Raw genomic sequence first — 58,301 nt, forward strand, 5'->3', positions numbered from 1 at the left:
ATAAAAAAAAAAAAAAAAAAAAAAAAAAAAATTAAAAATAAACTTCGTGGAGATGGGAGGTCATACCATCCTCACATTCACAGATGTGGAAACTGAGGTAAGAGGAAATGAAGTGGCTCACGGTCACACAGCTCGTTAGCAGAAGGCAGGATGCGAACCAGGGCTCTTTGGCCCTCTGAGAGGCCTCACTCTACGGTGTTCTGGAAAAAAGTTCCCCTCTTCCTTAAGTGTTCCTGAAATGTCACCTTCCTTTCAACCAGAACAGCTCTGCTTTTGCATCAGCAAAAAAATAATAAGCCTTTTTAAAGACTTAAGAGATTGTCATGAGTCATAGTATCTGAGGAGGACAGCCACTCCTGTGACCTGAGGCAAGGGTGCAGTGGAGGTGCCACCCCCTAGTGACAGGGTACTGGGGTTGGGGTGAGCAGAGAGGGTGGGGACCGCTCCAGGCCCTTCTGGGTGCGCAGGGAACGGGGCAGGTCCGGAGAGACACACCTTCAGCTGGTTCCGGGCGGGGGGCGGGGCAGGGGGGAGAAGGAGCCAGGTGTGTGGAAGGCAGGTGAGTCAAGGGAGGGCTTGGCTGGGCACCGGGCAGAGGTGCGGCTTCCGGGAGGGGAGCCTCTGGGGCCTCCTGTCCATCCCCCCCCAGGGCATACGGGGAAAACCGCTGGAGCCCCACTGGAGGCCTCCTGCCCAGTCTCCCTCATCCCACCTCTGGTCTGCAGGGCTCCGCAGAGGCCCCGCCCGACTCGGGGTGCTCCCGGCTGGTGGCATCGGCCTCTGGCTGCCGAGCTCGGACCAGCTCCCACACCTCTGGCCCCGGCAGGGCCCAGGCCTGCGAATTCCCGGGCAGGAGCTCCTGGGATCTGCGTAGGGGTGGTGAGTGGCACGGGTCCTCGGGGTTTACGCGGGGTTCCGAATTGTGTGTCTGTCTACACCCGGCGCGGCTGAGGTGATGAGACGAGGCAGTCTGGGTGCTTGAGCCCGTGGCGGTGAGTGTGGCTCCGGGGGGAGGTGCACAGGGAGCTGCTTTGCCCATTTGCCCGTGCTGTTTCCTCTAAGGCCGAGGGTGTGGACGCGGGCACGGCGGTGCGTCTTACTGCGGTGTGTTCCTTCAGTGTGGTCCCAGGCGGGACCATCGGGTGTTTGGACGCGTGGTTGTCCCTGTACTCCCGTTGGTGTGCTGGTTGTGCGCAGCGTGTACGGCCGGCGCATAGCTGCCTCCGTCGGTTGTGCACATCCGCGTGTTTGTGTTGCTGTGTGGGTGTGGGCAGCACCGGGTTTGGGCAGCCCTGCGGTTTTGGCCTCTGCCCAGTGACCTGAGACAGGAGCTCCTCGGGCCCCGACTGCCTTTCCTCTTGGCCCCCGAGACCCCAGGGCAGCAGTGGTCCTTTGTCAGGCCACAGGAAGGCCCCACCCCCTCCATCTGCAGGGGACCCAGGGAGGGGCCCAGACTGGCGGGCTCCAGCCTCCCTGCCCATTGTTCTTTGGAAAACAGGATGAGAGGCAAAAGGTGGACCTAAGCCTGGACCCCTGTCCTCTCTGAAACCACCCAGGAGGCCAGCACAGAGCCCTGAGGGTGGAGGGTCGGCAGCAGTCCCCATTTTGCAGATGGGGAAGCTGAGGTCCAGAATGAAAAAGGCACAGGGCAGAGGTTTCACAGCTGTTATGAAAGAGACCTTGAAGCCTCCACACCCTTCTGTGCCCATCAGGGGCCCCTGCTGGGTGTGGGGGATGGAACAGAGGAATCCCTAGAAGGACTCGCAAGTGTATTTCTGGTTTCCCATTTCTTTCTTTCTTTTTTTTTTTTTTAATGTTTATTTTTGAAAGAGAGACAGAGACAGAGACAGACAGAACCCAAGCAGGGGAGGGAGGGACAGAGAAAGAGGCAGACACAGAATCCGCAGCAGGCTCATCAGGCTCGCCTGACGCGGGGCTCGAATCCACGAACTGTGAGAGCATGACTTGAGCCGAAGTCAGACGCTCAACTGACTGAGCCACGCAGGCACCTCTGGTTCCCATTTCTGAGACCTTACTCTGTGCTAAGTACTAAGTGTCATATATCTGTAGGTTAAGTTTATATTTTGTCCCCATTTTGCACATGAGGAAACTGATGGCCATAACGATTGATGCAACAGCTATTGCTCTAAATATTACTCTAGTCTAAGTACCATGCATGTGACTTTGACCTCACAGATGGAGAGTGCAATTTCACAACTGTTTTTTTTTTTAACTTCTTTTTAAGTTTATATATTGGGGCACCTGGGTGGCTCAGTTGGTTGAGCGTCTCACTTCAGTTCAAGTCATGATCTTGTGGTTTGTGGGTTTGAGTCCCTCGTCGGGCTCACCGCTGCCAACCTGTCAGCACAGAACCCGCTTCGGATCTTCTGTCTCCCTCTCCCTTTTTCTTCCCTGCTTGCACTCTCCCCTAAATAAATAAATAAATAAATAAATAAAGTTTATTTATTTACCTTGAGAGAGAAAGCTCAAGCAGAGGAGACACAGAGAGAGAATGAGAGAGAATCCCAGGCAGGATCTACACTGTCAGCACAGAGCCCGATGCGGGGCTCGAACCTATGAATGGTGAGATGATGACCTGAGCTGAAGTCAGATGCTTAACTGACTGAGCCACCCAGGCGCTCCAGCTGTTTTTTTTTTTTTTTTTTTTTGAAGTAATCTCTATGGGGTGCCTGGGTGGCTCAGTCAGTTAAGCTTATGACTCTTGGTTTCGGCTCAGACTATGATCTCACAGTTTCGTGAGTTTGAGCCCTGTGTGGGGCTCTAAGCTGGCAGCACAAAGCCTGCTTGGGATTCTCTCTCTCTCTCTCTCTCTCTCCCTTTCTCTCTCTGTGTTTCTGTCCCTACCCCACTCGTGCTGTCCCTGTCTCTCTCAAAAACAAATAAAAAAACAAACTTTAAAAAATAGAAGTAGGGGTGCCTGGGTGGCTCAGTCAGCTAAGCATCCGACTTCGGCTCAGGTCATGATCTCATGGTTTGTGGGTTCGAGCCCCACGTCGGTCTCTGTGCTGACTGCCAGCTCAGAGCCTGGAGCCTGCTTCTGATTCTGTGTCTCCCTCTCTCTCTGACCCTCCCCTGCTCACGCTGCATCTCTCTCTCCCTCAGAAATAAATAAAACATTAAAAATAAAATAAAAAATAAAAGTAATCTCTATGTCCAACATGGGGCTCCAACTCATGACCATGAGACCCTGAGATCAAGAGTCGCATGTTTGACCGCCGGAGCCAGCCAGGCACCCCCTGTGCTGTGTGACTTTGAGCTTACCCACTCTAGGCCACACCCATGGTTCCTGCCCAACTAGAGCTCACAGTCTGGGGAGAGAGTATGGAGTGGAGGAAGATGGACAATCCCCAAGAAAACAAAGATCATTTCAGATGGTAATAAATTCTATGAATAATTAAAACCAGGGGAATGTGAAGGAAAGTGAATACCCAAGGGAGGTTGAAGAACGAGAAGTCTTGTGCAGATCCGGATGAGTGTTCTAGGCAGAGAGAACAGCAAGGGCAAAGGCCCTGAGGTAGGACCTGCTAGTGCAGTAAAGGAGGCCACGTGGTCAGTGTGAGAAAGGGGGGGGAAGGCACTGAGGTTTGTAGCCGTGAGCAGGGGCTGCAGGCTGGGGAGGGGGTCGGAGTTTATTTCAGTGTGATGGGCAGAGAAGCAATGTTGGCTGAGACTCGGTTCTGGGGGTAGAGTTGGGGGGGGGTGCCTGTCGTCTCCTGTTACAAGGGAGGGGGCGGGGACAGCCAGAGCCAAAGGTCTCTCCCCCGCAGCTCCGACAGTCCCAGCCCAGAGGCGCCGGCCTGGCGGCTGGAAGACCATGCTGTGGGCACATCTGGGGAACAGCTGCCGGGCCAGGGCCAGAGCAGGTCACGTGGCACGGGCTGGCCCGCCCTGGAGCCTTCAAGGCCAACACTCCCGAGAGGGGCAGTGGTGAACACGCCGGACGTGAACCCGTGTCAGAAAGGATGCACTCTGCAGTGTAGACACACTCCACACAAGACTTTCAGCCCCCCGCAGCCAATGCCTCAGAAGCCGGTCCCTTCGATTCAATGTCCTACCCCAGCTGATCCGCAGCAGATCTCTCAACTTCTCTGCGCTTCCGTGGCCTCGCTTATAAAGGGAACACAACATTACTCCTTCGGTCACGGGTTGCTGTTGTTGTCATTTTATTCTTTCAACAAATATTCCCTGGGCGCCGCCTGTGTGCCAGGCACTGCACAAGGCCCTGAGTTACAGCAATGAAGAGGACAGTGTGGTCCCCGCCCTCCTGAGCTCCTTGCCCTTGGTTCATATTTGGAACCTCGCCTGATGCGGAAGGAGCACTTAGAAAACGGAGTCATTTGCCTTGAGCCCTGGCGTTCCACAGGAGGGACCTTCAAGGCAGAGAGGGAGATGTGGGGACAGAGAGGCGATGGTCACCTCTCGGCGTGGTATTCACTCTCCCGACCACTCTTCCAGAAGGGCTAAGCATTAGCTCCGGTTCACAGAGGAGGAAACTGAGGTGCAGCTAGCTCATGGTAGAGCCAGGATTCGGAGGTGCAAAGGGCCGGGGGTCCCTCCTCCTCCCTGGTCCCATTGTTCCCATCCGTGATGCCAGTATAGCGGCTGCCTGTCTCGGGGATCTGCAGCAAAAGTCAAGGCTCCAGGTGCCTGTAAAGGGTGGGATGGGATCATGGAGTTCATTTAATGAGTCCTCTGAATGTCCTGGCCACCAAGTGCGGTCTGTCATCCTCAGCTGAGCAGCAGGCAGGACTGGGAAGAAAATGCCGCCTGAATTCACAGTGCCAAGGAGAGGGCGAGAAAAATGTCCATCTAGCAACCAGATAAACAGGGAGCGTTTGCTTAAATTCCTTGTCAGGAGTTAAAAATGTAAGAGATCATAACCCATGTCCGGGAGCACTGAAAATTTTCTGGAATGAAACAAAGTTGACGTTCCCCCCCAGGCCTGGGGTGGGTGTGCGTATAGGACAAAGTCATTATTTCAGCTGGGAACACTGAAGGGAGCACGGTGGACAGAATGTTTTAGGGGGTGTGGAAGCCCGTCTTACAGAGCCCTCACTACAAACCCCCGGAAACAGAACCATAACCAAATGAGTCCAGGGGCTCCTGGCCTGGAAGTGACCAGTTGCTATGACCCTCCACTGTTTAGTCAGCATCTACCATGGCCAAGACCGTGGCAGGCACATTGCCAGCCTAATCTCAATGACCCTTCTTACTTGGTAACCTTGGGAGATTTGCACCTTCGAATCCCGGCTCTGCCGTGACCAAGCCGTGCCTCAGTTTCCTCATCTGTGAACTTACCATTTTGCCAGCGGGGAAGCAGAAAGCTCAGAGAGGTGAGGGGTGTTCCTTCAGGTTACACAGTATAACAAGGATTTGAAGCCTGAGCTGTGGGATGCTGAGCCCCAGCCCTTCCAACTATTTCCACAGTCAACGGACTCTCTTCAAATGGTCCAAGTTTTATGTTTGTCCAGACACCAGTGCTTCCACACGTCTTCATTCAGCCCATTTCTTCTTGTGCCTTTCCTACATAGAATGCCCAGAGGATAAGTCGCCTCCTCTAGGGAGCCTTCCTGAAATAAACAAAGAAAAGAAGAGAAAAGAAAAGAAAAGAAAAGAGAAATAGGCAAAAGATTGACAGGCAGCACAGGGATCTCTGTGTGGAACTGTTCTAGGTCTTCACTATGTTAGTGCTCGTGTGAATCTGCACGTGTAACAACATCGCATAGCACTAAACACACACATACAAACGAATGTGTGTAAACCTGGTGATACGTGCTTGTGATATCGCATTACCAGATGATACCATTAGGGAAAGTGAGCAAAGGCTAGAGGAGATTTCTCTGTATTCTTTCTTTTTATTTTATTATTAAAAAATTTTTTTTAACGTTTATTCATTTTTGAGAGACAGAGAGAGACAGAGCACAAATGGGGGAGGGACAGAGAGAGAGGGAGGCACAGAATCCAAAGCAGGCTCCAGGCTCTGAGCTGTCAGCACGATGAGGGGCTCAAACCCACAAACCGTGAGATCATGACCTGAGCCGAAGTCAAACACTTAACCAATGGAGCCACCCAGGTGCCCCTCTCTGTATTATTTCTTATGACTACACGGGAGTCTATAATTATCTAAGATAATGTGGTTTTTAAAAAAATGTTTATTTCTTTTTGAGACACAGAGAGACAGAGCTTAAGGCGGGGAGAGGCAGAGAGAGAGGGAGACACAGAATCCGAATCAGGTTCCAGGCTCTGCGCCATCAACACAGAGCCCAACGCGGGACTCGAAACCACGAACCGTGAGATCATGACCTGAGCTGAAGTGACGCTTAAATGACTGAGGCACCCAGGCACCCCTAAAATAACAGTTTTTAATAAGCAAAAGAATGAATGACCCTAAGAAGATAGATGGGTGGCATAGAGACACATGAAAAGAGGCTCAACATCCTTAGTCATTAGGAAAATGCAAATTAAAGCCACAGTGAGCTATTACCGCCCATCTATTAGAATGGCTGAGCAAGACTAAGCATACAGGGACTCTCAGCACTGCTGATAGGAATGTGAGTGGTGCACTCACTCCGGAAGACAAGTTAGGGGCTTCTTACAAAGTTATATAAATCCCTACTTTGTGACCCAGTCATTTCACTAAGTATTTGCCTAAGAGAAATGAAAGCATAGATTCATAGAATCACTTGTACGCAAATGTTCATAGCAGCTTTATTTGTTCTACCCCAAAACTCCAAATAACCCAAATGTCCAGGACAGGTGAATGGATAAGCAAAGTATGGCATATCCATACAGCACTACTTCTTTTTTTTTTTATGGTTATTTATTTTTGAGAAAGAGAGACAGAGCATGAGCAAGGGAAGAGCAGAGAGAGGAGGGAGACACAGAATCTGAAGCTGTCAGCACAGACCCTGATGCGGGGGTCGAACTCACGAACAGGGAGATCATGACCTGAGCTGAAATCAGACGCTTCACCAACTGAGCCACCCAGGTGCCCCGTATACAGCTCTACTTCTGAATAATAACAAGGAATGAACACGGATGAATCCCCAAATAATTATGTTGAGTTAAAGAAACTAGGCTGGAAATCCTTTATTTTATTGTATTTTATTTTGGGAGAAAAGAGTATATTTATAGTATATACTATACTCCATTTATATAAAATGCTAGAAAATGTAAACTAATCTATAGAGCGAGCTAGTGGTTGCCTGGGCACTAGGTGGAAGAGGGGGAGGAAAGAATTATAAGGGGCAGAGGAAAATTCTCAGAGCTGAGGAAGGATATGTTAATGTCCTTGATTGTGGTGATGGTTCCTGGTATATATTCCCATCGAAAGTTATCAAATTGTACACATTAGGGGCGCCCGAAGTTGGTCCGACTTCAGCTCAGGTCATGGTCTCACAGTTCATGAGTTCAAGCTCTACACTGGGCTCTTGAGCTCTAAGCTGATAGTGCAGAGCCTGCTCGGGATTCTCAATCTCTCCCTCTCTCTCTGCCCCAGCCCCGACTCGTTCTCTCTCTCTCTCTCTCTCTCTGTCTCTTCCTCTCTCTCTCAAAATAAAAAACTTAAAAAAAAGAAATTTAAAAAATTGTACAAGTTAAATATTTGCAGTTTGCATGTGTCAATTACACTTCAGTAACACTGCTAAAGAAAAAAAATCTTAAGAGTGAAACACCTATATGAAGGTAAAAGTGAAATTCCTACTTCATATTGTTTTCCTTCCCTTACTCCTTTTCACAGTGGTGAGCCATGTCAGGAATTTGATGTTCGTTTATGATTTTTTTTTTTTTTTTGCTTTCTAACATTTTTGGTTGAGGTGCAATTTGTTTATTAATTTAAAAATATTGGGGCATCTGGGTGGCTCTGTCGGTTAAGTGTCCAACTTCGGCTCAGGTCATGATCTCACGGTTTGTGGGTTCGAGCCCCGTGTCGGGCTCTGTGCTGACAGCCAGCTCAGAGCTTGGAGCCTGTTTCGGATTCTGTCTCCTTCTCTCTCTGACCCTCCTCTGCTCACGCTGTCTGTCTCTCTCTCTTAGAAATAAATAAAACGTTAAAAAAATATTTAAGTAATATCTACCCCCACACTGGGGCTGGATCCTGAGATCAAAAGTTCCATATTCCACTGACTGAGCCAGGCAGGCACCCCTGTTGAGGTGCAATTTAAATACAATGAAATGCACAAAGTATACAATTCAGTGTGTTTCAACTAATTCATGCACTGTGTACCCTACACACCTCATCCTCATAGAGAACATTTCCATCACTCCAGAAAGTTCCCTCACACCCCTTCCCTGGCAACCTCCACCCTCCATTCCCAGAAGCAGCCAGCATTCTGATTTCTTTCACCATAGATTAGTTGTGCTGTTCTAGAACTTCATATAGGAGAAATCACATAGTACTGTGTTTGAAATTCTTCCCAGAGCTTGATTTCCTCTCTTTTTTAGTTTTATATGTTTTTAAAAATTTTATTTTTAAGTAATCTCTACAACCAACATGGAGCTCAAATTTATAACCCCAAGATCAAGAGTCACATGCTCCACTGCCTATTTCCTCTCTTTTTAAAAATCCATTTCCAGGGCGCCTGGGTGGCTCAGTCAGTTAGGCATCAGACTTAGGCTCAGGTCATGATCTCAGGGTTCGTGGGTTCGAGCCCCGTGTCGGTCTCTGCTGACAGCTAGCTCAGAGCCTGGAGCTTATTTCAGATTCTGTGTCTCCCTCTGTCTCTGACCCTCCCCTGCTCATGCTGTCTCTCTCTCTCTCTCTCAGAAATAAATAAAACATTAAAAAGAATTAAAAATTCATTTCCAGATACACTTGTACTTGGGAGCAATATGTTTGCTTTTTTACATGCAAGAGGTCCTACCTTGACCCCCAGTCTCATACTTGCTTTCTCCACCAAGAGTAGAATCTAGGTATCTCTCAGCCATACTTCGCATCTGCTGCATGGCCATTCCACAGCATTTATGTTCCATTCATAGTGTATATGTTCTATTCATAGTTTACATAATGCCCCCATTGATGATGGACATTTAGGTTATTTCAAAGTCCCCTCAATGAACATCCTTGAGCAGATATGTTTGTGTCTGTGAGTGTCAGTTTCTCTGGAATTGATGCCATCAGGTAGAATTGCTCGGTCAATTAATAAACACTGGGTAATGAAATAATATTGTCATTTCCCCTGGCAAGTCATTGTCCTTCCAATTCTTCAGCAATTGTTTTGCACACCAAAAAGCTCTCTCTGGTCATTAGAAGATTGCTAAACAAGGCTTAGGGATTTGGGAGTTTGCAAGGGGTGGTGGTAAAGGGGATGAGAAGTCCAGTTAATTAATTAATGATGCCTCTCGCCTTTGAAGCTGGTCTAACTGATCAGTTTTCCTGGTTTCCCCATGTGGAGGCAGAAGCTGGGGTTTACTGCCCCCTCCCCTAGACTTCTGTGGGAAAAGCAAACCTGTGGATGCCCAGTGAATTAATTGGTGGTGGGGTGTGGGGAGGGACCATAATATCAATTCTCCCCTTGGAGGGCACAGTATTTTAGTCCTGCTAAAGCTGTGTGCCCTTGGGTGACTATTGTAATCTTCCATGTCCCTGCCTCTGGCCAATCTAGGGCTCTGGAGACTGACAGCTTACCCTGGCAGGAAGGGATGCATTACAATAAAGTGCCCCTGTTATAATAATGCCACCATTACAATAGCTATGGCCCTTGGGAGGCTTTTTGAGCCTCAGTTTCCTTTTTTTTTTTTTTTTAAATATTTTTATTTATTTCTAGGAGAGAGAGAGAGAGAGACAGCGTGAGCAGGGGAGGGTCAGAGAGAGAGGGTGTCACAGACTGAAACAGGCTCCAGGTTCTGAGCTGGCAGTCAGCACAGAGCCTGACGCGGGGCTCGAACCCACAAACCGCGAGATCATGACCCAAGCGAAAGTCAGACGCTTAACCGACTAAGCCACCCAGGCGCCCCATCAGTTTCCTTTTTTCTAAAAAGAAACTAAAGAACTCCCCTCGAGAGTTGGGGCCAGGGTTACAGAAGATAACTGCAAACGTCTCACACACAGTTAAGTACGTAGTGCCCAGCGCGAACTCACAATTCAATAAGCCGTCACCTTTGTCGTTATTATCAAAATACTGTATTAGGAATCAGAGAGGGCCGAAGACCACTAACTGCACCCAGCTTCAGAGTTGGGATTGGAACTCTCTCCAGGCCGGAGGGGGAGCTGGGGTGGAGGAGGAGGTGAAGAAACGTCCCAGTGATCTGAGGTGTGAGCCCTGGTGGGGCGATTCCCAGGTGTGGAGCAGGGAGGTAAGGTGACCCTTGCCCAGCGCCCGCGCCCGCGAGGAGCCTTCCCGCCCGAGGTCCGCAGGTGACTGGCCGAGCGGGGCACAGTGGGGGAGCGCCCTAGCCGGGTTTTCAGTCTCCATGGCGACCGCCCGCGCGGCGCCAGCCTGACAGCCCGTCCCGGTTTTATGAATGGGTGACGTCACGGGCCTGGCGTCTAACGGTCTGAGCCGCTTGTTCAGACGCTGACACAGACCCGCCCGGGAGGTGGGGGGGTGGGGGGGGTAGGCTCGAGCTCCACAGCTGCCGCTCCGTGGGAGGGAGACCCTGATCGGAGGTCTGGGGGGGTGGGAGGGGAATGAGGGGACAGGAAACAACCAAAAAAGGGAGAAAAATTCAAAAATAACTAGTTGATCCAGATTTGGGGAATTTTTGCAGAGCGATGCAAATTTAGGGTGGAATCAGGGGATGCAGCCCCCCTCTGGACTCCTTCTATCTAGTTCATGCCCCAGAGGACCAGCCCCCAATACCAAAGGAAAACTTTCTCGAATTAATTGCTCCCACCCTGAGGAGCCTGGGTAAAACCTCTGGTCCCAGAAACATTAACCAGCAACTTTCTCTGGGAACTGGGTAAGGGAGGCCAGCTCTGGGGAGCAGAGTGTAAAGGAAGGCCCGCTTTAAGTTTTGGCCCGAAGAGCCGGGAGATCTAGCTCCCAGAAGCCCAGGCTCTAGCCAAGGGCTGTCTCGGTAACCCAGAACCAGCCCCTTCCCCATCGGGGCCTCAGTTTCTCTCATCTATAAAAGGGAGCTGAGAGGTGAGAAAATGAGCCTGAGAAAACTGACTGTTGGTCGTTTCGGTGTCTGCAAAGCCTCCGCGAGGAGCCCAAGGTAGCCCTCGCCTCCACCAGCCACCCCGCCCCGTGCCCTCCCACTCTCTCGGTTCCTGAGACTCGGGCTCCCTGGCCATGGCCGCGAGGGTGCACGCGCAGAGCAGGAGGCGGAGCCCAGAGGCGCGCGAAGCCACGCCTTGAGACCTCCCATTGGCTGCTTTTGAACCCCTGAGCCCGCCTCTAGCGGGGTGTGTTGGTGGGGGGAGCCGGGCGTATCTATAAAATATGGGCTGCGGGGCTCAGACCTCGCATTCTACAACCGTCTTTCCCCAGCTCCCGGTCTTCCTCAACCCTCCCCCGGCGTCCTCTGTGCGCTTCGTCTCCCTCCTCTTACTCCGACGCCAGAGTCATGAAGGTCGCCAGTGGCAGCGCCGCGGCCGCCGCGGGCCCCAGCTGCGCGCTGAAGGCCGGCAAGTCGGCGGGCGGCGCGGGCGAGGTGGTCCGCTGTCTGTCCGAGCAGAGCGTGGCCATCTCGCGCTGCGCGGGGGGCGCCGGGGCGCGCCTGCCCGCCCTGCTCGACGAGCAGCAGGTGAACGTGTTGCTCTACGACATGAACGGCTGCTACTCGCGCCTCAAGGAGCTGGTGCCCACCCTGCCCCAGAACCGCAAGGTGAGCCGGGTGGAGATCCTCCAGCACGTCATTGACTACATCTGGGACCTGGAGTTGGAGCTCAACTCGGAATCCCAAGTCGGGACCCCCGGGGGCCGGGGGCTCCCCGCCCGGGCTCCGCTCAGCACCCTCAACGGCGAGATCAGCGCCCTGGCGGCCGAGGTGAGGTCCGAACTGGAGCACGAGAGCAGTTTCCTTCTACAGATGGGGAAACTGAGGCCCGGGGGGTGGGGGGGGGACTTGGCCCTAGGACCTCCCCATCTTTTCGGGCACTTTCTTCGCTATGCGAGATAGGGAAAAGCGCTCCCTTAACGCGTCTCCTGGGGAAGGGCTTGCAGCCTTGTCTCCTCCAACCTGCCCGTCTCACCTCTCTCTCTCTCTCTCTCTCTCTCTCGTTCCCACAGGCGGCATGTGTTCCAGCGGACGATCGCATTTTGTGTCGCTGAAGCGCCGCGCTCAAGGACTGGCGGACCCCAGCCCTCCAGGGAGCGAGAGGAATTCGTGTTCTCTGATCCTACCGAGCGCCTCGCCGGAGGTGGGAAGGGACAAGATTGAGACCCACGACCGGGGGGCGCTATGCTGGACGCAGCCCAGGGTTGGCGGACTGAGGGCAGGCCCACCCTCCCCCGACACCTACCAGCCACCAGAGACTTGGGGGACGCCCCCCCCCGTGTGTTTCTATTTTTTGAAAAACGAACATTTTAAAAAATGGTCACGTTTGGTGCTTCTCAGATTTCTGAGGAAATGAATTGCTTTGTATTGTATATTACAATGATCACCGAGAATATTGTTTTTACAATAGTTCTGTGGGGTGTTTTTTGTTGTTATTATTAAACAAATCCTTTAGACTGCGGTACAGTGCAGTGACTTACTGGATCAAGGGGAGGGCCTTGAGGGATGGGGTGACTCCTGACCCCATTCCCAGCTGGTGCTGGGGGGGGGAGGGGGACTAGAAGGCCACATCTGGACTGTCGCTTTTACCGACCTGAACTTAGTGTTTTCCGGTGTCTTTAAAGTCCGTTCTTTCCCCATCGCTGGCCATTTCCCTGCTCCCCAGTGTCATAAAATTAAATCCTCTAGACCTCTAGGGTTTTTCCAAGTGGTCACTGGACCACCTGGGTCACCTGTGAAGGTTGTTAAAATGCAGATCAACTTTTCCAAGGCGCCCTCTGAGTTGAGTATTCAAACAAACCATGTATGCTGGAGAACCGGGTCACTGGGCCCCTCAAGATAGGGGAAGGGGAGGTCTAGAGGAAAGGCTTCCCCAGAGCCTGTCTGAGATAGGGCTTCTGTCACCCCATTTCCCAGTAGGAGGTGCCTTCCCCGGCAGGGCCGCCTGGCCCTGGATTGTAGCAGGCTGCCCTGGGGCTCCTGGCTTGTCCAAGTGGGTGAGCAAGTTGGCAGGGCTAGCCTGGGCACAGCTGCAGAGCCACCTGCTCTGGGTCCGGACTTGGCCCCCTCACCCTAGCCTGGGTATGCCAACAGCTCAGACAAACGGGCGCTCCCTCCCCCAGGCTCCCCGTGTGGGCTGAGGAGTGGGCGACACCGCCCGCAGCTCCGGAGCAGGAAAGAGGTGTCCCTGGCAAGGGACTATCTGCCTGGACATGTGTGCATCTGTACATAGGGGAACACATCTGAGTGTCTGGGCCTGTGTATGTGACAAGAGTGAACTGGTAATTCTCCCCCAGGGGCCGGGGGTCAGCTGTTGGGGTACCTGGGAGGGGTGGATAAGGATGTGTGCGGGGGCGGGGGTCTGCAGGAGGGCAAATGTGAGCACATGTGTTCCGCAGATAAGTGTGTGCAGCCTCCAGCTGTTTGGGTCTGTGTGTTCTGCCTCAATGCATCATGGGCATCTCGGCATGGGTCTGGCGTGATGGATGGCTCTGTGTGTCCCGGAGATGCAGAACCACACTGTGGGTTTCTAAGTGTGTAATTGTTCCGTAGGCCTCTGCTGGTCTGGGGTGGAGGTGTGGGCAGCTGTGTTCGGGCAAACCCTCCCTCGGGTTCAAGTACGGATCCTGCGGGCAATCGTTAGGCCCTGGGACACCGAGTATCCCTACCACGTGGGTCCCCAGGTATTACACGGGAACAGCCAAGCCCCAGCGAGGGCAAAGAACCTATCCCAGAGAGGGTAAGGACTATGAACACATGTTGTCAATAAATAGAATAAAATAATCAGCACCTAGTACCACGAACCCGATCCATGCTCCGCTCTTTATAGTGAATCCCCTGGACCCCTGGGGGGCTAACGACTGGATTCTGATTTACAACAAGAAACAAGCTCAGAAGAGATGAACAGCACCGGCAACTAGTGAAAGATTATCCAGGTACCTTCCCAGCCCAAGCACCTTATGGACTCAATCAAAGAACCCGGTATTTGGAGGTAAATCATGTCCTTTGCTGCTCCCCGCTCAACACCCCTCCCCTCTGCTGTTGAACGGCAGTAACTTCTCAGCATTGTTGGAGAGAATAAATGGAACGGAGCGCCTCGCCCGCAGCGTTTGGTAGTTAATAAATTTGCATTATTAACTGTCGCCCGTGTGTCCTTGGGGTGTCCTCGTGGGCACTCGTGGGCACCCGCTCCTCGCGTGTGCGGGCTCCCCCCTCCCACCGCAAGCCCACCCACGGGCGCGTGGGCGTGTCCCCCGCGCGTCCTCCCACACGGGAGGGTCGTCTTCCCCCCCGCCCCGGGAGGAAGGGGCTGCGGCGGGGGGCTGGAGGGGGGGGGCAGGCGGGGGGGGGGCTCGGCCACCTCCCCCGCCATTCAGGCACGCTCTGGCTTCCACGTTTCCCTCTTTTCCCCTTTGGCCGGGGCCCAGCCCATCTGGAGGCCGGCTCGGCGGCGGCCTGGGAGCGTTTCCATCAGCTGGGCCCGAGGAATGCGGAGCTATTTAACCTGAGCATCCCCAGGTGTACGGAGGCGCCTGGCTGTCTGGGGCCCGCCGCCTTTGGCACGGCCGCGCTAGACAAACAGCGCCGCCCCCGCCCTGCCCCTCCGCCCGCAGCTGCAGCCGGGCCTGGGAACGGGCGGGCGCCGGGCTTGCATCAGGCTCGCCTCGCAGGGCGGGGGCCGGCGCGACTGTGTGTGTGTGTGTGTGTGTGTGTGTGTGTGTGTGTGTGTGTGTGTGCGCGCGCGCGCGCGTGCGTGTGTGTAGCACGCAAGAACCTGTTCTGTGTATGCACAAAATCCTGCTGTGTGTGTGTAAGTATAGCACACAAACCCCTACTGTGTGTGTGTGTGTGTGCGTGTGTGTGTGTGTGTGTGTGTGAGTGACGCAAAACCCTGCTCCTTGCAGTGCTGCTTGGGAAACCATTAACTCCTTAACCCCTCCTGGACAGGGTGCGGGGAGGAGCCGGCACGGAGGCCTCAGAGAAACACCAGGACGAAGTTTCTTGGGCCTGAGACCCTGCCTGTCCGGGGCTGTGGGTCTGAGACCGGAAGTCCTCTTTATTTTCTTTAACAAACGTGGATAGGGTACTTCTTATGTACCATATAGCGTAGGTACTAAGGTCTTTTAAAATTTATGGGGCGCCCAGGTGGCTCATTCGGCTCAGGTCATGATCTCACCATGCTGGGTTCAAGCCCTGCATCGGGCTCTGTGCTGACAGCTCAGAGCCTGGAGCCTGCTTCGGATTCTGTGTCTCCCCCCTCTCTATGCCCCTCCCCTCATGCTCTGTCTCTTTCTGTTTCTCAATAATAAATAAATGTTAAAAAATTTTTTTAAACTCTTAAAAAAATAAAATGAAATTTAATTCGTCTAAGCCTCTTGGGAGTTGTATAAGGCAGTGTTATCACTCTCATTTCCATTGAAATAACAGCGGGGCGCCTGGGTGGTTCAGTCGGTTGGGCAGCAGACTTCGGCTCAGGTCATCATCTCACCGTTGGTGGGTTCGAGCCCTGCATCAGGCTCTGTGCTGGCAGCTAGCACAGAGCCTGGACCCTGTTTCAGATTCTGCGTCTCCCTTTCTTCTCTCTGACCCTTCCCTTCTCACGCTCTCTCTCTCTCTCAGAAATAAATAAAAACGTTAAAAAAATTAAAAAGAAAACAGCAACAACAGTAATAATAGGCTAACATTTCAGTTGGGAGGCTGCTAGAACACAGCCTGTGGATCAGCCTTGACGCTCATCACTTCACCTGTTTCAGCCTCCGTGTTCCCATCTGAATAATGGAATCCCGAACCTTGTCTCCAAGGATCAAATGAACCAGTGTACATAAAAAGCTTAGCATTGCACCTGGCTCCTAGTGGGCACTTAGTGTACATGTGTGCCTGATGAGGCCATCGCTATTTCTCCTTTTCAGCAAAGTAAAGTAGGGGCATCACAGAGGTGATGGGACACTGACTTCGAGGGCTTTTCAGAAATCATGTTGGTCCCAAAAAGCCTTATGAGGGATTTCACGCTCCCAGAGGACATCCAATTGAGTCGTTTCATCATAGTTCCGACTGAAATCATACCTGGTAGTTAGCTGTTCTTGTGTTTAATGTGTCAGTTGGAAAAATGCAAGACACAGAAGGTGTATCACAATTTTTGCGACCCATGTTTAGGCATTTCTTAATTAAAAAAAAAAATCGAACTACAGCCCCCAAAGATGGAAATGGCCCAGGCTTTCTTGACCTCTAAGAGGTGCTAGGCTGGGATCTTCTGGTGAAGCTGGTCGTGAGAGGCATGTCACACAGCTGGACTCCGTTCTTGAACCAGGTAGAGACCAACCAATTTGTGGAAATGTCTGTTCCTTCCGAGGCCCAGGGATCACCAGGCCCTTGCCTCTGGATGCACACTCTCCCCTCTGTAGAGGGAGGGGTGCTTCACACACAACCAATCAACCTTGCACCTGCCTATCTGAGTCACCCAGAGCTCAGAGTTGGCTTAATAAAGAGGTACCCTCGCACCCCCCACATTGTGTCCCTTGAGACTAAAAAACTCAGCCATATAACCTTTATTTGTGCCAGCTACTGTCATTTGAGGTCCAGGAACGGCTGGCCTGATAGGGCTTTCCACTGCCCAGGGTCACACAGAGCAAGGCTTTCCTGGGACAGGCAGGCCTGTGATCCCAGCCTGGCTGCCAGAGAGAAAGGAGGTGAGTCATGGCCAGGCCAGGGTCCGGGAAAGGGAAGGGAAGGGAAGGGAAGAGGAAACCAGAAGGCCTGGAGGCACACATGGTTGGAGGGGGAGCCCTTATCTTCCCAGACCCGCCCTGGCTGGTGCTTCCTGCCCCAGTTCTTGCAAAATCTCTTTCCCAGCGCTGCACCCAAGGTGGGCGCCTTGGGCCAGTACAGGGTTGCATCAGGGACTTGTGCAAGGGGCAGCTGAGGACAGGGAACGAGACAGTGGCTGCAGGCCAGGAGGGGCAAGAAAAGACAGACACAGGTTCTAAGCCCTGGACCACTTCTCACTGGGCACTTGCTGCACCTTCCAGGCCCTCGGCATTCTCAGCTTTAAAATGGGTGTTACAGTCACTGTTCTGAGGTTCCAATGACATCATCCTGATTTCATCCACTCCTCAAGCCCCAGGCTAGGCTATTGTCATCTCCACCTGGAAAACCATGCCAGCCCCAACTAGCTTATTCAACAAATAGTTATAATGCTTCTACCATGCGCTAGGAACTAACAGGGATGCAGGAGCTAATAATTTAGACAAAAATTCTTGCCCTCTTCAAACTTACGTTCTAGTGGAAGAAGACAGTAAATAAATATGCATAGGTATAAGCAGAGGCAGATTCGCCCTGAAATTACTGAAGTTTAAACTTCAAACCTTCTTGCCTGGAAAAAGTCCTAGAAACATGTTCATGTTTTTTTATGTGGGCTTATGATGATGATGATGATGATGATGATGATGATTAATTATTTTGTAAAATTTGCAAACCATTGTGCCTAGGTTGCAAAAATCTAGCTTCCACAAAACCTAGATTCTCCCCTGTATATACAAAGGGCACCTGGGTGCTCAGTTTGTTAAGCCACGGATTCTTGGTTTTGGCTCAGGTCATGCCCTCCTAGGTCACAAGTTCAAGCCCCACATGGGCTCATACTGCCAGCTGGAGAGCCTGCTTCGGATTCTATCCCTGGCCCTCCTCCACTGCACTCTCTCTCAAAATAAGTAAGTAAACTTAAAAAAAAATCACAGGGGCGCCTGGGTGGCTCAGTGGGTTAAGCATCCGACTTTGGCTCAGGTCACGATCTCATGGATCTCATGCTTCCTGGATTCAGCCCCACATCGGGCTCTGTGCTGACAGCTCAGAGCCTGGAGCCTGCTTCAGATTCTGTGTGTCTCCCTCTCTCTCTGACCCTCCCCTGCTCACACTCTCTCTCAAAAATAAATAAAACATTAAAAAAACCTTTTTTTTTTAATCACAAAGTGGGTGGCGCCGCAGGATCCAAGCTTGAAGGCAAGGTTGCAAGAGGCGCAGCAGAATCAAGTCTACGGGTATTATTCGTTTCTTCGCCTAGAGCCCCCAAGTTCCGCCAGTGGCGGAGAAAGTTGGGTACGTGAGAGCACTCTAGCGCACCGCTGAACTCACTGACCCCCCAGGAAAAGCGGGCTCCCTGCCGCCTCCAGCCGTCCTCGGTCCACTGGCGCCCCCTCGCGGGAAGATCCAGAAGTGCGCCAGCGCGGGTGAGAAACCGAGCAAGGCCGACGGAGCAGTTTCGCGGGCGGCGAGAGCTGGTGCCTTGGCGGCCTCTCGCGGTCCGTTTGGGAACTGCAGCTAGCTCGACCTGGGCGCACGTTGCATGAGCCTTTCTGTGTCTGGATGTTTGTCTGTGTACAGGTACGCGGCACGCTGCGAATCCAGACATCTCCGCCTTCGGCCCTTGTTCTTATCAGGACATGAGCTACCCTTTCCCCAACTCTTTTTCTTCCTTGCTCTGTGACAGCACCCTCTGAGACTTCCTGACTTCATCTAGAAAAGGAGGAGGTCTTGGACAAATCCTTGAAATGTTTCAAAAATAGTGAAATGTACTATACATACAAAAAGGCGGATATTGCCCATGTATACAGTTTGAAGGTAATCATGAACACTCAAGTACCAGCCATCTTGCTTAAGAAATGAAAGATTAGGGTTTTTAAAAAACTTTAATTTATTAAAAATTTTTAACATTTTATTTTTTGAGAGAGAGCAAAGTAGGGGAGGGGCAGAGAGAGAAGGGGACAGAGTCCATAGCGGACTCTGCGCTGACAGGCCCACAGCAGCGAGCGTGACGCAGGGCTTGAACTCTCAAACTGTGAGATCACGATCTGAGCTGAAGTCAGACGCTCAACCGACTGAGAGAGAGAGAGAGAGAACATGCACAAGCCAGGGAGGAAGAGAGAGAGGGGGACAGAGGATCCAAAGCAGGCTCTGCGTTGTGAGTGGAGAGTCTGATGCAGGGCTTGAACTCACGAATCAGGAGATCATGACCTGAGCTGAAGTCAGACTATTCACCAACTGAGCCCCCCCGGGCGCCCTAAAAGACTTGTTCTTTTGAGGCCCTTGTGTGCCTCTCTAGATACAAACCCCGACCGTCTCTGCAACACATTGTCACTATTCAACGGGTGTTAATTAGCCACTTGTTCTTTTACTTTTTTCACATACACACCTGTATGCCTCCTGAAATACGTGATTGCTTAATTTTGCTTGGTTTTTGCCTTTTATATAAATAGAATCATACTGGGGCGCCCGGGTGGCTTAGTCGGTTAAGCGTCCGACTTTCGCTCAGGTCATGATCTCGCGGTTCTGGGTTCGAGCCCTGCATCGGGCTCTGTGCTGACTGCCAGCTCAGAGCCTGGAGCCTGTTTCAGTCTGTGACTCCCTCTTTCTCTGACCCTCCCCTGCTCATGCTATCTCTCTCTCTCTCTCCTAGAAATAAATAAAAAAACATTAAAAAAAATAGAATCATACTATGTGCAAGTTTTTGTCGCTTGCTCTTCTCATGAGTTTCACAAGAATCGTCCATGTTGGCGGGTGTAGACTTAGCTCACTTCCACTGTGGTGTAATAGTCCACAGTGTGGTTTATTTCACCTAATCTCAATCTCAATCAGTGGTGTTGCTCTGGATGTCTTTGCATGTGTCTCCCAGTGAACGTGTATGACAAGGGAGGGCGGGCACGGGTTAAAAGTTACTAGGTTGGGGCGCCTGGGTGGCTCAGTCCATTGAGAGTCTGACTTAAGCTCAGGTCAGCATCTCACGGTTCATGGACTTAAGCCCCGCGTCGGGCTCTGTGCTGACGGCTCAGAGCCTGGTGCCTGCTTCAGGTTCTATGTCTCCTTCTCTTTCTGCCCCTCCCCCATGCATGCTCTGTCTCACTCTGTCTCTCAGAAATAAACAAAGGTCAAAAAAAATTTTTTTTAAAGAATCCTCATTCTTTCCCACGGCTCCCACAGTAAGGTGCGGAGCCCGCCTGAGTCCTCCATCTCCTGCACTCCCCCTCATCTACCCTGCTGTCCCCTGGTTTCCTTCCAGCCATTTGTTCCTGACCCCGGGGCCTTTGCATGTGCTGTGCCTGCTGCCTGAGATTCTGTGCCCCATAAATCCCTTTGTCTTTCAGGGCAAAGCCCACTGTTGCCTCCTCAGAGGGGTCCTCCCCATTCACATATGTCATGGTCCTTGGGGGAAGTTGCTTAACCTCTCACGCACTTAGAGGCTTCTTATCCTCATGGCGGTTTTTAAAAATAACCATACACACACACACACACACACACACACACACACACCCCTCTCACAAAGTCTTTGACGCTCTCTCCCACCAACAGTCGTCTCTATATGAACCTGGATGGGCTTTGTGGCTACTTTGACCAAGTGATTACAGAAAAAGTGATGCTATGTTTTCCAAGGCTAGGTCATGAAAAGCCATGAAGCTTCTGCCCAGTTTTCCCGGGGCGCACACCCTGGAGGAAGTAGCCGTCCTGTAAGGCTGCCATGAGCCCGTCATGCTGGTGAGGCCCCATGTGGTCACCACGGATGACACTTCCAGTTGAGCTCAGCCTTCCAGCCACTCCTGGGGGTGGGGGTGGGGGGTGGGGGGAGCCGTATTGGATCCTCTAGACTAGGGTGTCAGTCAGCTGAGTCTCCCTGAGAGACCCCAGCTGATGCCACAGGGAACAGAAAGGTCACCCAACCAACCCCTCCCAGAATTCCTGACCCATAGAATCCATGAGATATAATTAAATGGCTGTTGTCTATCACTTATCAATCATAGCCGAAGTATGGAAAGAGCCCAAATGTCTATCAACAGATGAACAGATAAAGAAGATGCAGTGTAGATGGGGCACCTGGGTGGCTCAGTTGGTTGGGCATCTGACTTTGGCTCAGGAATGATCTCATCGCTCGTGGGTTCGAGCCCCGCGTCAGGCTCTGTGCTGACAGCTCGGAGCCTGGAGCCTGCTTCAGATTCTGTGTTTCCCTCTTTCTCTGTTGCTCCCTTTCTCTCTCTCTCTCTCTCTCTCTCTCAAAAATGAACACGTATTTTAAAAAATTTAAAAAAAAGATGTGGTGTATATATACAATGGAGTATTACTCAGCAACCAAAAAGAATGAAATCTTGCTATTTGCAACCACGTGGATGGAACTAGAGGGTATTAAAATAAGCAAAATTAGTCCCTCAGGAAAAGACAAATTTCATATGACTTTACCTATATGTGGAATTTAAGATACAAAACAGATGAACATAAGGGAAGGGAAGCAAAAATAATATAAAAACAAGGAACGGGGCGCCTGGGTGGCTTAGTCGGTTAAGCGTCCGACTTTCACTTAGGTCATGATCTTGCGGTTCGTGGGTTCGAGCCCCGCGTCGGGCTCTGTGCTGACTGCCAGCTCGGAGCCTGGAGCCTGTTTCAGAGTCTGTGTCTCCTTCTCTCTCTGACCCTCCCCTGCTCACACTGTCTCTTTCTCTCTCTCCTAGAAATAAATAAAAAAAATATTTAAAAAATATATATAAAAACAAGGAAGGGGACAAAACATAAGAGGCTCTTAAATACAGAGGACAAACAGAGGGTTGCTGGAGGGGCTGTGGGGGGGGGATGGGCTACATGGACAAGGGGCATTGAGGAGGACACTTGTCGGGATGAGCCCTGGGTGTTACACGTAGGGGATGAATCACTGGATTCTACTCCTGAAATTGTTTATTCCACTCTATGCAAACTCACTTGGATGTAAATTTAAAACAAATAAATAAATATAAAAATAAAAATTAGGCTATCTATAAAAAGTAAATAAATAAAATGGCTGTTGTTTAAGTCACTAAGTTTTGGGGTAGTTTCTTTGCAGAACAATATGTAAGCAGAGCAATCGTGTTCCCTTGTTTGTCACGTCTCCTTTCTCTAGAATAGGTGCTCCATGAGCTGCTGTGTTCTCTGCCTTGTACGCGCCTGTCGAGCACCGAACCTGGCACACAGTTGGCGCTCGGTAACAACTTGTTGAATACATGAGACGGTGGGTGAATAGAGGTATGCACACCACGCTTGGGTCCAGCTCCACTCAGCCTGCTGGATAGCGTTTCTGGGATAATCCTGCAGATACCTTGGTATTGGGAAGACTTGTGGCTTCCGCCGTGCCCTGGCGGTCCAGTCCCTAGCCCCGGTAAGGGGTCCTGAGAGTGGTCAGTAAGCGCCACCTGCCATGGACTCTCCGTGGTGTTCCAGCCTCCAGACTTCGCCTAAGGAGGCCTCCTTATCCGAAGGCACCGCCTCCAGCAAGCTGGTCCAGTTGGGAATTCTCCCAGGCTTGTCCTGGCCTCCAGACACCCCTCTCCGTCCCCAGCTTCCTGATCACACACAATGGCAGGGATTCATCTGCGATCAGGCCCACCCGGTGCCCTCGGAGCACCTCCTTGCCCCACATCATCACCTCCCAACCTGCACTTAGAGCTCTGCCTCCCACAGCCCAGTCCTCCAACGATGACAGTCCCATCCCAAGATACCTACTATGCGTCATGCCATGTGCTGGCTCTTCTGCCGACAGGACCTCATTTCAACATCTCCACACCGGGCAGTGCGATCAGATTCATAATTACCCCATTTTATTTATTTATTGTTTTAAGATTTTTTTAAAGTAGTCCCTACACCCAACACAGGGTTTGAACTCAAAACCTCGAAATCGAGAGTCACATGCTCTTCAGACTGAACCGGCCAGGTGCCCCATGACGCTAAAGAGAACGATCCTCTAGAGGCACTGGGTGGCTCAGTCGCTTAAGCTTCTGACTTCAGCTCAGGCCATTATCTCATGACTAGTGGGTTCGAGTCCCGCGTCAGGCTCTGTGCTGATAGCTTAGAACCTGCTTTGGATTCTGTGTCTCTCTCTCTCTTTACCCCTACCCAGCTCACACTCTATCTCTCTCTCTCTCAAAAATAAATAAACATTTAAAAAAAGAAAGAGAATGATCGACTAAAGGATACTAAATTCAATGCATTAAACTTTAAGCAGATACAGGAGGATATTTTCATAATTTCAAAGTATTTCCCTTAACACATTTAATCATCACAGAGAGTAAGACGGTAGTTTTATAGCAGAGAAATCCAGCAGATAAAATGTCAGACAAGTGATCAAGGTGAATGTCACCAGTTATACATGGCAGCCTCAGGTGTCCCCAGTAGGAAGCCCTGAGAAAGGCATGACATAGCTTCTGTGATATTTCTCCCAAGAGTGCATAACTTCAACTTGATCGTGAGAAAACTTCAGGCAAACCCCAGCCAACAGACATTCTACAAAAGAGCTGCCTGGGCCTCCTCAAAAGTGTCAAGGTCATGATAGAGAAGGAAAGACTGAGGAGCTGTCATAGACCGGCAGAGCGTAAGAACACATGAGGATTCCACGTAATGGGAGACCCTGGACTGGGTCCCAGACCAGAAAAAGAATGCAAACTGGTGAAATCCAAACAACCTCTGTACTTTAGTCAGTAGTAATGGACCAAGGTTAATTTCTTCGTTTTGATAAGGGCTCTATCGTGTAAGATGTTGACAATGGGGAAAGCTGGGTGAAGGATATGGGGAACTCTCTGTAACTTGTTTTATTTTTGTCACTTCTGTAAGTTTAAAAATGATCTCAAAGGCAAGTATTGAATAATACCACTTGTCTGTGGAATCTAAAAGAGCCAAACTTGTTTTGGCAAGTTTACAGAAAGTAAAATGGTGGTTACCAGGGGATAGGACAGATGTTTTCTGGGATAAACTTGCAATGAGTGGCAAATAGACCCTACAGCTCTAATGCACAGCATGGTGAATAAAGACAACAAGATAGTATTGTAATCATAAAACTTGCTAAGAGACTAGAACTTAATTATTCCAACCACTAAAAAGAAATGATAATAATGTAATGTGATAGAGATGCTAATTATCAAAACAATGGCAGCCATATATATGAATGTATCAAATTTAATGTGTACACTTTAAAATTACACAATATGAAAAGTCAAGTTACTTCAATAAAAAAGTCTGATTTCTGAGGGTAAAAAAAAAAAAAAAAAAAAGATCTCAAAGGAAGGGGCACCTGGCTGGCTCAGTCAGTAGAGCATGTGACTCTTGATCTCCAGGTGGGGAGTTCAAGCCCCCCATTGAAGGTAGAGATTACTTAAAAATAAAATCTTAAAAAAAAACTTTTTTAATGTTTATTTATTTTTGAGAGAGACAGACAGAGTGCGAGTGGGGGAGGGGCAGAGAGACACAGAACCTGAAGCAGGCTCCAAGCTCTGAGCTGTCAGCACAGAGCCTGATGAGGGGCTCGAACCCATGAGTGGTGAGATCATGACCTGAGTGGAGGTCGTATGTTCAACCCTCAACCGACGGAGCCACACAGATGCCCCCAAAATAAAATCTTCAAAAATAAATAAATAAAATTATCTCAAAGGGGAAAAAAGGCATTAACATTAGGAACGAGAGGGAGATAATGAAGGCTAAGCTGGAGCAAGCCCCCACTACAGCCCCTCCCTCCTACAGATTATAGCTGAAAACTCTGGACAAACACAACAAGCAGCTACTTACGGAAGGAGTCTGTAAATTATAGAGAACAGATTAGGGGGGAAGCCAAAATGTGAAGAACAGCAAGTATGGCATCGGTGAATTTCCTGGTAAATGTTCTTGTATCTTCTTCCTTTGTGCCAGCGTGTTCTGAATCAGAAGCTGTGCAGTTGACCGGCGCAGCAAAAATGCCAATGGAAATTGGAAAAATGCCTAACATTCTGGAAGCACCTAGGTGACTCAGTCGGTTGAGCATCTGACTTGACTCTTGATTTTGGCTCAGGTCATGATCCCAGGGTCGTGGGATTGATACCCGCATCGGGTTCTGCACTGGGCACGTAGCCTGCCTGAAATTCTGTCTCTCTCTTCCTCTGCCTCTCTCCCCTGCTTGTGCGCGCGCGCTCTCTCAAATAAAATAAAATAAAATAAAATAAAATAAAATAAAATAAAATAAAACAGAAAGGAAAGCCTAACATTCTGCAGAGAACCAGGAAAATGCCCCCATTGTGAGCTGGAGGGTAAAGGCAAGTCCTCCCTCATTATTGGTATTTAATCTTGTTTCCACCTGGTCCCGCCCCAGGGCAGCTCCAGTCGGCTCTGCTGTTCCCAATCCCATTGACCCTCTAGAGGAAAGAACATGGAAAATGGGATCCCTGTGGTGCGAACACTTTGGGAAACACTCCAAACCTCCTCTCTTCTCTATTTTCTCTTGCTGCCTTGCCCTGAGGAGAGGTCCAGTGGCCCGGTATTGGGAGACAGCGCCGGCAGTTAGAACTCTAAGAGAACTTCATTTAAAAAAAAATTTTTTTTTAATGATTTATTTATTTCTGAGAGAGAGAGAGAGAGAGAGAGAGAGAGAGAGGCAGCGTGAGCAGGGGAGGGTAAGAGAGAGAGGGAGATACAGAGTCTGAAGCAGGCTCCAGGCTCTGAGCTAGCTGTCAGCATAGAGCCCAACGCGGGGCTCAAACTCACAAACTGTGAGATCATGACCTGAGCTCAAGTCGGACACCTAACCAACTGAGCCACCCAGGTGCCCCAAACTTCATTTTTTTAAAAAAAGGTTTTATTTTTACGTAGTCTCCACACCCAGCGTGGGGCTCCAACTCACAACCTTGAGATCAAGAGTCAGACGTTCTGCAGACTGAGCCAGCCAGGCGCCCTGAGAGCTTCACATTTTTGGCCAGAGGACCAGAAAAAGGGGGCTCCTGGAAGCCAGAGAATGTAAAGAAAATCCTGGGGAGAAGAAAGTGGATAAAGGGAACCCTCTAACTCTATGTACGGAGCCAATGCTAGTCCTGGGCTCACCCCCAAGCTGTAATTGTGTGGAACACACCCCAAGAAGGATGACAAAGTACTGAACCACCATGTAAACCACAGCCCAAGTCCCAGACTAAGCCCTGCTGCAGGGCTTTGCAAATAAAGTAGATATTAGAATCACTGTCTACCGGAGGTGACATAGAACACGCGGTCTGAACCTAACCAGGTTGGCCTGCGAAGAAAAAAATAAATTCTCCAGAGGCTTCTAACGGTACCCTGAGTCACCAAGGTAATGTTTAAAACATCCAGGATACCATGCAAGGTTACTCGATAAGGAACACCCAACCGATTCTCAAAGAAAAAGACAATCAATAGATGTTAACCATGAAAAGACCCAGATGGTGGAATTATCAGACTTCACGGCCGCCATTATAGTCATTCTCCATGAGAGAGAGATGAATGCTTTCGAAATGAATGAAAGGACAGGCATTCTCAGCAGAGAAATAGAAATAGTTTTTAAAAAGAACCCCAAAATAGGCGGTCAAAAGGGACAAAGTCTCCATGTTACAAGGCAAGTAAGTTCTGGAAATCTACTCCATAATGCAGGGCCTATAGTCGATATTATAGTGTAACCTCAAAAACTTGCTGAGAAGGTAGATCTTATGTTCAGTGCTCTTACGACAAAAGGGAAATAACTCTTGCAAGAAGGAGCCTGGATAGCTCAGTCGGTTAAGCATCCGACTCTTATTCTCAGCTCAGGTCTTGATCTCAGGGTCATGAGTTCAGGCCCTGTGCTGGACTCTGCACTGGGCATGAAGCCTACTTTAAAAGAAGGAGGAGAAGAAGAAGACAACAGCAGGAGGAAACTTTTGGAGGTGATAGATAAATTTAGGGCCTCAAATGTGGTGAGGGTTTCACAAATAATACTTATTTCCAAACTCATCAAGTTGTATACATTAAATATCTACAGCTTTTTGTATGCCAATTACAACTAAAATTATTTTTTAAATACATATTTTTTTCATTTGAGAGAGAAAGAAAGAGAGAGAGAGAGAGTGTGTGTGTGTGTGTGTGTGTGTGTGTGCAAGCAGGGGAAAGTGGAAGGGGGAGAGAGAGAGAGAGAGAGAGAGGCTCCCCAAAAGGCTCCATCCCAGTACAGAGCCCGACTCGGGGTTGGATCTCACAACCTCGGATCATGACCAGAGCCAAAATCAAGAGTTGGATGCTTAACTGCCTGAGCCACCCAGGTGTTCCTATATCTTGATAAAATTATTTTTAAAGAATCACTGTTGAGGCACCTGGGTGGCTCAGTTGATTGAGCAACAGACTTCGGCTCATGATCTTGTGGTTCTTGAGTTCAAGTCCCTCTTCAGGCTCACTGTCAGCACAGAGCCCATTCCAGATCTTATGTTTCCCCCTTTCTTTGCCCCTCCTCTGTTTGTACGCTCTCAAAAAAATTTTTTTAAGAAAAATTAAATAAAATAAATAAATAATCACTGTTACAATAAAAAGAAAGAAAGAATGAAAGAAAGAAGAACCAAATCACCAAATGAAGGTTTTAGGAGAAACATAATATCTCAGATCTTAAAAATTCACTAGATGGTCTCAATAGCAGAGGGGAGGTGACAAAGGAAAGACTTAGTGAACCTGAAGCTAGATCAATAGAATTATCCAATCTAAAGAACAGAGAGAAAAACATTTTTCTAAATAATTTCTTTTTAAGTAATCTCTCTACCCAACATAGGGCTCACGTTCACAACCCTGAGATCTAGAGTCATATGCTCCACTGACTGAGCCAGTCAGGCACCCCAAGAACAATTTTTTTCTTTTTTTTAAATGTTTATTTAGTTTTGAGAGAGACAGACAGACAGTGCATAAGCAGGGGAGGGGCAGAGAGAGAGGGAGATACAAAATCTGAAGTAGGCTCCAGGCTCTGAGCTGTCAACAAAGAGCCTGACTCGGAACTCAAACCCACGAACTGTGAGATCATGACCTGAGCCGAAGTGGGACACTTAACCTATTGAGCCAGCCAGGCGCCCCAAGAAAAATATCTTTTAAACTGAACAGAGACTTAGGATCATGTAGGACAACATCAAAAGGTCTAATATTGGGGGCGCCTGGGTGGCTCAGTCAGTTGAGCGTCTGACTTTGGCTCAGGTCATGATCTCGTGGTCTGTGGGTTCAAGCCCCATGTCCAGCTCTGTGCAGACAGCTCAGAGCCTGGAACCTGCTTCATATTCTGTGTCTCCCTCTCTCTTTGCCCCTCCCCTGCTTGCACTCTCTCTCTCTCTCTCAAAAATTAAAAAAAAAACATTAATTTTTAAAAAATCTAATATTTATGTCACTGGGATCCTTTATTGGTGCAGAAAAAAATTTTTAAGTGATGACTTAAATTTTCCTAAATTTGGTGAAAAATATAAATGTACAGATTCAAGTTGTTCAGTGAATTCCAAACAGAGTAAACTCAAAGACAACCATTCTGGCTACCCATAACCAAATTGCTGAAAACCAACAGAAAGGAAAATAAAATCTTGAAAGTAGCCAGAAAAAAAGAGAATACTTTAGAGGCTCCTGGCTGGCACAGTTGGTTAAGTGTCAGGCTCTTGATTTCGGTTCAGGTCATGATCTCACAGTTTGTGAGTTTGAGATCCCCATTGGACTCCTTGCTGAGCATGGAGCCTGCTTGGGATTCTCTCTCCTTCTCTTTGCCCCTCTTCCTCTCTCTCTCTCTCAAAAATAAGTAAACATTAAAAAAGAATAATAATTTAAAAAAAAAAAAGAATAATAATTTAGCAGATCTAAATTTGCACTTCAATAATTATATAAATATACTAATTATTACATAAATACACCAATTAAAAGAGAGCAATTGTTGGATTAAAGTTAAAAAAAGTAAGACCCAACTATTTTCTGCCCACAAGAAACCCATTTTATTTTATTTTTATTTTTATTTTTTTTAAAAGATTTTTATTTATTTCTAGGAGAGAGAGAGAAAGACAGTGTGAGCAGGGGAGGGTCAGAGAGAGAGGGAGTCACAGACTGAAACAGGCTCCAGGCTCTGAGCTGGCAGTCAGCACAGAGCTCGACGCGGGGCTCGAACCCACTAACCGCGAGATCATGACCGAAGCGAAAGTCGGACGCTTAACCGACTAAGCCACCCAGGCGCCCCAAGAAACCCACTTTAAATATAATTATATAGGTAGATTAAAAGAAGGATGGAAAAAATATACCATGGAACCACACATTTTTTAAAAAGTTGGGGACACCTGGGTGGCTCAGTCAGTTGGGCATCCAACACTTGACTTCAGCTCAGGTCATGATCTCATGGTTCGTGAGATTGAGCACCACGTTAGGATCTGTGCTGACAGCATGGTGACTGACTGGGATTCTCTCTCTCTCTCTCTCTCTCTCTCTCTCTGTCTCCAGTTGGGCAAACGTCTGACTCTTGGTTTGGGCTCAGGTCATAATCTCATGGTTCGTGGGTTCGAGCCCCACAAACGGGCTCTGCGCTGACAGTGTGGGGCCTGCTTGGGGTTCTTGCTCCCTGCCCCTTACCCCCTTGTGCTTTCTCTCTCTCTCAAAATAAATAAACATTAAATAAATAAAAATAAAAATAAAGAAGTTGGAATGCTATATTAATAACAAAGTAGAATTCAAAATAAGAAAAATCACCAGGGATAAAGAAGGACACTGTATAATGATCGAAGGGTTAATTCACCAAGACATGACAATCCTGAGTATGTCCTGAGTATGTGGATGTTAACACCCCTCATTCAGTAACTGATTAAATAGAGGGGCACCTGGGTGACTCAGTCGTTTGAGCTTCCGACTTTCGCTCAGGTCATGATCTTACGGTTCATGGGTTCGAGCCCTGCATCGAGCTCTGTGCTGACAGCTCAGAGCCTGGAGCCTGCTTCAGATTCTGTGTCTCCCTCTCTCTCTGCCCCTTGCCTGCTTGCGTGCTCTCTCTCTCTCTCAAAATAAATAAACATTAAAAAACTTTTTAAATATTAAAACATAGAAATTCAGTAAAAATATGAAAGACCTGAACAACATTATCAATGAACTTAACCTAATTGGCATTTATAGAGACTTCAACCTAAGAGTAGCACAGAACACGTTCTTTCCAACTACACATGGAACATTCACCAAGATAGACCCTCTTCTGGGCCTTTTATATTGAACAGGGTTTTAAAAAATGTAAATAATACAAAGTATGTTCTCTGAAGTGCAATTAAATAGAAATCAGGAACCGAGAGATACTTGGGGGGAAAATCCAAATATTTGGAAATTGAACAAAACACTTTTTTCTTTAATGTTTATTTATTTTTGAGAGAGAGAACGCATGAGCAAGGGAGGGGCAGAGAGAGAGAGGGAGACAGAGGATCTGAAGCGGGTTCCGTGCTGACAACAGAGAGCCTGACGCAGGGCTCGAACCCACGAATGATCAGATCATGACCTGAGCCAAAGTCAGACGCTCAACTGACTGAGCCGCCCAGACATCCTGGGACAATGTACTTCTAAGTTACCTGTGGGTCACAGAAGAGGTTTCGAGAGAAGTTAGAAAATATTTTGAGCCAAATTAAAAAAGAAAATGCAACATATCAAAATTTGTGAGAGGCAGCTAAACCAGAGCTCAGAGTGCGTTCTTCTATGAGAAAAGAAGAAAGGTCTCAAATTGATAATGTAAGCTTCCACCTTCAGAAACGAGAAAAAGGAAAAGCAAGTTAAGCCCAAACCAAGTAGAAAGAAAGAAAGAACAGAAATCAATGATATCAACACAGAAAAACAATGAAACCAAAAGCTGCTTCTTGGGAAGATCAATATGACTTGTGTCCTTATAAAAAGGGGAAATTTGGACACAGGGGCACCAGAGACAATATTAAGAGACACAGGAGGAAGACAGCCAGTTGTAAGCCAGGGAGGCATTTCCTCACGGGTGCCAGAAGGAAGCAAATCTGCAGGGACCTTGATTTTGGATTTCTAACTTTCGGAACTGTGAGATGATACATTTCTCTTGTTGACACCACGCAGACGGTGGTACTTTAGCCAACGATACAACCAATAACGTGAATTTTCCAGGATCATAGGATGTAAGATCAACTGAAAAAATCAGTTGCATTTCTATATAATAGCAGTGAACAACTTTACATTGGAAAAGTTTTAAAGTAGCATTTACAATAGCACCAATAAAAATTAGTGAGGTATTAATCTTTTAAGCTTATTTATTTTGAGAGAGAGCGCACAAGTAGGGGAGGGGCAGACAGAAAGAGAAAGAATTCCAAGCAGACTCCACACTGTCATCTTGGAGCCCAGTGTGGGGCTCGAACTCACCAACCATGACATCATGACCTGAGCCAAAATCAAGAGTCTGACACTTAAGTGACAGAGCCACCCACACGCCCTGAGGTATCAATCTAGCATCCTGTCTTAGCCCATTTGGGCTGCTATCACAAAATGCCACAGACTGAATGGCGTACATCTAACAGAAATTTATTTCTCACAGCTACGGAAGCTGGAAGTCCAAGATCAAGGTGCTGGCAGATACCATATTTGGTGAGAGCCGGCTTCCCCGTTCCTAGACAGCAAGCCTCTCATCCCAACCTCACGTGGCAGAGAGGATGAGGAAACTCTCCAGAGTCTCTCTCTCTCTTTTTAAATTTTTAATGTTTTAAATTTATTTGTGAGAGAGAGAGAGAGAGAGACAGAGAGAGACAGCATGAGCAGGGGAGGGTCAGAGAGGGAGGGAGACACAGAATCTGAAACAGGGTCCAGGCTCTGAGCCGTCAGCACAGATACTGATGTGGGGCTCGAACCCACAAACTGTGAGATCATGACCTGAGCCAAAGTCAGACGCTCAACTGCTCAACCGACTGAGCCACCCAGGCGCCCCTCCAGGGTCTCTTTATAAGCGTCTTACTTCCTTTCACGAGAGCGCCACCCTCGTGACCTAATCACTCCCCAAAGGCTGCACCTCCAAATACCATCACTTTGGGGATTAGATTTAACATACAACTTATGTTGGGGACTGGTGTCATCTGGAGATGTACATGATTAGGAGCTGAGGATGCTCAGGGTACCTGGGTGGCTCAGTCGGTTGAGCATCTGACTTTGGCTCAGGTCATGATCTCACAGTTCCTGAGTTGGAGCCCCACATCGAGCTCTCTGCTGTGGCTGCCTGTACTTTGTCACCTGAGGTGATCTTCCGGCCAGAACACCTACACATGACCTCTCCATATGGCCTCTCCCCATGGGCTAATGTGGCTTCATCACAGCGTGGCTGGGATCTAAAATAGAGCATCCCAAATCAGTACGTGGCATTTTTATGATCTAGCTCTGGAAGTCACATAGCATCATTTTCACAATGTTCTATGTTTAAGGCTGTTGCAAAGGTACACTCGGGTTCAAGGAATGGGGACATAGATCCCACCACCTGGTGGCAGGAGTGTCAAGGTCACATTGGAAAAAGCATGGGGACTTGGAGCTTTTGTTGAGGCCACAAATACTGACAAACTTTTTTGTAGACTGTGGCCTAGGTGGGGGTGTTGGGCCAGTAAAACTTTCTCACCCGGAAACATGCGGGTGGGAATAAACGGTGTCTTGCTCTAGAGAGAAGAGCATTTCAGCAGAAGGCAGAGCGGTGACAAAGGCCCTGCCATGGGCAAGGACAGAGTGTGTCCCGAGAGCTAACGGGCAGCATGGCCGGGACCCGTCAGAGGAGAGGGTGATAAGGGAGCTGTGCTGGAGAGTGTGGCAGGGGGACCCGGAATATCAGGCTCAGGAGTTTACCAGGAGGCCAGTGGGTGCTAGCGAAGGTTCAAGGAGGCCATGAGGTCCCCACAAATGCCTGGGCCACATCAGGGGGCCATATGGCCATTCCTATGAGCCAGTTGTGTCCCGGGTTCTGGGGTTTGGCCAGGTACCTCCCCCTGCTCTGTGAACCCCCTTTGGCCGATGGAGCAGAAGGCCCTGGAAGGCTCGGAGCAGTCAGCTGCAAACTTTTCCGGGTTAGCGTGGAGCCCCAGGGCAGGGTGTGGAGGGATCTGTGTCTACCCCAGGGCTGACTTGACCCCCGAACCTCCAGGATCCCACCGCCTTACCCCTTTGTCAGGTTGGACTAGCTCCTGGTGGGGACGCTGCTGCTCTCCTCCGAGGGTCGCCCACCCTACCCGTAGAGCCATCCATAGCTTGGCTGATACGTCACTGGTGTGGGCGCCTCTGGGAGAATCTCTGCCCAGACCAGGGCATTCACCCTCACAGCCCATGAACAGAGCTGGAGTCTGACTGATACTGTAAAGATGTGGAGACCGAGGCCGTGGCGGGGGCAGAAGGGGAGGCAGGGAAGAGGGAATGAAACCATCAGAGAGTGGAGCTGGGACTAGAATCCTGGACGTGGGCCTCCCAGGGGACAGCGGGAGGGGGGGGGCAGCTTCACCGCCCCTGATACTAGCTAAGGTGTCGTTTCTGTACATCTGCCGAGGTGAGCGGGTGGTGACGAGGACCCAGGCCCCGCGGTTTCACTGCCGCGAGTTCTGACGAGCCCTCACGCCCCTTCTCTCGCCGGTGGCGAGTGGCTGCTCGGCGTCCCTCCCGCGGTCGGAGCTCGGCGAGTCAGGGGACCGCCTCCGGTTCCTCTGCCACCGCGGCAGCAGCTGTCAGCGCGCTGCTCCGCCCAGCACGCCGACCGACTGCGTGGCGTGGGCGGGACCTGAGCGGGGGGGGGGGGGGGGGGGCGGGGCGGAGTGACAGACTGGGCGGGACCTCGGGGGCTGGTCTAGGGAGACGGTGGGGGCGGGGAGGCGGTGCCTTGTGGGCGGGGCTTCAGCGACTGACAGGGACGCGGCGCGGCTGGGGCGTGAGGCGGCAGCAGGATGACAGCGCCGGCGGGGCCGGGGAGTCGGGGAGGTCTCCGTGGAGGAGGCCAGAGAGAACTAGTGTGGCTTGTGAAGGCAGGGCCGGAGGGACGGATAGGGCCAGGGGGCCGGGGGCTGAGAGATGGGGGAGGAGCCTCTCAGGGTAGGGGCGAGGCCAGCGGCAGGGTAAGTCAGGAAGGCCAGCGAGGCTGGGCAGGGCCGGGTATGACTGACAGGACGGGGTCGGGCTGCAGATGGCGCGGGGGGTGGCAGCCAGGTGGAGCCCAGCAGGAGGGGAGCACAAAGACCGTCCGAGGGGCCGGGGGGGATCACCGGCAGCTCGAGGTCGGGGGAGGAGGGAGGAGACGCGGGACGTAGGTGGTGTAGTATGAGTGACGAGGCAGGCGGCGCGACCTGGAATAAGGACCGCTTGTAGGCAGGGCGAGAGGATTGACGCCTCCGGGGCGGGGCTAAGGAACCATGAGTGACAGCCAGAGTAGTCGGTCCCAAACGTCGTCCCTGCAGCTCTGCAAAGAATTCCCCTTCCGCTGAACACTGCTAGCTTCGCGCATTTCGTGTACAAAGTGGGGGACCGGTCGCCGTTGCTGCCGGGGCTGCCACCAGCCGGACCCCACCCTGAGCAGCGCCCCCTCCTCCGGGGACTACTGCCCTAGGACTGGCGCTATGCAGAGAGGTCAGACCCGCCCCAAGAAGGTTTCCTCCACCTTCCAGGCCCACGGTCCCTTCCCGTCCCAGAGAAATCCAGGCAAGGCATCGTCCCCAGGGCTGGAAAACCTGTCATTAGCGGCCTTCTCGGTGGCAGCTGTTTCGGCGTTCGTTCTGACCCGGCCTTTCCGCCCACAGTTGCCGAAGCGCTTTCTGGATTGGCCCCTGCAGCTGTGGGTCTTCAGGCTCCGGAAGCACAGGCCCTTGCCATTAATTAGCCTGCCTTCCTATGGGAGAGCGGGGTAGGCCTCGCCCCCGATCCTGACCACGCCCCCTCTGTTCACCGGGCCCGCCCACTGGCCCCACTCTAGTCGGACCCCTAGTTTTCCCTTCCCAGTCCCCGCCCCTAAGCATAAGCCCCGCCCACCCGTGCATTGCCCCGCCCGTCTCTCCCTGACACCCACCACCCTACTCTCCCGCCCCGCTCCTCCAGTCCCAGATCTCTGCTGGTTCAACCGGCTCCCGGGGCTCCCGAGGGGCTGGGGGTGGGAGTCCCCGACGTTTTGTCCAACACCTTTTCCTACTTTCGCCTTCGGGTCCTTCGTGAAACCTAGGTCCTCCTCAGTATTCCCTCTGGGCTGGGAGCCCCGAGGTGGGTCCTGTCGGAAGCCTGAATAGGCTGTGGGGGAAGAGAGGTTGGGGGTCCTACCAGCAGGATGCTGGGGCCGTGGCTCTGGTCTTTGTATCTTGGCAGAATCTCGGGGGCTCCCTGGATCTGATAACATGAGTAAGGGCTGCCCCTTTCTGTAGGCTGCCACTGAAGGGTCGGAGCGGCGGGGCCAGTGGGAAAGGGATAGATTCCGCTCACCACCCCCAACTCCGCAGTTTCTGCAACCTCACCCTGCATTCCCGCGTAGGGTCCATCGCAGTAACTAGCCTGTAATGCCCCATCCGAGCCCCTCCCCTCTAGGGCCCTCCGTGGTTCCCAGGGAAGACTCCTGGTCCTCGGCACCCGGGGGCTCCCTAAGTGACCTACCTTATAGGGAAGCCTGGCTGTTTCCAGGTTCAGGACCGACGCCCCGCAGGCGATTGCGCTGCCTTATATCAGTCCTGAGCCGTCGGAGGGCTGCCTCCATCCCCTCATCCCCAGCCCCGGGGCGGCTTCTCCTACAGATGTTCCTCATCACAGCATCGCCCCACATTTGGTGCCTAGACTTCCGACATAGGCAGGGGAGGGGGAGAGGGCAGAACGGAGGGTCACATTCCCCAAATGCCTTTCCTTGCGAAGTCCTGTGAGGGATGGGGAACCTGAGGCCCAGAAATGGCGTGGTGTGGCCACCAGCATGGCCCCAGCAAAGCCTACACATGGCCACTCGCTCCTGTGCAGCCGGTGCCTGCTTGTCCTTGGAAAGGTCTGACGGGATTTAAGGCATGCCCTCCCTAGGTTGCCTGAAGGACCGTGTTCCCTTACCCTTTGTCCATAGGGCCACTCTTCAGGACACCCTGGTCAGCATCCAAGAGGTGGGGTGGTCCTCTTAGGGGTCGCTCCAACGTAGAATTCCCTTGGTCATGGGGAAGAGGGTGGGCCAGCTCCCAGGAGTAACTCATCAGGCCACCATTATTAGTATTCTAGCAACCCCACGCCACATTCTCTAAACCCATGCTCTGTTCCATGTAACCATATCACTTCCCTACTTACCTCTGGTGACATCCCATCTTTAAAGTAAAATCTAAGGTCCATGCCATGCCTCTGGGGTCCTACTTGGGAGTCTAGCCCCTCCCTAACTCTCTGCCCTACCTATCACACGCTGGCCAAGATGGCCTCTCTCTGTTCTTTGAATACACCTGTGTTTTTCTGCCTCTGGGCCTTTGCACAGGCCTTTCTCTCTGCTTGGAACTGGTTTGTGAGCCCTAAAAGGCCAGGGACTGTTTTTGGTTTTGTTTGGCTCTATATCCCCAAGTATTTACCTTGGCAAACAATAGACACTCAATAAATACCAGCTGTAATAGATCTTCACAAATAATTCTTTTTTTTCCTAAATATTTATTTTTGAGAGAGGGAGCGTGAGCAAGGGAGGGACAGTTAGAGAGAGGGCGACAGAGAATCCGAAGCAGGCCGAAGCCCAACCTGGAGCTAGAACTCTCCAACCGTGAGATCATGACCTGGGCCAAAGTTGGATGCTTGACCAACTGAGCCACCCAGGCTCCCCACTAATAAATAATTCTTGAATAAGCGTGCCTGATGCTTTTCTCTTGACTTAGCTAACCTTCACAGCAACCATGTTAGGTAGGTACTATCATTAGCTCCCTTTTCTAGAGAATAAAACAGGAACCCAGACATTCGTGCTAGAAGGCCTAAGAGGTTAGACCACTTGTCAAGGGCCACACAGCTAAGATTCGAACACCAGAGGGAGGCTTTTTTCACCCCCACAGGACATATGGCGGCATGGGAGCGAGGTGGTACACCACAGAGCGGCTCCCAGATTCTAGATGCTTGTGGGCTTGCCGAAGCAGGAGGCATTGAGCCGGGGCTGGAAAGTTGGCAAGACTTGGGTCTCGCAAAGTCCTTAAGAGAGCATTCCAAGTGCAAAGAACAGCAACGGAGCAAAGGTGTGGGGGGGGCGGGGGGGCGGGGTGAGCCCGCTCCTGGGACTCCCAGACTCGGAGAGCTGCGCCAGGACACACTGCCAGCTGGGGAATGGGCGCTGTCGGCTGTGGGTCTCCAGAGGCAGGACCCCCGTGGGCGGGGAAATTGAGGCGGGGACTCACGCTGCGTCCCCCCTCCCCAGGCTGGGGGCCCGGGTGCCTCCAGGGACGCGGGCTGGGCGCTCCCACGCCCCGCCGAGGCAGGACGTTCCCACGCAGGGGTTGGCCTTGGGAAAGGCCGTAGGGCGGGCCTGGGGGCGGGCGCCCGCGCTCTGGTCCCTCTGTCTCCCGTTCTCCGTTACTTGCTAGGCTGACCTAGCTCGCTGCGCTGAGCCCAGAGGTGAGTGAGTGGGTGGGAGAGCTCGGCTGCCCGGCGGGTGAGGGATGCGGCCGCTTGGACCCCTGCTTTCGCCACCGGTGAGGATCGGTGTGGTTCCTGCCATCGAGTAGGGGGGGGGGGGCGGGGAGGCGTTGGGGGGCGGGTCCTTGCAGCTCAGAGTTGAGACCCCTTGGGAATTATCGTCTGTCCGAATAAGGGGCTCCATCTCTTTCCCCAAATGTGGGGCTCTTCATATGGGGGGCTCCCCACTTACGGACAGGAGCCCTTCCTTCCCAGATGTGGGGGCGCCCTCTCACTTACCACATACGGTTCACCCCCTCCTTCTCTCTATTGGGTGGCCCTCTCCCCATATGCATGAGGAGGAGCCCTTTTTCTTTCCAGAAGTGAGCTACCCCCTTCTTCTCTGTTGTGTGCTCCTCTTCCTCCTTTTGACCGACTTTGGTCCTTGTCCTCCTCTATAGCCCCTCCCCACCCCCACGGGACGCCAGACTCCGAGATTCCCTGGGGGAATGGGGGCTTGGGCTCCGCCTGTCCCCTCCCCCCGCCAGATCTGCAGCAGAGCAGGCATTGTGAGCACGTAGGCAGCCAATTAGGGGGGAAGGGGTGGGGGCCAGCCCGTCTGTGCAGAGACCTTGGCAGATGGCCCGGTGAAGAAGAGAGGTAGCCCCAGGACCTGCCCTTCCCCCCACCCCCACCTGGACTCACACCCAGTTTCCTCCGGAGGCAGAGCAAACAGCCCAGGGAGCTTTCCCAGCTTGGCCCAGCAGAGCTGGGGCTGGAACCAGAGCCCAGGCCCTCAGCCCTCAACTGCTGGGACCCTGCCTGGGTGGTTAGCCCTCTTCCCACTTCTCAGATGGTTCACTGAGGTCCCAGGAGGCGGACTCCACATGTCTAGAAGGTCTAGAACCCCCATCTCCCCCCATCAGGATCGCAGACAAAAGCAGAAGGGTCAGGGGCATGAAGATGACCTTGAACTCCTGGGACCCCTCCCCCCCCACCTGTGAAAAAGGGTTTCTCTGGCTGGGCTCTGAGGGTAGGGGCAGGGGGCAATGTGGGGCAAGACTCACACACACGCACACGCACACACGCATGCACACTCATGCACATGTGCCCAGATGTTCTTCAGAGCTGCTTGGAGCTTGGCGTTGAGGAAAGGAGGGCCTGGGATTCGGCAGATGCACAGCCCAGGAAGCGCCGGTAAGACCCGCACACCCCACCCCTGTCCAGCTCCAGGGGTAGGGGTGGGCTCCCGCCTGCCGGCTGCCCTGGGCCTGCCCTAGACTGTTTCCCACAATCCCACTCCTCGGGCCTGGGCCACGTGCCTCCAGGAAACGGAGCTCTCATTTGATAGTGGCCCCCTTCCACCCCAAGCTTCCTCAGGGCCTGACCCCTAAACCCAAAGAAAGGCCTTTGTGTCCTGAGGTGGTGTGTTCTGGAGGGAACTTGGACCTCCTTCCCAGCCCTAATCAGAAAAAAAAGAGGCCTAAAGCAGGAGAGACTTCCTCCATATAGCAGAAGGGCCTTCCTGACCCTTGGGAGAATAACAGATAACGTTTATTGAGCCCTTACGATGCACCCCATGCTGTGATCAACATTTCACACAGATTAAAACCCTCAGTCTTCATAACAACCATGTGAAGTGGATGCTGAGTTCTTCTCCCCATTTTTCAGATGAACAAACTGAGGCCCGGAGGCCTAGATATTACAAGAGCCAAAAGCAGTTCCAATGCTGTTCTGGTGAGGTGGTACCAATGCCTTCCATGTGGGCACCTCTGGTGACAATAACCAGAAGCTTTATCGAGGTCCCCCTCATGCCCAGCCTTGCTCCAGACACCCTGGACACCCACACGGGGCCCTTGGCAGCTTAGCCATCAGGGAAGGCTTCTAGGAAAGGAAGCCAGCCGCAAAACCGACCTCTAGCAGTAGAATTTACCAGGTTGCCTGGGTGGCTCAGTGGGTTAAGCATCCGACTTCAGCTCAGGTCATGATCTCACGGTTCGTGGGTTTGAGCCCCCCATTGGGCTCTGTGCTAACAGCTCAGCGCCTGTTTCAGATTCTGTGTCTCCCTCTCTCTCTGCCCCTCCCCTGCTTGTGCTCTGTCTCTCTCAAAAATGAAAATAAATAAGCATTAAAAAAAAAAAGAATTTACGGAGCATTTGCGCCAGGCACTACACTAAGCCTTTCAAGTGTATCATCTCGAGGCTTCCCATGACAGCCTGAGGTGGGCGCTTATCGCCCCCATTTTCCGGATGCGGACACTGAAGCACAGTGAGGTCAAGGGGCTCGCTGGAGCTGCAGTGGGCAGCACTGGGGTTCAAACCTGGCTGACTGCAAAGCCGTGCCCTTGACCGGTGGTCAGAGGCACGCAGATAGCGCTTTACAGTTTGCAGAGCAGGTGCGCATCTGATCTGTCACGTCAGGCCCGTCTCACTCAGCCTTCGTCCACCCATTGCCTTCGCCTGGCATGCCCTCCTTACCTCACCTCTTCCCACAAGGCTTGAAGCCAGAGGGGCTGCTGTGCTCCATATGGCTCTGTGAGTTGCAGCAAGTCACTTATAGGCTCAGTTTCTCTGTCTGTAAAATGGAGAGATAACAGTCTCGCCTGGCTCAGAGTGAGGTGGAGTAAATGGGTCAATTCACCTGAAGGCCTTAGAGTGGCTCCAGGCACAAAGTAAGTGCTCAATTAATGCACCCCTCCTTTTAAAAAAAAATGTTTATTATTGAGAGAGAGGGAGAGCAAGCAGCGGGGGGGCAGAGAGAGAGGAGGGGAGACAGAAGATCCGAAGCTGGCTCTGTGCTGACAGCAGAGAGCCCGATGTGGGTCTCGAACTCGTGAACTACGAGATCATACCCTGAGCCCAAATCAGGACGCTTAACCAACTGAGCCACCCTCTTTTCCAATATTATGGTTAGAGCTGGGATGTCCCAGGTGCAGCCTGAACTCAGCTCTTCTGTTGTGCCTGCAGCCCGCAGCAAGGAGAAGATGCCCCCCTACACCAACTACCATGCCCAGCGCTCCTACCCCATGCCTGACGAGCCCTTCTGCACAGAGCTCACTGCTGAGCAGCGGGCCCTGAAGGAGAAAGAGAAGGGCAGCTGGACCCAGCTAAGCCATGATGAGAAGGTGGCCTGTAAGTACCAGGGTGGGGCTGGCTGGGGAGAGGGGGCTGGGGTAGGGGGTGACTTTGAAAAGAAGGGCCCCCACTCAAGACAGCCAGAAACCCCCAGGCACCTGCATGCCTCCCTGAAGGGTGAAGTTGATTCCTTTGTTCACTTATTCTTTTATCCGTTCAACCGCTTGTGCACGCCCAGATGCTAGCTGATGCTGGGGGTACGGGAGTGACTTCCCCAGATGGTTCCTGCCCTTGAGGTGCTTCCAGGCCAGTGGGGGGAGCGGACACAAACCCAGATAACTGTAATAGAGGCTTTGTGGCCAGGGTGAGATGTGTCCAACGGGTCGTGAGGACCTGAAGGAGAGACATGGAATCCTGGTGGGCCTTCCGGAGGAGGGCACTCTCTGGCTGGCCTTGAATGATGAGGAGGAGGGTGCTGCCTGGTAGTGGGAATGGCATGGGGAGGATACAGGAGGAGGAAAGTGTGGGCATCGCTGAGTCGGTGTGGGGGGAGGGAACAGAGAGGCAGGTAAGGTGCCCCCAAATAAGAATTTGCTGAATGGACAGCACCTGCTGCAGGGAGGGGGAAGCTGGGGACCCCTGAGGCCAAGACTTGGTCCCGGGTCCTTGGAAGAGATGCACCCGAGACCCCTACCCCCTCACCCTTCATCTGCCTCCAGTGTACCGGCTCCAGTTCCATGAGACCTTCGCGGAGATGAACCGTCGCTCCAATGAGTGGAAGACAGTGATGGGCTGCGTCTTCTTCTTTTTTGGATTCACGGCTCTGATGATTTGGTGGCAGCGCATCTACGGTGAGTGGCAACCCCTCACCTTGCTACAGCCCTGGGCCCTACCCTTGTGGTCAGAGCCACCAGCCAAGCTCTTACAAAGCGACTGTGCTGGCGCTCGTCTGGAGAGTTTTGAAAAGTTTCGAAAAGAGGTGTAGGGTGAAGGGCATAGCACAGCTGCCTACGCTGGAATGTAGGGGCTCTGCCTCTCTGGACCTCAATTCCTTCGTCTGTAAAATGAAAATAATAGTGCCCACATCACAGGGTTTGTGAGGATCGAATGAGAGAGCTGAAAGCCAGCGTCTGGCATATAATCACGAATGGTAATGTTACCAGTTGCTGTTATTAACCCTCAACTTTTCTGTAACAGAGTCTCCAACGTACAAGAGCTTAAACAAGATACAGGTTTTGTTCCTCTCTCAAAAAAAGGCCTGGGGGAGTATCGAGACCCTGCAATGTCAGGCTCCTTCGTGTTGCTCTGACATCCTTAACTTGAAGCTTTCTTCTTGATAATATGGCTGCTGCGGCTCCAGCCACTAAAGCCTACATTCCACCCAAGTAGAAGGAAAGAGAGGATGCACTCCTCTTTAAGGTCCAGAAGTTGCACACACCCCTTCTGCTCACCACCTGTTGGCTAGGAGTGATCACATGACTGGCTCTAGCCACGAGGGAAGCTGGGAAATGTAGTTTTTAGCTGGGCAGTCACGTGCCCAGCTGTTTATTACCACTGAAGAGCGAGTCTCAGAGTGTGAGACCCAGGACCAACACCATCCATCACTTGGGAACTTTTAGAAATGCAAATTCTCAGCCCCAGGCTGGATCTACCGAGTCTGATACTTCCGAGGGTGGAGCCCAGCAATAAGTGTTTTAACAAGCTCCCCAGAGGGATTCCGATGCCTGCTCAGGTTTGAGAAACATCGCTCTGGAAGAAGTGGAGGGGATGTTGGGGAAGAGCGGGCAGTCCCTGCCCCGGTTGACCTCACCTCCGACGGCCTCGCCTTCTTTCTTCTTCTGTAAGAGTGTGATGTGAATCCCTGCTTTGCATGAGGGTGAAAGGAGAGAGCCTTTGGGAAAAAATTGAGTCTAGCCCAGTGTTTGGTGCTAACAGGTACCCGTAAATATCTTTTCCTTCTTAACCACACACCGGGAGAGAAAGTACTAGTGACTCAGGGAGGCCGAGCCAGGCTCAGGGGCAGATGGACCAGGAAGTAAGGTAGGAGCAGCGTAGGGAGCTCTGCCCCCAGACCTCCCCTGATGCACGTGTCAAGGCATCTATCTAAGTGCCTTTTGAGTGCTTCAGCCTTTGAGTTAAGTACTGCCATCCCCAGATTTTTTTTAAAAAAGATATTCATTTATTTTTTGAGAGAGAGAGAGTACAAGTGAGCACAGGGCAGAGAGAGCGAGCGAGAGAGAGAGAGGGAGAATCCCACGAGGGGCAGAGAGAAAGAGAGGGAGAGAGAGAGAGAAGCAGGGTTCACCTGATGTGGGGCTTGAACTCCTGCATCATGAAATCATGACCTGAGCCGATGTTACATGCTGGACGACTGAGCCACCCGGGAGCCCTGCCCTCCCCAGATTTAAACGGTTAACACCCCTTCCCTACCTCCTACCTCCACCCCCACCCCCAGGAAACAAAAGAAGCTGTCTGATCCAGGGCCCTCCCCAGTCAGGGGGAGCAAGCTCAGTAATTACAATAGCTACCACGGACAAAGTACTTCGTATCTGCCCCACACTGTACCAGTTGCTTCAGTCGCCACAGGCCTAACAGTCAGGACCTGGTCTTGACAGGGAAGGAAACTGAGGCTCAGAGAGATGAAGTGACTTGTTCAAGGTCACAAAGCAAGCGAGGGTGGGGTTGGGATTTGGATCCAGGCCAACTGTGAATCCGCGTTCCCAGTACCGTTGGGCCGCACAGTAAGGAAGCGGAGGCTCAGGAAGGGGAAGGACCTTGGACCGATTCCCACAGCGAGTCCGAGGCAGAGCTGGGACCAGAACCCGGGGGTCCCGGAGTGAAGCTTCAGGAGGAAGTCTGGTGGGGGAGGGGGGGGGCAGACAGGGTGGAAGGGCTTCTCAGCCCCTAATCCTGCAGCTGGAGACCCCGGCTCAGGGGGACAGAGTGGAGGTGGGGTGGGGCAGTCAGGGTCCTGAGCCCCCCCCCCCCGTCCGCACCCCGTGCCTTCCCCGCAGTGTTCCCGCAGAAGCCCGTCACCCTGACGGATGAGTGGAAGGCGCGGCAGCTCCAGCGCGTCCTGGACATGAAGGGCAACCCCGTGCAAGGCCTGGCCTCCCGGTGGGACTATGAGAAGAAGGAGTGGAAGAAGTGACGCATCCGGGCATCCTGGCTGCTCTCCCTGAGCTCCACCCTGGCCTCGGGCCCGCAGAGGGCCCTTCGCTCCTCTCAATCCCAATAAAGCTGGTCTGTTCTCTTCTGCCTGCAGTCTCCGCCGCCGTCTTTACTGGCCGCAAACCCTTCATTATATCTAAAGTCAAGCGGTGTAGGGGCGCGCGGCTGGCTCAGTGCTTAAGCGTCCGCCTTCGGCTCAGGCCATGATCTCGTGGTTCGTGAGTTCGAGCCCCACATCGGGCTCTGCGCTGACAGCTCGGAGCCTGGAACCTGCTTCCGATTCTGTGTCTCTCTCTCTCTGCCCCTCCCCTGCTCATGCTCTCTTTCTCTCTCACAAAACTAAATAAACATTAACAATTAAATAAAATCAAGCAGTGTAGTGAGGGAAGGAGAGGAATAGGCCACCTTCCAGGGGCCCAGAGTCCAGCTAGTCAGGGAGGGCTTCCTGGAGGAGTAGGAACTAGGGCTTAGTCTTAACAGGTATGTGGTCTTAGGAAAGAGAGGAAGGGGGGCGCCTGGGTGACTCAGTCAGTTGAGCGTCCGACTTTGGCTCAGGTCACGATCTCACAGTGTGTGGGTTCGAGCCCCGCGTCGGGCTCTGTGCTGACTGTCAGCTCAGAGCCTGGAGCCTGTTTCAGTCTGTGACTCCCTCTCTCTCTGACCCTCCCCTGCTCACGCTGTCTCTCTCTCTCTCTCCTAGAAATAAATAAAACATAAAAAAAAAGAAATAAATAAAACATTAAAAAAATTTTTTAAAAAGAAAAGAAAATATCAAAAAAAAAAAAGGAAAGAGAGGAAGGGAAGGTTTTCCAAGTGGAGGGAGTGGCTTGAGCAAAGGCAAATACACTCCTTTATCCAGTCAATTAACAAATATTTATTGAGCACCTACTGTGTGCCAGGTATTAACCCAGGCCATGGCGATGCAGCAGTGAATCCGTCTCCAGGCGCATAGTGGCAGGGTTCTTTTATGGAGGGAGACAGAAAAACAAATGTGTGAGTCTAGCATACGGTATGTTATATGGAAGTGAGTGTTGCGAAAAAACAAGACAAAGCAGGGTAAAGGGACAGAGTTAAAAGGAGATGGGAGGTGGTAGGTGGAGGCCTTTTAGAGGCGCTGGCATCCGATGACACGAGGGAACAAACCCTGTATCAGAGGCAGAAGAGCGGGGTGCCTGGCTGGCTCAGTCAGTGGAGCATGCAACTCTTGACCTCGGGGTTGTGAGTACGAGCCCCACGTTGGGTGTAGAGATTCCTTAAAAATAAAATCTTAAGGGGCGCCTGGGTGGCTTAGTCGGTTAAGCGTCCGACTTTCGCTTGGGTCATGATCTCGCGGTTCGTGGGTTCGAGCCCCGCGTCGGGCTCTGTGCTGACTGCCAGTTCGGAGCCTGGAGCCTGCTTCAGTCTGTGACTCCCTCTCTCCCTGACCCTCCCCTGCTCACGCTGTCTCTCTCTCTCCTAAAAATAAATAAAAACATTTAAATAAATAAAAAAAAATAAAATAAAATCTTAATTTTTTTTAAATGTTTGTTTATTTTTGAGAGAGAGAGAGAGAGAGATGGAGTGTGAGTGGGGGTGGGATAGAGAGAGAGACGGAGACACAGAATCCGAAGCAGGCTCCAGGCTCTGAGCTGTCAGCACCGAGCCTGATGCGGGGCTCAAACTCACAAAGTGCAAGATTGTGACCTGAGCTGAAGTTGGACGCTTAACCGACTGAGCCACCCAGGCGCCCCCAAAATAAAATCTTCAGAAGAAGAAGAAGAAGAAGAAGAAGAAGAAGAAGAAGAGCAAGGGCAAAGATCCTGAGGTGGGATTCTGGTCTGTGTGTGGGACCTCGTGAAGGCCACAGGGGCTGGAGTGGAATGACTTGGAGAATGTGTGCTGGGGAGCAGGGTTGGGCTTGGGGTAGAAAGCAGATTATATGGGGGCCTCATCGGATTTTTTAATATTCATTTATTCATACATTCATGTATTCATTTCTCCATGCTCAACATGGGGCTTGAACTCACAACCTTGAGATTGAGCGGCATGTGCTCTACTGACTGAGCCAGCCAGGTGCCTCCATGGGGTCTTATTCTAAGTGTGAAGGGAAGATGCGTCAGCTTGGTCCTCCTAGAAGCAAATGCCAAGAAGGAATTAAACGTGGAGAGTTAAGGGGGTGACGTCTGTGAAGGACAGAAAAGAGAGGGAGTGGGAGGGGGGGTTGAGAACCCTCAGACAGTGGTGCCGGTCTGAGCCCTGTGGGAGGAGGGAAGGGAGGAAGGAGCGCAGGGGAGGAAGAGCCTCAGATTCCAGTGAGCTGTCTCCATCCGAGTCCAACCAGGAGACGGAAGCCACACAGGAACTTAAACAAGAAGTGGCCGGCCTACGCGGGAAGGTGACTACAAAGATGGAAAGAGAATAAAAGCTGTGCTACAGAGAGCACCTGAGGAAGGTCGAACTTGGAAGGGGAGTGCCTCCCCAAGCTGGGGAGCAGAACTCATCGGAGCAGGTGTGCTTGAAGCCGGCTGCGGGGCACTTTGATGGGGCACCTGGACCAGCACTGGTCCATAGTCAGTGGGCAAGCAGGGAGAGTGCATGAAAGCTCATTCAAGTGTCACAAATTCCAGTCCTTATGAATGTGACATGCTACAATGGGGAGACGTTAGTCAGATGGCCACTTGATTGATTGATTGATCCTTTATTTATTTTTGAGACAGAGAGAAACAGAGCATGAGCAGGGGAGGGGCAGAGAGAGAGGGAGACACAGAATCTGAAGCAGGCTCCAGGCTCTGAGCTAGCTGTCAGCACAGAGCCCGACACGGGGCTCGAACCCACAAACCACGAGATCATGACCTGAGCCGAAGCCGGACGCTCAACCGACAGAGCCACCCAGGCGCCCCAGATGGCCACGTTAATATGTTTTAGTGCAATGAGGAGGTACCTGGTCGAACTGACCAACAGAGGGAAACTGCACTCATCTAGAGAAGTCAGAGAGGGCTTCCCTGAGGAAGCATCTTCAGACTTGAGATATGAAAGGTGACTGAGTGTAAACTAGGTAAAAGGGGTGGTAGAACAGCATTCCAGGCAGAGAAAAGCATGTGCAAAGGCCCTGTGGTAGTGAGGACCATGGCATGATAGAGAAACTGAAGGAAGCCGCTTGGGCTATCACACAGAAGGGAAGGAAGATCTGGACTAGGATGGCTGCAGGAGTAGGAGACTCACACAGGGCTTGGTGGGCCCCGCTGGCCCTGCTGAAGACACAAATCTGGGGCAGAGCAGGGCAAGACGGAGCTGGGGGAGTATGTTGGGGCCGGAGCATGGAGAGTCTTGCACATCGATTTGATTTTCATCTGAAAGGCAACTGCCTCAGTCCTGGGCTCTACGTGGCACGAGGGATCCATTTATTACTCACTACCTTAGCATGAGAAATGCTGGGAAGCCAGGGACGCAGCAGACAGGAGCCCTGCCCTCCAGGTCTCCCAGCCAGGTGGGCAGGAATAGTGTGGACACAGCCAGTCAGAGGCGAGTGGGGTATTAGCTACAGAAACGTCCAGCAGTACATTTTGACCCCATTGTTCCGACCTGGTCCCGGACTGCTCTGCTAGCAGCAGCAGACACAGTTTCCACATAGCTGAAGATGTTAGGATATGCAGGCAGTAACGTTTGTTTAGATGAATACATTACTGGGGCATCATATCGTGGCTAACAAGGAAAATTGTCAAAAGTGGCCAAGGGAAAAATCAGACATTAGACTCGTCGGGTTTTTCCTCCTGCAATAATGCTGGGTGGCGACACCCAAAACTCGGTGACTTACAATGTTGAGGGTTTATTTCTACTTTCCTGGGCTTGTGGGTTGGCTGAGGCGCTGCTGGGATCGGCCAGGTCCAGTTCCGGACTGCGGGGTGGTATTTTGGTTTCCTAGGGCTGTCTTTTAGGTTCCTGGGCCCACCAAACAATTCCCTGGACGCCAGCTGGGTGTATGAAAATCCAACTCAATTCGGACCCGGTGTACTCGGAAATAGAGTCAGCTCCCGCAGGTTAAGGGTTCAGTCCTGCAGGACTGCCCCACCCCCTACTTTAAAATCCCCAAGGCCAATCCCAGGCTGTTACCTGCACTTTTGACCCACTGGCTATAAATCAGAGGATTCCCACGATCCCCTTTGGGTTTGGTGAATTTACTAGCACGGCTCACAGAAGTCAGGAAACCCATTTACTCACTGGAGCACCAGTTTCTTATAAAGGGCATAACTCAGGAAGAGCCAGATGGAAGAGATGCAGAGGGCAAGGCATGGGGAAAGGCACAGGGCTGCCAATCCCAGTCCAGACACTGCTGTCACCCCATCGCCACGTGTCCACCAGCCCGGCAGCTCTCCCAACCCTGTCCTTTTGGGGTTTTATGGAGGCTTTAACGACATAGCCATGAACTGATGAAATCATCAGCCGTTGGGGATTGATTCAACCACCTCCCAGAGGTGGGATGGGGCTGGAGTGGGGAGGTGAGGGACTGAAAGTCCAACCCTCTAATCGTGTGGTTTGTTCTCTGGGCAGCCCAGCCTTAGGTGGGGTCCAAAAACAGTCACCTCATTAACATAACAAGAGACACCTTGGTCTCTCTTCCTTTAGGAAATTCCAAGGGTTTCTGGAGCCCTGTGCCAGGAACTGGACTGTGACCAAATACATAGATTTCTTAGTATAAATCACAATCTCACAGGCCGCCGTAACAAAATACCAGACAGAGTGGCCTAAACAACAGAAAACTATTTTCTCACAGTTCTGGAAGCTACAAGTCCAAGATGTTGGCGGGGAGGGGGGGGGGGGGGGGGGGGTTCTGCTGATGCATCTCTCTTCGGCTTGCAAATAGCCACCTCCTTGCTGCGTCCTCTCCTCACACGTCCTTTCCTCTCTGCCTGCACATCTCTGGTGTCTCCTTGTACGTCCAGACTTCCCCTGCTCATAAACACGCCAGTCAGACCTCATTTTAACTTCATTACCTCTTTAAAAATCCTATCTCCAGGGGCCCCTGGGTGGCTCAGTCGGTTAAGCGTCCGTCTTCGGCTCAGGTCATGATCAAGCCGCGCGTCGGGCTCTGTACTGATGGCTCAGAGCCTGGAGCCTGCTTCGGATTCGGTGCCTCCCTCTCTCTCTGCACCTCCCCCGCTGTCTCTCTCTCTCAAAAATAAACATTGAAAAAAAAAATCCTATCTCCAAATTCTGTCACATTCTGAGGTATTGGAGGTTAGGACTTCAACATAGGAATTTGGAGGAGACATGACTCAGCCCTTAAGGGCTGGGTTCAAAACGATTCCATGTGTTTCCTCGCTCTGGGAGCAGCAGGCACTGAGGGCATTTTCTTCGTCTCTTGGCAGAAGTCAGAGACTGCCGAGGTGGCAGGGGGATGATTAGGGACACATGACGCTCTTAAAGCTCAGGCTCACAGCCAGCACACACAGAATCAGTACCACATTCCACTGGTCAAAGCAAGTCCTATGGAGTTCCAGGTACTATCGCTACATTCCAAGCTACCCCAAAACTTAGTGGCATAAGGCAGCCATTTTATTCTGCTCGCCAGTGCTGTAGGTCAGGAATCCAGGCAGGGCACGGTGGTTGCTGTTCGCCTCTCTTCTAGAATGTTTGAGGTCTCCACTGGAAGCGCTCCAAAGGCAGCGGCCAGAAAGCTCTGGAGGTATTTTTGCTCTGGTGGTTGATGCTGGCTGTTGGCTGGCTGAGCCGGCTGGCTCCGGCAACCGGACATCTTTCTTCTGTGGCGTGCCCGGGTGGTCTGTCTGTGTGGGCTATAGCCTGGGCTCCCTCAGAGCATGAGGGGTGGGTTCCAAGAGTGAGAACTCCAAGGGAACAAGAAGAAAGCTCATTGGATGTGTATGATCTAGCCTTGGAAGATACCTAGCATCACTTCTGCCCAACCCTGCTGGTCAAGGAACTCACAAAGTTCCACCCACGTTCAAGAGGGAGAGGACACAGCCTTCCCTACTCGACAGTCACAATGTACGATGGAAAGATGCATGTGAGGTGGGAAATACTGCTGTGGTCATCTTTGGAAAATATAGTCTGCCACTAAGAGTCAAGGCTAACATCGATGGGCAGAGAAACAGCCTCCATCAGAGTACACATGGCGAGTGTGGGGTGGAGGGAAAGGCAGAACGGTGTGTAAATACTACATACTATCATAGATGTGTATCACAGATCTAACCAACGCAAGGTCCTGTCGATAAAAGCTAAAACTGACCATGTGAAATTGGATAGCGACAAAACTTCAAACAGACAGTAGCACTTTGACATTTAGATAATCAAATTTGACCTGAAAATTCGGACCAGGGGGCGCCTGGGTGGCTCAGTTGGTTGAGCTTCCGACTTTGGCTCAGGTCATGATCTCATGTGTATGTGGGTTGGAGCCCCACGTCGGGCTCTGTGCTGACAGCTCAGAGCCTGGAACCTGCTTTGGATTCTATGTCTCCCTCTCTCTCTGCCCCTCCTCTGCTCATGCTCTGTCTCTCAAAAAATAAAATAAAACATTAAAATTTAATTTTTTAAACTGGACCATATAGATTAATAGATACTAGCAGACAAGCGTAATGGCAAAAAACCATTGAAATCAGACGTGGATGGGGCGCCTGGGTGGCTCAGTTGGTTCAGCATCTGATGTCAGCTCAGGTCATGATCTCGTGGTTTGTGGGTTTGAGCCCCGTGTCGGGCTCTGTTCTGACAGCTCAGAGCCTCGAGCCTGCTTCGGATTCTGTCTCCCTCTCTCTCTGCCCCACCCCCATTTGTGCTTTGTCTCTCAAAAATGAATAAACGTTAAAAATGTTTTTTAATTAATAAAAAAAAAATTTTAAGGAAAAAAGAAATCAAGTGTGGATAAAAATGACTGAAGGGAGAATCACATCTTGTTGGTGGCATTTACTCCACAAGGCCAAGTTGATTGCAATGAAAAAAATATTTTTTTTAAATTAAATTTAAAATGGCAAACATTGGAAAGAATTTAACTTTGGTCATAGAATAACTGATGGAGGAATAAAATTGATTTCATGCAGCTTGCTCCAGAAAGCTCTTTCTTCCTTCCTTCCTTTCTTTCTTTCTTTTTCTTTTTTTTTAAAAAGAAGCCCTTTCTTGATGTATTAGAATTAGTGTAATACTGATAAAAATATTTGGAGTCAAAACTCACAGTCAAAATAGTCTTGGGATAAACACATCCATGAGGTCAAAATGTCCCGTAATAGTTAAATTATCTGTAAAAAAAAAAAATTTTTTTTTTGACTACTTGCAATCTCTGCAAAGACAAATAAGGAACTAGGAAGTATTTATCTATATAGGAGATAGAGGGCTGATTTCCTTAATATGTTAAAAAAAAAAACCCACCTGGGGGACTCCTCGGGGGTCATTGGTTAAATGTCATACTCTTGACTTCAGCTCAGGTCATCATCTTACGGTTTTGAGTTCAAGCCCTGAATCTGGCTCCACACTGTCAGTACAGATTCTCTCTTCTCTGTCTCTCTCAAAATGAATAAATAAATGTAAAAAAAACCCCAAAACACCTGGGGCTCCAGGGTGGCTAAGTCAGTTGATCTCAGCTCAAGTCTTGACCTCAGGGTCATGAGTTCAAGCCCCATACTGGGTGTGGAGCCTACTTTTAAAAAAAGGGCACCTGACTGGCTCAGTCAGTTGAGCATCCCACTCTTGAATTTGGCTCAGGTCATGATCCCAGGGGTGCGGGATGGAGCCCTGCGCTGGGCTTTGCGCTGAGTATAGATTCTGCTTAAGAGTCTCTGTCTTTCCCTCTGCCCCTCTCCCCTGCTCGAGTGCTCTCTCTCTCTCTCTCTCAAATTAAAAATTGAATTTATTGAGACTTGTTTTGTGGTTCAACACACAGCCTAACCTGGAGAACATTTCATGTGCATGGAAGAATGTGTATTCTGTTGTTGTGGGGTGGAGTGTTCTACAGATGTCTGGTAAGGCTGGTTGGTTTATTGTGATGCTTAAATTCTTGATTTCTTCTCCTCCCTCTCTCTCTGACCCTCCCCTGCTCACACACACTCTCTCTCTCTCTCTCTCTCTCTCTCTCGGAAATAAAGAAAACATTTTTTTTTTAATTTTTAAAAAAAGGGGGTGCCTGGGTGGCTCAGCCGGTTAAGTGTCTGACGGGCTCACAGTTTGTGGGTTTGAGCCCCGCATCGGGCTCTGTGCTGACAGCTAGCTCAGAGCCTGGGCCTGTTTCAGATTCTGTGTCTCCCTCTCTCTCTGACCCTCCCCTGCTCACACTGTCTCTCTCTCAGAAATTAAAAAAAAAACATTAAAAATTTAAAAAAATTCTTGATTTCTTCTCATTTCCTTTTGTGTATATTTTTAAAATATTTTCTTCACAATCACCATGGGGATTTCAATTAACATAGGACATCTATAACAATCTTGCATTGATATCAATTTAACTTCAGTAACATAAAAATTGCTCCATGCTCCCCCTTTCCATTATTCTAATTATTCTGTTATTCTAATATTTTTCTATTATTTTGTCACAAGTTTTATCTTTATACGTTATGTGCCCATTAACATAGATTTCTAATTTTTAAATGCATTTGTATGTTATTTTAAAAATATTTATTTATTTAAGCAATCTCTATGCCCAGCGTGGGGTTCAAACTCACAATCTTGAGATCAAGAGTTGTGTGCTCCTCCTACTGAGCCAGCCAGGTGCCCTTTTTATCCGTGTGTGTGTGTGTGTGTTTAATATACTCTTTTTAAAATAATTTTTTATTTTTTTATTTTATTTTTATTTTTTTAATGTTTTTTATTTATTTCTGAGAGAGAGAGAGAGAGAGAGACAGCGTGAGCAGGGGAGGGTCAGAGAGAGAGGGAGACACAGAATCTGAAGCAGGCTCCAGGCTCTGAGCTGGCTGTCAGCACAAGGCCGATGCGAGGCTCGAACCCACGAACCGTGAGATCATGACCTGAGCCGAAGTCGGACGCTCAACCAATTGAGCCACTCAGGTGCCCCTAAAATAATTTTTAATAGTTTATTTTGAGAGAGAGAGAGAGAACAGGGGAGGGGCAGAGAGAGAGGGAGTCACAGACTGAAACAGGCTCCAGGCTCTGAGCTGGCAGTCAGCACAGAGCCCGACGCAGGGCTCGAACCCACGAACCGCGAGATCATGACCCAAGCGAAAGTCGGACGCTTAACCGACTAAGCCACCCAGGCGCCCCTTCCTTTTCTAGTTTCTTGAGATGGGACCTTACATTGGTGAAATGAGACTTTCTCTCTTTTCAGATGTGTGCCTTTCTGGTACACACTTCCCTCTCAGCCACTGCTCTTGCTGTGTCCTGCATGTTTTGATAAACGTTTTGATAACGTTTTATCTCATTCAATTCAATGCATTTTTAAAAAATTTCCCTAGAGTCTTCTCTGACTCACGAACGATTTAGAAATGCGTTGTTTAGTTTTCTGGGTGTTTGGAGATTTCTTATTATCTTTCTGTCGTTGATTTCCGGGTTGATTCTACTGAGGTCAGAGAATGCACTGTGTGATTTCAATTCTTTTAAATTTTTGGGGTTTTGTTTTATGTCCAGAATATGGTCTATGTTGAGATATATTCAGCGGGCACTCGGGAAGAGTGCGTATTCTGCTGCTGTTGAGTGCCGTGTTCTATAAATGTCAACTAGATTCCATTGTTTGATGGTGCTGTAGGGTTTTTCTATATCGTTGGTGATTTTCTGTCTAGCGGTTCTGTAGATTGTTGAGAGAAGTGTATTGTCAATCGTGGATTTGTCTGTTTCTCTTTTTGGTTCCATCGGTTTTTGCTGCTTGCATGACCTATCATTTTTATCCTTTTCCCTCCATCTGCCTATATATTGGAAGTGAATTTCTTTTTTTTTTTTTTTTTTAAGTTTATTTACTTACTTTGGAGAAAGCGTGAGCGGGAAAGGGCAGAGAGAGAGAGAAAGAGGAGAGAATCTCAAGTAGGCTCCGCACTGTCAGCGTGGAGCCCTGCCCAACACGGGGCTCAGCCCCACAAACCATTTTAGTGGTTGCTGTAGGTGTTACTTTAAGTGCATATAACTTACCACAGTCTATTGGAGCCATCATTTCCCAATTTGAGTGAAGTATAGAATCTTTTCTCTCTTTACATTCCTTTCATCTTACCTGCTTTAAAATTTTTTTTTTTTTAAATTTTAACGTTTTTATTATTGAGAGACAGACAGAGACAGGGCATGAGCAGGGGAGGGGCAGAGAGCGAGGGAGACACAGAATCTGAAACAGGCTCCAGGCTCTGAGCTGTCAGCACAGAGCCCGACATGGGACTTGAACCCACGAACACATGAGATCATGACCTGAGCCGAAGTTGGACGCTTAACTGACTGAGCCACGCAGGCGTCTCTTTACCCACTCTCATTGTTGCCGGGTGGGGGTGGAATCGTGGGCTCCCGTGTGTCTCATCGACGTGCGGGAAGGAGGAGACAGGCAAGGAGGGCTCATTACTGGCCAGCAGACACGATGAAATTCCTGGCTCCCTTGGCCTTCTGACATCCCACACTGGTGAGAGCGTCTGGGCACCTTGACTCATGAGGGTGGAGGGGGTCGCCCAATCCCCACTTGGCCTTTGCGGATGTGGACAAGGTCACCGCTTTTTCCGTGGTGTCTGGCTGGAGTGGAGCTCTTACTGTCTAGAAATGATCTGTCCTGCTGGTTTGTTCCTTTCCTAATCCTTTGACTAGAGACAGCAGGCCGTTGTTGGGGCCGTTTTGTCTTTCCTGTGCCCACTGGCTTTTTGTGGGAAGCCAGTGCCAGCTTCTTTGGCTCCAAGTCTGGGGTCCCTGAGGCACAAAGAAAACCCATGCAGCTCGCCGCTGGGTCATTCCTGGGGTCCTGAGATCCCTGGCCCGTTGCCTTCTCTTCGCCTTTCAGAGTTTTCTTATGCTTGTTTTAAATACAATGTCCAGGGTCTTTAGTTTAATTAGCAGGAGAAAACGGGAAAAGTAGATCTGCTTCATCTTCCGGAAAGTCTGAGTAGAGAAGCAGGGTCACTTGTCCTGAGCAGTTTCCCCCAGTCTGCATTTCACCGATTGCGTTCCATGTGGCATTTATTGTGCCCCTGGGTCCCCTGCATTTTCCATCTGTGGTGGTTACATTTAGAGGCTTTGGTCACACTCAGAGCGGACTTTTGACAAGAATATGTCATGGGTGTGCTGTGTTCTCTCTTTCTCTCTTTTTTTATGTTTATTTCTGAGAGAGAGAGAGAGAGAGACAGAGAGACAGAGACAGAGACAGAGTGTGAGCAGGGGAGGGGCAGAAAGAGAGAGGGAGACACAGAATGTGAAGCAGGCTCCAGGCTCAGAGCCCAGTGCGGGGCTCGAGCTCACGAACTGCAAGATCATGACCTGAGCCAGAGTCTGAGGCTTAACCGACCGAGCCCTCTGGGCGCCCCGGGCATGCTGTGTTCTTTGACCAGGAGCCGCACGGTGCCCAGCGTCTTTGTGTGCCACTTGCAGCCTTCGCCGGCCATTGGGTGGATTCATTAACTTATCAGGGATACAGATGGCTCTCAAATTATTAAAAGATGCCAACCTCAATTAGAGTTTTGAAAATGAAATTTTAAAGTATAGGATGCTATTTTTTTCCACCAACCAGATTGACAAAGATCAAAGAGTGTTAACGCAGATGTTGGCAAGGGTGCAGGGGACACGCAGTTCCACACGATGACAGCTTTGGCTGTCTCCATCAAAACAACACATGCATATATCCCTTGGCCCAGCGACTCTACTTCTATGAATATCCCGTGGGTGTACATGTGTGTGTGCAAAGTGATGGATACACCAGGCTGTTGACTGCAGTGCTGTTTGGATTAGCAGAAGTTGAGGGAGACATTGTTCCTCCCGAGAGGAGAGTTTCCCAGCTGGTGCGCCACACAGTTTCGTGAGCTGTGGCAGACGTGTTGTTGCCCCGGCCGCGTGCCCTCAAGCCCACCCTCAGAGGTCATGTGTGACGCTGGTGGACAGTTCTCATTCAAGGAACGGGGGCCTTTTGACCGTAGGTTTACGCCGGGCCCAAGCATGGGGCAGGCAGAAAGTGCCAAACGCTGCGGAGAAATAGCTCGGGAGCAGCCCTCGGGCAATGAGGGACGGGGGTTGTTCGATGAAGACATTGATGCTCTTGGCCCTAGAATGTTCTACAAGGTTTTCAAAGGATGCCCTGGAAAGGAGCCCCATGGTCCAAAGTGGCAATTTACATGTGACTGCACGCTGTATTGGCTTCGTGCCCTTCCCTGTCTCACTGTCCCTTCTGTCCTAGGATCACCACTCAACCTACTTACACCTGAATCCTTACTTTAGACTTTGCTTGTAGTGGCCATCCATAATGAGACAGAGCTTGGGGCAGTTGGAGTCCCAAGACTACACCCCTCAGGGGTCCTTAAGAGCAGCGATGGGGGGTAACGAAGGGGATGGTCTGACAGCATAGCCTAGAACAGGTGCATTTATGGTGCCAGACGCCATTCGTAAGCACTTCACAGGCATAGAACTGGCACTAAATCTGCATAACTACCTATTATCATCATCTCCATTTTACAGGTGAAGAAAGGCACAGAGAGGGGAAGACACTTGTCGGAGGACACGGACTATCGCAGGAAGCGTGGCTTCAGAGCCCTGCTCCTAACCGCTACACAGCCTGCGTCTGGCTCCGCTGGCCCTCCCTGCTCCGCCAGGATGAGTGGAGCATGGCCAAGGTTGGGGTCTTCCTTCCTGGACGTCTTCTGCAGGGATCAGCCACAGGGCATGGGGCCGCCCATCCTGCACGAGCTCCTTCCACAAGGCCTGCGGAGCCACTGGAGGAATCGGTTTTCCAGGCACCCCAGGAGCTTGGCCCAAAGTCCAGGTGAAACAGATGTGTCTAAACAGGGTGGCCGACCCGCTGCAGAGGGTGTCCTGCCACCTCAACGGCCGGCAAATAAGGGCTTTGTCATTGTTTTTCTTTATTGCGATTATTTTTACAGGGCAATAGGACAGGGAACAGTTGTTTTGTTTTGCAGCGGGTGGAGTGAGGGGCACTGTTTTTTACAAGCAGTGCGATTTGAGCCGAGCCTTCCTGACGAGGCACTGGTCATTTTCCCGCTCAGCAACAAATTTACAAACAATCTCGTTAGCTAGCCACTATATTGTTTATTTTCCTTTTTATTTTCAGAACTTTTCTATCTTATGCTTATATTCTTGGTACCTCGGTGTTTGGTTTTTTAAAATATTTTATCTTTAAGTAATTTTTACATCTATTGTGGTGCTTGAACTCACAACCCCGAGATCGAGATCAAGAGCCAGCCAGACACCTTGATACTTTTAAGCATCGATGTTTTAGGAATGACTTCCTCAAATTTTAAGATTGACAAATATTATCTCTATAAATTTGTCTTACTTAATTTTTTTAAAACGTCTATTCTGAGAGACAGAAGGAGCAAGTGGGGGAAAGGCAGAGAAAGGGAGAGAGAGAATCCCAAGCAGGCTCTGCTCTTTCAGCACAGAGCCCGGCATGGGGCTCGATCTCACAAACCCAACCATGACATTGTGACCTTAGCTAAAATCAAGAGTCAGATGCTTAACCAACTGAGCTCCAATTTGATTTTTAGTAAATATCCATGTTCTAATGTTAGAATTCTGGTCATATGAAGTATTAATTCCCTCCTAAATGATTTAAGCTACTCCATTCCTGAGGGCTCATACATGAACACTTAGCTTGAACAATTCCATGCAAACAGCCAGTGAGTTCTTATGAAATTCAAATGGTTTTACCACAAAGTCTGTCCCTGCCTTCTTTCCTTCTTTTCTCCCTCTTGCCTAGTTTTAGTAAGTTACGATTTTCTCAAAAAAAAAAAAAAAAAAAAAAGAGAGAGAGAGACTGGAAAGCTTTATGTCATTTCCTGTGTTCTGGAACTCATCATTAATATAAAATACCTGAAATGAAAAAGTTCATTTGGATTTGAAATCCACTTGAATACATTATATTTGTCAATTAAGTAAAGGGAAGTGCTGTTGTTTATATGCTTATACATAAAACCATAAATTATATTTCAACATATAATTTCAATGGTAAGCTTTGGGATGGTTAAAATTTTTTTTAGCACCTACTTGCAGCTATGCAGTCTCTTGTTAATGCCGACTACCAAGAATTTGAAAAGATCATCATTAATAAGCCATGATCGAAAATTGTGTGAATCATTTTGATTATAAACGTTCATGTGATATTTGTGTTTCTTAAGAAATACATTTTAAAATAGGTATATTGCTGTTTCAAAGTTCATTATGAAATGTATTTCATTTTTCTCATTATAAATATAGTATATAGAAATGAATTCCGCCCCCCTCTCCGGACCCACATGGACAGTCTGAAACTGCTTCCAACTTCTCCTCAGTGTGCAATTCCAATGTTTTATGCATGTGCCATAGCATGTATAAGATTGGAAATCACTGAGTTAGATAGAGGTCTGGTTAAAATACTACACAGCTAGAAAAAATAATGAAGCTGCCATGAGTACTGACAACTGTTGAAGCTGTATGATCGTACACGGGGATTATTGTATGAATAGGGAAATTTCTGTAAGATACATTATT

General features: G+C 50.4%; 2 protein-coding genes across 3 annotated transcripts; both read left to right on the forward strand.

The window, feature by feature from the left end:
- Positions 1-11,434: 11,434 nt before the first annotated feature.
- On the forward strand, positions 11,435-12,643 carry ID1 (inhibitor of DNA binding 1, HLH protein). Its single transcript, XM_039237765.1, has 2 exons — positions 11,435-11,952; positions 12,195-12,643. Exons 1-2 carry the CDS (start codon positions 11,530-11,532, stop codon positions 12,234-12,236), a joined length of 465 nt encoding a protein of 154 aa, XP_039093696.1. The 5' UTR covers positions 11,435-11,529; the 3' UTR covers positions 12,237-12,643.
- A 24,744-nt stretch (positions 12,644-37,387) lies between these two features.
- LOC120235443 lies at positions 37,388-43,814 on the forward strand. 2 transcript variants are annotated; one of them, XM_039237772.1, is made up of 5 exons: positions 37,388-37,476; positions 38,592-38,673; positions 40,443-40,607; positions 41,270-41,401; positions 43,565-43,814. In XM_039237772.1, exons 2-5 carry the CDS (start codon positions 38,592-38,594, stop codon positions 43,699-43,701), a joined length of 516 nt encoding a protein of 171 aa, XP_039093703.1. In that variant the 5' UTR covers positions 37,388-37,476; the 3' UTR covers positions 43,702-43,814. The 2 variants fall into 2 exon arrangements, with proteins under 2 accessions (XP_039093703.1, XP_039093702.1); XM_039237771.1 differs by having other exon boundaries at positions 37,430-37,553.
- The last annotated feature ends 14,487 nt before the right edge of the window (positions 43,815-58,301 follow it).

The sequence above is a fragment of the Hyaena hyaena genome, unplaced genomic scaffold (genome assembly GCF_003009895.1).
Source record: "Hyaena hyaena isolate Hyena2069 unplaced genomic scaffold, ASM300989v1 scaffold_131, whole genome shotgun sequence".
Taxonomy (NCBI): Eukaryota; Metazoa; Chordata; class Mammalia; order Carnivora; family Hyaenidae; genus Hyaena; species Hyaena hyaena.

Coding starts and splice junctions, on each gene's coding strand:
- ID1 (XM_039237765.1), top strand. CDS start 11,530: ATGAAGGTCGCCAGTGGCAGCGCCGCGGCCGCCGCGGGCCCCAGCTGC. Junction 11,953..12,194: donor TCAGCGCCCTGGCGGCCGAG/GTGAGGTCCGAA, acceptor TCGTTCCCACAG/GCGGCATGTGTTCCAGCGGA.
- LOC120235443 (XM_039237771.1), top strand. CDS start 37,521: ATGCGGCCGCTTGGACCCCTGCTTTCGCCACCG. Junction 38,674..40,442: donor GCACAGCCCAGGAAGCGCCG/GTAAGACCCGCA, acceptor TTGTGCCTGCAG/CCCGCAGCAAGGAGAAGATG. Junction 40,608..41,269: donor CCATGATGAGAAGGTGGCCT/GTAAGTACCAGG, acceptor ATCTGCCTCCAG/TGTACCGGCTCCAGTTCCAT.